The sequence below is a fragment of the Nicotiana sylvestris genome, chromosome 7 (genome assembly GCF_000393655.2).
Source record: "Nicotiana sylvestris chromosome 7, ASM39365v2, whole genome shotgun sequence".
NCBI lineage: Eukaryota > Viridiplantae > Streptophyta > Magnoliopsida > Solanales > Solanaceae > Nicotiana > Nicotiana sylvestris.
The window spans coordinates 134,104,381-134,176,469 of record NC_091063.1 but is presented as its reverse complement, the minus strand read 5'-3'; the positions used below and the strand labels follow the sequence as shown (position 1 = coordinate 134,176,469).

At 42.2% G+C, this 72,089-nt stretch overlaps 1 protein-coding gene and 1 long non-coding RNA gene across 2 annotated transcripts; both read right to left on the bottom strand.

The window, feature by feature from the left end:
* Window positions 1-27,849: 27,849 nt before the first annotated feature.
* On the bottom strand, window positions 27,850-40,232 carry LOC138872464 (uncharacterized). The gene is made up of 2 exons (XR_011400846.1): window positions 39,616-40,232; window positions 27,850-28,467 (listed from the first exon to the last, which is right to left on the bottom strand). It is a non-coding gene; the product is annotated as an uncharacterized lncRNA (long non-coding RNA).
* Window positions 40,233-67,002: 26,770 nt separating this feature from the next.
* Window positions 67,003-67,974, bottom strand: LOC138873810 (uncharacterized). The gene has a single exon (XM_070152288.1). It carries the CDS (start codon window positions 67,972-67,974, stop codon window positions 67,003-67,005), a length of 972 nt encoding a protein of 323 aa, XP_070008389.1.
* Between the last annotated feature and the right edge of the window lie 4,115 nt (window positions 67,975-72,089).

Here is a 72,089-nt window from a genome sequence, read left to right as displayed (position 1 = left end):
TATTTGCCTGGGATTTATAAATTTTGATATTTGCCTTTCCTAGTTGGAGATAAATTGATAAAAGATGATGAAAAGTAAATCTTTGGAACCCATTAATATTTGAGAAGTTGTTTACCTGCTATCCGACTTTATGAGTTTATAATTGCTTTATAAATCATGATCTCCTCCCATTCTTACAAATATTATTATTGGACCACTAGTAAGTGTCGAAGTCGACCTCTTGTCACTACTTCTTCGAGATTAGACGGGATACTCACTGGGTACACGTTATTTTCGTACTCATACTATACTTGCTGTGCATTTTTATTGCACAGGCACATGCATCTCTAGTGGCCTAGCGGGCGTAGCGGCATGGTTGATACGGAGACTTAGGTGAGTTGCAGTTCTCGAGACGACCCGCAGCCAACAGAGTCTCTTTCAGATTACTGTATTTACTTCCGTCCAATATTATATTCCGGACGGTTGTTGTATTATATAATTTCCCAGAAATTGCTCATGTACTTGTGATACCGGGTTCTGGGATGATTATAGGGTATTCTATATTTATTTCTAAACATTCTTTTATTTAATTTCGTAAATATTATCTTTTACTATCTAAATTGAAGGAAAATTTCGGTTTTCAAAGCTATTAAGATAAGGATTAAATTAAGCATTTATGGTTGGCTTCCCTGATAGTGGTGTCCGGCGCCATCATGACCCTTAGTGGATTTTGGGTCGGTACAAAGACAATAAAGTTAAGAGACAATTCTGATGAGTAATGAGCAAGAAAGTAAGAGAGTATATTCTTTTGCCAATGATTAAATGAATGTTACAAATGATTGGTGTCCCCTTTATATAGTAGGGGAACCCTAAATAATGTACATTTCTATTTACAGTAAGGAATCTTATTGGGACAGCTGTCTAACCGCCTAGTACAAATCCATACTAACTCGTACAAATTTATTCCGAAATTTACGCCACGATCTTAGGGCCATCGCGGGAATCTCGCCCTTTCTGTTATAAAATCATAACGGTATTATCTCGAGGTTAGCCATATTCGGCTCCGATGTTCCTCGAGCACTTAGATATTCAAGTCTCGCTTTTTGCCTTCGAGCTCGATCTTGGTCTATATTGAACTTGTTCTCTATGCGACCCCTCGAGCCTACAAAATCGGGGACACATGATTTTGACCGCATACAAATAGTCCCTGCATTTCTTAGAATAAAATGATAAGAAACGACCTGAGCCTCAATTCTCCGTAGCCCTTGAGATGATGTCATTCCCGTGACGTAGGCGCTCTAAGTGACCGGAACGTCCCGTCGATTCGCTTTTCCAAAACATTAAATGCTTCTCCAGTGGTGGTCGGCCACTAGCGCCGTTGAACCGTCTCCGCTTTTCTTATAAATACAAGGTTTAATTTCGGAAAAACTTTACTTCAATCCTCAAACCTTCTCCAAACTTCTTATATATCTCCCTCTCTTCATATCTTCTCTCTCATTACCTGTTACTCCCATTCTTTTTAGCGTCAGAAGTTACCAAACTCTGCCTATCTTCATTTCTTCTAACTCGAATCAATGGAAAAAAACTTCAAAGACAGTTCCTCAAAAGGAGAAAGCTTCCTCCTCCTCTTCCCGGCCGGCCAAACTTGTGGCGCCGACCATTCACAAGATTATTCCTGTCCCTTGCATCTTAAAGAAAGATTTCAGAGTTGAAAATCCCCTCGTGATCCCTGGCCGATGCGAGCATGTATCGAGGTACGTTTGCTTGATAACGGAAAATCACATTAAGGCCATGAAGAAAGATTATGGTTGTGGGGACGAGGTCGTGGTACAGATCCCCGACACCAAAGAGAGAATTACCACTCATGTGGAGGGGTTCTTAAGTGTTTACACTTACCCCTTCACACTAGGTCCCCTCGATCCAGTCGTGATCGACTTATGCAAAAGATACCAAGTCACCCTCGGCCAGATCCATCCTTCTTTCTGCCGTATAGTGAAAATGCTTCATTACTTCTACAGCAAGGCCTAGGGGATAGAGTTCACCCTCAACCACCTCATCAGGTTGTACCGGACTTAGATTTTCTGAGGGCTGATCAAGCTCCAATGCCAATCGAGCAAGGCCTTCTTCGTTAGCAATGATGATGATAAAGATCGGGGCTGGATGAGCCGGTTTGTGCGAGTGAGGACCTCAAACGTCATCCCCGAGGGTAAAATGTTGTTCCAAGAGAAATGAAACCCCGATCGTAAGTGAAGTCCTCTCCCCAGTGTCTTCTTAGATTCTGTTTTTACATAGTATGATGCCTTTACCTCTTTTGTAGGAATTGCTTGGATGCCCCATGCGATTCACTACCTCGAAGATTGGGTCCGAAAATTAGCCGCAACCTCCTCGTATGATAAGCGCAAATGGTGTGACTTTTCGAAAGGCAAATGGGAGGCCAAACACCACAGTAAGTCCTTCTCCCAAGTTTTTGACGCTTTCCCCTATACTGGGTATGTCACCTTACTCATGCCTGTTCTTCGTTCATGTAGGTATTGGAGATGCCTCCAAAATGAGGCCAGCCCCACCCGGGGAAGAAACCGAGTCCTTGATTCCAAAATCGGGGAAAGATAACAAGAGGAAAAGGTCTTCAAAACCCAAAAACCCTCAAGATAAGAGAGCCCCTGCTCGAAGGCAAAGGCGGAAACTCATTCAAGTGGGCATAGATTCACTCCATCAACTGAATGACCAAGAAGAGGACGAGGGCGAAGAATCGGCATTGGTGACCTGAACTTGGAAGCCAATTGAGGTCATCAAGTCCTCCGAACCAGAAACCCTGCCTCGTAAAGAGGAGGCTCCAAAGAAAAATGTGGGCAAAGCCCCTAAATCAGCCGAGATCGAGATCATTCCCCCGCCTTCAACAAGTACACAAAAGGGGGCAAGTACCGAGACCCCTGAGGCTAAACAGAGCGCCCCGAGCGACATATTTGGGGCCATGCCAATAAGTCACTCTCCTTATCTACCAACTTATTCTTAGGAGGCAATAAGGGAAGCTCAAGCTCTGCAAACGCCTGACCCGAGCGGAGTCCCTGGTGAAGAAGATCCTTTCTGGGATTGCTTTACTGGGGTCCATGATGTCGCTGACCTCAACGATGCATCCACCCTCTTCGAAGAGGCTCACCGTCTTTTTTCTCGGGTAAGCATTAACTCTTATAGATGAAATTCCTTATCCTTCCCTTAGCCTAACTGATATATTTATTTTTTTGCATAGGCCATTACCAGGTTCAGGGCCGAGTTGAGCCAATATGAGGTCGAGCTCAAGAAGTCTTCGGCAGAAGGGAAGGCCCTGAGGCTTCTGTGCAGCAAAAAGGAGGAGGAGCTCAAGGACCTTCGGGCAGACTTGGCCAAAGTTCGTCAAATGAGGCCGAGCTGGACAAGTAGGTAACCATCATTTTGCAAGAGTATGGTCTACTTGACCAAACTGTGGAGGCTAACACTTCAGTGTCTCAGCTGCAGCAAAAATTAGAGATGATCGGGCAGCTTCGAGGCGAGGTCGATCAAATTAAGGCCGACTGCAACCAGTGGAAGGAAAACATGGATCGGCTTGCTGCTGAGAAAGAGGCTACTCTAGCCAAACTGGCCTCGGCTGAGACCCAGCTCTGGGGTGTCAAAGTGAAAAATCTGGCCCAGTCCAAGAAGATTGATGAGCTCGAGGCCAAACTTGCCGCAGCCGGGGTTGAGGTTGCTGAAGCTCGGGCCGAGATCGAGAAGACGAAGTCCATGACTGATAAAACCATTGATGTGTACCTAAAGGATCCCGAGGCTGCTCAAATGGAACTGAGGGAAGCCTCCAATCGAGAGAAACGGTTCAGTGATTTGGCCAAATTCCAATTCTGGAGGGAGACCCTAGAAACGATCCATGCTCGAGGTTTCGACCTCATTGAGGAGATAGACAAGAAAAAGCGCTCGAAGCCGATGCTAAGTTCCTTGTCTCCTCTAACGATGATGATGATGCCGAAGATAGTCAAAACGGGTCTGATAATGAGGTTAGGCCCGAAGAGGAAGCTGCTCCCGAGGGAGAGACCTGCCCTGGGCAAGATAGAATTTTCCTTTCCTTTTGTATTGTTCTTTTTTGTAAGACATTTCATCAGTCTCTTGTATATATCTTTTTCCAAGTATATAAAAGAATAATTTCCTTGAATTTTTTCTCGTTATTTCCTGCCTTGTAAAATTCTTGCAATGACTTCATCCTTTTTAACTGTTGTGTTTGAGATTTTATCTTAGATATTTTCTTTGAAATTGCCATGGTCGAGTTCGAATAAGTTCGAACTTTTGGGCATAGGCCTTTACGGGCTCGTGTCGGATAATGGTGAGTCCCCGAGCCATGATCAAACCATTATTTGTTTAGGCTTGGGATAATCGAACCCTTGGGTTCAGATCGAGTGAGAACAAGGTCTTGAACCCTAAGTGTATTGGCCCTTAGGCTCTTTTAGGTCGGGCCATTATGGCCTTTAAGAGATGGCTATTATTTCCCCTTTTCAGCTTAGTAGACTTAGAAAAATTTGCTTATGCCTTGGCATGCGTTTTTTACCCATTAGATTTTTTGAGTGTTCGGTGTCGATCAAAACTCTTTGTTTTTAGTGCCTTAGCACGAGTTCATATTTAAATAATTCGATACCTCTTAAGGCTTTTCGAGGGCTGATTTTATCGAAGCCCTTTGATTATTTTGCCGAGGGTAGCCTTTATTTAACCAGTTTTTTGAGAATTTGAAGGCCTGTTTTTATTGTGGAATTCGGACGTCTCTAAGCCGCGTTATTTTGCCGTAGCCTTTAATATTTCCGTATCCTTTGGGTATGTCTCTTGGACTTGTTTCCCGATAACCTTTCGAACTTGTCCAAAAGGTTAGTCTCCGAGGATGATGGCCTTGGCCTTTGCATCGAGTGATGCCTCTTTGAGGTCTTATAAATTTGAGTTTAGATACTCGAATGTGTTGAGTGTCGATGACATTCCCCAAGTATTTGAGGTGTATTTACGTTTTGGCCCTTGAGCCGTTTTTCGCCGAATCACCAGTATGGAGCTCGTATAGTAGTAAACTTCTTTGAGACACAAAGTGTTTGACATAGAAAGAATGCTTTTTTGAACAATTCATATATGCGTACACGTTTTGCCATCAGGGCTCGACTATTCTATATGGACACGGTTCATCTGACCATTTGACCCATTACAAAGTTGTCACGACCTAAATTCCATTATAGGTCGTGATGGCGCCCAACACTATTGTTAGGCAAGCCAACCCTAATCAACTAGTGAGTTCTCATTTATTATAATAAACAATCCTAACATTTACTTAACTTGTATTCAAAACAGTCAATAATTAACAAATTCATAATAATAGAAATACAACCCAAAAGTAATAGTCTACTAATGGGTGTGCCAGAACCTAGTATCACAAGTACGAGGGAAACTAGTAGAATATACAAAATACAACTATCGTACTGCCTGAAATAGAATAGACAATAATAAATCCGACATGCTGCTGAACGGCTCAGAAGGGTGCATCTCACCGTAAGATCTCGATCAGCTATCAGGTATGCGCGCCGGACGGGTAGCTAGATGCATCTGCCTCAGATCCTGTACAATTAAGTACATAAGCGTAGTATGAGTACATAAACAACATGTACCCAACAAGTATCCAATATAACCTCGAAGAAGTAGTGACGAGGGGTCGACTTGACACCTACTAGAGTCAATAATAATACAATTTAAGTGTTACAATAAGCATGAATAGCTTGAATATAATGACAGTCCAAGAACAAGGAGAAATAAGATATTCTTTCTTAACAACATATCAATTTCAGTCATATCTTGTAATAAGTTATATATCAAAGCATTTAAGCAGTGTAAATCACGGAAAGTTCCACATAAATAACATGCACACATTGTGCTGAGGTCGTACGGCCCAGTCTGATGTAATATTAAACTGTGCACTACCAGAGGGTCGAATGACGTGAACTATATATGCATCTATTTACTCCCGAGGCACTCGGCCCAATCCTCAAATAACAATTTATTATCAAGGAAGCACACATTGTCCATTTATAGTCAAGTAATTTATACAAATTCTCATGTAAGTGAGTATAACCGTCTAGATTCATACCTGAAGTGCTAAATAAGTGTGGATATCTACTCCGCATGTCCTCCTCAGACTCCCAGGTCGCCTCCACGATGGGTTGGCCCCTCCTCTGAACCCTTACCATGAAAATCCTCTTGGACCTCAACTGGCGATCCTGTCTATCAACAATAGCAATTGGCTCCTCCTCATACCCCAAGCTCTCATCTAGTTGAATAGTGCTGAAGTCTAACACATGCGACAGGTCGGCGTGGTGCCTCCAGAGCATGGACATGTGAAAAATCGGATGAACTCTTGATAGGCTGGGGGTAAACCAAGCTGATAAGCAACCTCCCCAACTCGCCTCAACACCTCAAATGGGCCTATAAACCTGGGGCTCAACTTTCCCTTCTTTCTAAATCTCATAATCCCCTTCATCGGCGAGACTTTTAAGAGAACCTTCTCGCCGACCATGGATGATACATCCCGCGCCTTCTGATCTACGTAACTCTTCTGTCTGGACTGTGCTGTGCGAAATCGCTCCTGGATCAACTTTACCTTTTCCAAGGCATCTTTCACCAAATCTGTACCATATAACTTAGCCTCACCAGACTCAAACCACCCGATAGGAGATCGACATCGCCGACCAAATAAAGCCTCAAATGGAGACATCTCGATGTTGGACTAATAACTGTTGTTGTAAGCAAACTCGGCCAAAGGCAAGAATTGATCCCACTGCCCTCCAAAGTCAATCACACATGCTCTAAGCATGCCCTCTAGAATCTGAACTGTCCGCTTTGACTATCCATTGTTCTGCGGGTGAAATGCTATGTTGAGCTCTACACGAGTCCCCAGCTCACTCTGTACGGCTCTCCAGAAATGGGAAGTGAACTGAGGGCCTCTATCTGATATGATAGAAACAGGCATACCGTGCAACCGAACTATCTCCCGAATGTAAATATGAGCCAACCTCTCTGAAGTATAAGTAGTCACAACCGGAATGAAATGTGCCAACTTGGTCAACCTATCGACAATGACCCAAACTACATCAGACTTTCGCAAAGTCCACGGCAACCCAACTACAAAGTCTATAGTAATTCGCTCCCATTTCTACTCTGGTATTGACATCTACTGAAGTAGGCCACCTGGCCTCTGGTGCTCATACTTAACCTGCTGGCAATTCAAGCACCTAGCCACATACTCAACTATATCTTTCTTCATCCGTCACCCCCAATAATGCTGCCTCAGGTCACGATACATCTTCGTAGCACCTGGATGAATAGAATACGGTGAACTGTGTGCCTCCTCTAGAATCCTCTCCCTCAAGCCATCGATATTAGGAACACATAGGCGACCTTGGAGTCGCAGAACACCATCCTTGCCAATAGAAACCTCCTTGGCACTACCCTGTAGTACCATCTCTCTGAGAACTGCCAAATGCAAATCATCAAACTACCGAGCCTTGATCTGCCTTAATAATGAAGACTGAGCAACAACACACACAAGGACTCAGTTGCGCTCTGAAATATCCAACCTCACAAGTCTGTTAGCCAAGGACTGAATGTCCAAAGCTAGTGGCCTCTCCTCCGCTGAAATGAATGCCAAGCTACCCATACTCTCTGCCTTCCTGCTTAAGGCATCCGCGACCACATTAGCCTTGCCCGGATGATACAAAATGGTGATGTCATAATCCTTCAGTACTCAAGCCACCTACGCTGCCTCAAATTGAGATCCCTCTGCTTGAACAAATGCTGTAAGCTGTGATGATTAGTATAAACCTCACATGACACCCTATACAGATAATGCCTCCATATCTTAAGAGCATGAACAATCGCTGCTAACTCTAGATCATGCATGGGGTAATTCTTCTAATGAATCTTCAGCTGACGCAAAAAATATGCAATAACTCGCCCCTCCTACATTAACGCACAACCCAAGCCCATGCGTGAAGCGTCGCAATACACCGTATACATCCCTGATCCGGAATGCAATACTAGAACCGGTGATATAGTCAAAGCTGTCTTGAGCTTCTGAAAGCTTGCCAAATCATCGGACCAACGGAAAGGAGCACCCTTCTAAGCCAATCTAGTCAAAGGTAATGCAATGGATGAAAAGCTGATAAGTAGGATTTTAACATGTTTTATACCCATACTTGCCTGCGCTTTGAGTGTAAATTGCTACAAAATAGTCCTAAAAAGCTTACAGATTGTGCTTGATTGCAGGTTTGACCTATAAAGTGACAAATCATCAAAGATCGGCTCAAATTGGAGTGAAACCTGCTCAAGAGCCAAAGATCAGTAGAGTGAAGACATTCAGAACTTGGTGCGGACCGCACCATTATGTCATGCGGCCGCACAATTTTGCTATGTGGTTGCGTCCAATAAGTTCAGAGAGTATTATATTCCAGAAGCAAACCATGCGACCGCGTCTAACTTCATGCGGCCCGCGCTCCCCCCATGCGGTCGCACTCTATGGTCACGCGGCCCGCATTAGTGAAGTTCAGAGAAGCTGCAAAACCTTTCATGCGTCCGCACAACAACTTTGTGCGGTCCGCGCCAGTTTTCATACGGCCGCACCCCAACTTTGTACGGTCCACATCACCATTTTCAGAGAGCAAGATTCAGAGGTCAAGCAAACCAGTGCGGTCGCGTGCCATCTTTGTGCGGTCCGCACTAACCCCGCAGGGGCATTTTTGTCCAGTTTTTCCAGCCCGCTATAAATATAACATTTTACCATTTTTAGGTCATGTTTTGTATAACTGACAGCTGCTGCACTCGTGAGACTTATGTTTAGGCCTATCTTGGGCATTTTTAGCTTAGTTTCATCATAGATTATTGTAGTTTAGCATTAGCAAATTAATTAATATGGTTGTTTCATCTTCTATTTCTTTATTCTGCTTTAATTATGTCTATCTAAACCCATTAGCTAGGGTTGTGGCTCAACCCTAGTGTGGGTAATTAATGGGTGTTGCTTCTTACTGATAGATTGATATTGGGTGTTTGTTATTTGGGTTAATTTTATGGTTTAATTAAGGATTGATGGTTGCAAACATTGATTCTAGCTTAGTGGGTCTTGACCTTTCTTGAGAAAGAGAGTCTATGACCCCAGAATTGACCCAACAAGGGATTGGGGTGGATCCATGAGAAATGGTAGTCCCAATTAACGGGTTAAACCTCGAGAGAGTAATCACCCTACTTGAACCCTAGTTGCTTGGTCTAATTGGCCTACCCAATTGATCTCGAGAGAGTCAATTGGGCAAAATCGCTCTCTCTACCGAGAGGTGTGAGAGTGAGTACAAATGTGCACGGTTATAACATTGATCCCAAATATGTCAATCTATTATTAGTAACCTCTACCCGTTAGTTAACCACCTAGGTGATGCCACGACCCTAGTGCCTTTCTCTATATTAATCACAACTTAGAACATACCCTTTTAGCATAAATTAGCTTAAACTTGTAGTTGATAATAGTAGTGATTAAACAAAAACCCAAAAAATGGTAGAAGTACAATTAGGAGCAAACACGCATTCCTAGTCTAAACAAATACGCAACTCCATTCCAAGCTCCCTGTGGAAATTGACGCCGATACCACTATTCGGGTAAAAGTATTAGCGCCCGATCCTCCTACCGTTGTGTAAGGTTGAGTTCACCGCGATCAACTTTTTGGTGCCGTTGCCGGGGAGCTTACGGTGTTGACTATTTGTGTAGCTAGAATTTTGTTTTGCTTCTCTTTCCTTCTTGTTTACTAATTTTGTTTGTGTCGATCAATCAGGTACAATGGCTCTTAATGCAAATGACCCTCTCGGTAATGTGATAGCGGGGAAGGAGGTAGAGGATCTAGAACAAGATAAGGTCTTACCTCAACTTCCACGGAGAGGCCGACATGTCAATATAAATGCAAATGAGAACAACAACATTCCAGACCCTCCTCCGGCACCGCCGAGAGTGGTTCCCAGAGTTCTACCAAATCAAGGATACGCCAGTGCTATTGTTCCTCCCCGAATCCGGGCGGGGAACTTTCAAATCACAAATGTTATGCTGACCTTGCTCGAGCAAAGAGGTTATTTCACGGGTGCCTCCGATCAAAATGCCTACAAGCACTTGAAGGGGTTCGTGGATACATGTTGGGGTAGCAAGTAGACAAACGTGTCCGAGGATGCGTTGAGATTGAGGCTTTTCCCGTTTTCTCTTCGGGGTAAAGCATTGGATTGGTTAGAAAGGCTCCCCAATCATTCTATTACAACATGGGATGAATTGGCGGACAAATTTATTGCCAAGTTCTTCTCTCCAAGTCATATGGCAGCTCTTCGGGATGAAATTCTAGCTTTCAAGCAAGAGCCAACGGAACCTTTGCATGAGATATGGGAAAGATATAGAACAATGGTGAAAGAGTGCCCTAATAACGATATGACCGAGGCTATGATTCAACAAACCTTTTATCGGGGCATCAACACCACAAATCAATGCATCGTGAACCAATTGGCTGGAGGTAACTTTATGAAACTTTCTTACCAAGAGGCATGTAATGTACTTGATGAAATAGCCAACACCTCTTCGGCATGGCAAAGCCGAGCAAACGTGCCCCAAGGTGACCCCACGGTCATCCATTTGCACAAGGAATTGCACGATCATGGCCAAGCTATCCCCGAGCTTACAACAACTATGAATCAATTGGCAATGGCTCAATTGCAACAAGTCCAAAACCCGTGCCAAGTCAACGCAATGGAAGGTGTTTCTATGTTGAAAAGGAGGAAAAGAGGACAACAACCTCAAGCTAATTATGAACAATATGACAACAACAATGATGGTGGTGGTTATTCAAATGAGTGCTATGATGATCAAAGCGAAGAGGTCCAATATGTCAACAACTATCAAGGGAATAGAGGTAACTCTTCAAACCAAAAATGGCGTCCTCAAGGTAATTGGGGCAATCAACAACAAGGCGGAGGTAATTGGAATAACAACAACCAAAACAACAATTGGGGAAATCAAGGCAACCAAGGAAATTGGCATGGTAATAACAATAATTGGGGCAACAACAACAATCAAGGAGGGTGGAACAATGGCGGGAACCAAGGCAACCGGGGGCAAGGTTTTCAAAGGCCCCCCATGTACCAACAACTGAACAATCCACCCCTCTTTCCTTCTCAAGGTCCGAGTTTTTCCGGAAGCGAGATGGGGAGAATTGAAAGCATGTTCGAGCAAATGATGAAAAAGAACCAAGATTTCGAGGCCCAATTAGCTTCGCATAACACATCTATCCGGAACTTGGAAGTGCCATTAGGCCAAATCTCTCAGTCTTTAAATACTCGCCCAAAGGGTGCTCTACCAAGTGATACGGTAGTAAACCCCAAGGGTGGGCACAATAATCATATGATGGCAGTGACAACGCGAAGTGGAAGAGGCGGTGATGTGCATGCCTCAAGAGGAAACCAAATTACGGTGGATGAAGATGAGTTACGAGATAATGAAATACCTTTGGTGGTTGAAGATGTAGTTGAACCAAGTGTGAGAGATGATGTGCGGATTGATGTTCATGAGGTTGATAAAGAAACACAAGAAGCCGTGAACCCGTCTAGGGAACACGTTATTGATATGCCCGAGCCGGTGGTGCCCAAAGCTCGAGCACCCTTACCTCGACCTCCTCCGCCCTATCCTCAACGGTTGTCCAAGCAAAAGGGTGACAACCAATTTAAGAAATTCATTGAGATGATGAAGAGTTTGACTATCAACGTGCCTTTGGTGGAGGAACTCGAGCAAATGCAGGGATACGCAAAGTTCATGAAAGATTTAGTTACAAAAAAGAGATCAATGGAGTGTGAGACAATCAAGATGACCCATCAAGTGAGCGCAATTGTACATTCTATGGCTCCGAAACTTGAGGACTCCGGTGCATTCACTATCCCATGTACCATTGGAAGTGCTGACTTTGCAAAAGCCCTTTGTGACTTGGGGGCAAGTATCAATTTAATGCCATATTCGGTCTTCAAGACCTTGGGAATCGGACAACCTTGTCTAACTTCTATGAGGCTTCAAATGGCGGACCGGTCAATGAAGCGACCTTTGGGGATTATTGATGACGTCCTTGTTCGTGTTGATAAGTTCATATTGCCGGCCGATTTCGTTATCTTGGATTGTGAGGTGGATTTTGAGGTTCCAATTATCCTTGGAAGACCTTTCCTAGCTACTGGGAAGGCTTTGGTAGATGTCGAGGCGGGAGAGTTGACCTTCCGTGTTGGTGATGAAAAGGTGGTGTTCCATGAATGCAAATCTATGAGGCAACCGAATAGAATCGAGGTGTGCTCGTTTGTTGACATTGTCACGGCGGTGATAGTGGATGACACAAGTGCAATGGTGAATGTTGAAGACCCACTTGAAGCCATTCTCTTGAACATGGATGTTGATGATGATGCTGGGAGAGTTGAATGTGTAAACGCTTTGCATGGTATGGGCTCGTATTCTTATGAGCCTAGGAAGTTATCTTTGGATCTTGAGAATCGCAAAACTCCCCCAACCAAGCCATCTATTGAGGAGACGCCGGTGTTGGAGTTGAAACCACTTCCTCCCCACCTCAGGTATGAATACTTGGGCCCTAATCTCACTTTGCCTATTATTCTTTCATCTTCTTTGACTAACGTGCAGGTTGACGCCACTTTGGCGGTTCTACAAAAATGCAAGAGGGCAATTGGATGGACATTGGCGGATATACGGGGCATAAGCCCCGCCGTTTGCATGCATAAGATCATATTGGAGGAGGATGCGAGGCCCTCACTTGACCACCAAAAGAGACTCAACGAAGCTATGCAAGAAGTGGTCAAAAAGGAAGTTATCAAGTGGCTTGACGCCGGTGTAGTGTATCCTATTTCTGACAGGTCATGGACTTCTCCGGTGCAATGCGTACCGAAGAAGAGCGGGATGACTGTGGTAACCAATGCCAACAATGAGTTGATTCCTACTCGGACGGTGACAGGATGGAGAGTTTGTATGGACTATAGAAAGCTTAACAAGGTGACTCGAAAGGATCATTTCCCGTTACCGTTCCTCGACCAAATGCTTAATCGTCTTGCGGGTCGGTCGTTCTATTGCTTTTTAGATGGGTATTCGGGGTACAATCAAATTCTCATTGCCCCAGAAGATCAAGAAAAGACGACCTTTACATGTCCCTATGACACATTCGCATTTTCGAGAATGCCGTTTGGATTGTGTTATGCCCCAACGACCTTTCAACGATCAATTTTCACCGACATGGTGGAAGATATATTGGAGGTCTTTATGGATTATTTTAGCGTGGTGGGAAACTCCTTTGAGGAATGTTTGACAAATTTGGACCGAGTGTTGGCCCGATGTGAAGATACAAACCTAGTCCTCAATTGGGAAAAATGCCATTTTATGGTAGAAGAGGGTATTGTATTGGGTCATAAGATTTCGAAGAAAGGTATTGAAGTTGACAAAGCCAAGATTGAAGTCATTTCAAGGTTACCTCCCCCTACTTCTGTCAAAGGGGTGAGGAGCTTTTTGGGGCACGCGGGTTTCTACCGAAGGTTCATAAAAAATTTCTCTAAGGTAGTTAATCCGTTGTGCAAGTTATTAGAGAAGGAGGCCTAATTTGTTTTTGATGAGAAGTGCATGGAGGCTTTCGAGCTGCTAAAACACAAGTTGACAACAACCCCAATCATTATCGCACCCAATTGGAGCTTGCCATTTGAGATCATGTATGACGCTAATGATGTTGCGGTAGGGGCGGTCTTGGGACAAAGAATCAACAAGATGTTCCATCCGGTGTACTACTCAAGCAAGACGATGAATGAAGCTCAAAGAAACTATACAGTCACCGAGAAGGAATTGCTAGCTATTGTGTTTGCCATGGAAAAGTTCTGACCGTACCTTATGGGGGCCAAAGTAATTATCCATACTGATCATGCCGCCCTTAGGTATTTGATGACCAAGAAAGATTCAAAAGCAAGGTTGATGAGATGGGTGCTTCTTCTTCAAAAGTTTGATCTCGAAATTGTGGACCGCAAAGGAAGTGAAAATCAAGTGGCGGACCACTTGTCCCGCTTGGAAGAAGAGGGGAGGCCTTCTGACGGCCTTGAAATCAATGATGCATTCCCGAATGTATCTATGCATGATATGGCGTGGTTTGCTGATGTGGCAAATTATCTTGTGACCGGTATAATCTCGTATGAGCTCTCTTCTAACCAAAGGAAGAAGCTCAAGCGGGATAGTTTGGATTATTATTGGTATAAGCCATATTTGTTCAAGATTTGCACCGATGGTGTGATTCGCTGGTGTGTCCCGGAAGAAGAACAATTGAGTAATTTGGAGGATTGTCATTCCTCTCCCTATGGTGGCCATCATGGCGGGGTGAGGACGGCTTCTAAGGTGCTTAGTTGCGGTTTTTATTGGCCCTCCTTGTTTAAAGATGCCAGTGATTTTGTCAAGAGATGTGATGAATGCCAACGAACCGATGGGATTTCTAACAAGGATGAGATGCCTCTTAACACAATTCTAGAGGTAGATATTTTTGATGTGTGGGGTATCGACTTTATGGGGCCGTTCGTGAGTTCTTGTGGGAACACCTATATCTTGGTAGTGGTTGATTATGTGTCGAAATGGGTCGAAGCCGTAGCTTTGCCCAACAACGAAGCTCGAAGTGTGGTGGCATTCTTGAAAAAGAGTATCTTCACAAGGTTTGGCACTCCACGTGCTATCATTAGTGATGGTGGCTCTCATTTTTGCAACCGGGCTTTTGATTCATTGCTTGCCAAGTATGGTGTAAATCACAAGGTGACCACTCCTTATCATCCTCAAGCGAGTGGTCAAGTTGAGGTTTCCAACCGAGAGATCAAGAACATGCTATCCAAAACTGTCAATGCCAATAGGACCGATTGGTCGAAGAAACTAGATGACGCTCTTTGGGCCTATCGGACAGCTTACAATACCCCGATTGGTATGTCTCCATCTCTGTAAGCTTGTCATATTCCGGTGGAATTGGAGCATAAGGCTATGTGGGCCTTGAGAAAATTGAACTTAGAATGGGATGTCGCTACGAATCTCTGGGTTGAGCAACTCAATGAGCTAGACGAGTTTAGATTTCATGCCTACTCCAGCTCGTCCTTGTACACGGACAAGATGAAGTATCTTCACAATAAGTATGCCCGGCGGAAGGAATTCAAAGTTGGTGACATGGTTCTTTTTTTCAACTCCCGGTTGAGGTTATTTCCGGGAAAGCTTAAGTCTAAGTGGAGTGGTCCATTTGAAGTTGTCGGTGTAACCCATTCGGTGCTATTGATCTCAAAAACAAAAATGGTGAAGTTTTCCGGGTCAATGGGCATCGTGTCAAGCATTACTTGGGAAAGTTTGATGATAGTACCGTGGTGGCACTCATTCATTTGAAGTGACTTTGATGGTAACATGCGTTGTACCGCGACGTTAAATCAGACGCTTCTTGGGAGGCAACCCATGTCTTTTGCTTTCTTTTTGATTTCTGTGGTAGATTAGGATTTTTGAGCTAATGGTTTGTGAGATGTTGTAGGAATTGCGATTGAACTAGTGCGAAAACAATTGTGTAAAACAACAGTCTCTGAACAGTGACTGACGCGACCGCAATCCCACTTTGCGCGGTCCGCACCGGCCAAAAAAATTATTGCCAAGTCTCTGAACTATGTTCACGCGGTCGCGTCCCACTTTGTGCGGTCCGCGTAGTACTCATGCGGTCGCATCCCATTTTATGTGGTCCGCGTGCTTTCGCTGCAGCTTCAGGTATAAAGGTTAAACCCCAGTGCGACTGGACGGTAAGTGATGGGCCCCCCTTGTTTCCTATAAATAGACCATTAGGGTCTTCAGTAGAACCTTTCGCCAAAATTCACTCCTGAGCCCTAAAAGTTACTGTTCACCTTCAGAGATCCTTCTTAGTGTTAATATCAACGGAATTTCTTCGCTTTCCTCGTAACATATCTCTCACATTACTCTTTACTTAGCATTAATTTAAACTTTATACATGTTCCCCTAGTCATAACTTCTTCAATTTTTCTTTTTTCTTTTTATTTTTTCATGATTGGGATAGTTCTATAGTGTTCTTGTTGCTCTTTGAAATAATGGGCATGTTATAAATGAGTAGGGACAAAGTAGGATGCTAAAACATGAAAAATTTGAGCTTAGTAATTAAAGCCCTAGTTGCCCCTGTATTTTCAGCTCAGCGCGGCCGCGCACCCTTTTGTGTGGTCCGCGCCATACCCCACACGGCCGCATCAGTCTGTTACGCGGTCCGCGTAAACCTTGAGCCGAAAGGTTGATTCTCTCAGCGCGGCCACATGCCGGGTTTGTGCGGTCCGCGCCATGCTTCATGCGGCCGCATTCCATGTTTGCGCTGTCCGCATGGGTGAGGTTCGGAGGTCACCACTTTTCAATATTATGGCCAATGCGGCCGCATGACCAGTTTGTGCGGACCGCGTTGGCTCCTATGTGGCCGCGCACCCTATTCATGCGGTTCGCATGATTCCTAATCAGAGAGGTGTTGAATTCCAAAGTTGGTCAGTGCGGTCCGCATGCCTTGTTTGTGCGGTCTGCACTGCTGTCAGCTATTCTTTATCTATGTTTCTGTTCTGTACTTAAACTCTGCAACTGCCTGAACTAACAATGTTAGAATTATTTGTGTGCAGAAAAATGGTTAAACAACGAGGTCGTGGAGCTAAACAGCCCGGATGAGGAGGTGACCCCTCCCAGGGAGGTAAAACTAAATTGAAGAAACTCACTCCCCAATCAAAGCTAAAAACAAGAAAGCAGGTGGTGAGTGCTGAAGAGCAGTCAGGGAGTGAGTACCTCCCCTCCTAGGATTTCTCAACGGGTTCGTGGAAAGCCCCCGCAGGCACTGCTAAAGCTCCAATTATTATACAACCTGAGTCGTCTAAGGGCTCAGAAGCAGGCAGTACCAAATACTCCACCTCCCCCACAGCTTCAGAATCCGGGGAAAGTGCAGAAGACAAAAACAAGAATGATGAGGAGGTCCCGGACAATGGGGTACCTAGAGTTAGGGGAATTGAAAGAAGTAGAAACCCAGCTGTATGGCAGGACAGATTTGTCAGCGAGGTAGCCTTTCATAAATTTCGGGAAGTGTGGCCAAAGAAGAAGCTGATTCCAGAAAGAAGAATAGTCACCCGGGATTTGTTACCCTACCTTCCCAGAGTCTATGATCAATTTCTTACTAGAGTGGGGTGGGATTTCTTTAAAGATAAGCTGATCGATGCATATGAACATATGGTGAAGGAATTCTACTGCAATGTAGCCCACACCAAAGAAGGGTCAATTGCAACCAAAGTGCGGGATAAGACGAAAGTGTTTTCGGCAGAGGCGTTGAACGAATATTTGGGTTTCAACGAGGAGGATGACGCTTTGTACAAAGAGAAATTAGCATTGAAAGAGGAAGCTCGTCCTTGGGTGGCACAGTTCTTAGCTCAGCCGGGTACCATTCCGGAATGGATTCAGGTGGGGAAGAAAATACTAAGAAAGGACCTTAATTTTGAGGCGAGAGGATGGTTAACTTTTGTATGCAACAGGTTGAACCCTTCGTCCCATGACCAAACCATTCCAATCGCCCGAGCGGTTATCATTGCGTCCATTATGGCAGGTTTCCCCATCAATGTGGGGAATGTTATGTACAATGTGATCACATCCACTGCAATTGATACGGACAGAAACTACCTCTACCCGAACACCCTCACAATGTACTTTGAAGATGCAAAGGTAAAAAAATACCCCTTCGACGTTGAAGTCCGGTCGGTGTCCCCGTTCTCATGGTTTAATATTCAGGGGTCGGACAACCCGAAAAGGGATAAGAAGGGAAAAGCATCCACCTCTGCCTCGACTGGCCAGTCTGAGGAGCCAGTTGCGGTAGAAGCCTCTGTTGAGCCACCCACTCCCGCTGCCACTACTGTTCCGGATATCCCATCCTCCTCTGCGGTTTCCCACCTCCAAATCCAACCCTCTCACGACCCAACAATTAGCAAAGACATTGGCCAGTTTGAACAACTAGATGTCAGTCTCGACATCCAAGTTGTCCACTTTGGCTACCACAGTTGCGGCCCAGTCTGTTCCAGCTATAGTTAAGATTCCTCAGTCCATTGAGGAGACATTGAAGACACTCCTGGCCAACCAGGAGAAGATTTTGGCTACTCAGGCTGCCTTGACAAAGGCAGTTGATGCACAGGGCAAAGCTCTAAAGGAGCTTGCCCGAGAACATAAAAAGATGAGAAAATCCCGGGCATCCAAGGATGAGGTGAAGGAGCTCCGAGCTGAGGTTGACAAGCTAAAGGCAGACCAGCTGCCTTTAGACTTGTTCTTTGATGAGTCAGCACCTCCACCATCAGTAGTTGTACCGGAGCCACAGCAGGAGGAGGAGCCTAGGCACCCAAAGAAGAAGAGGAAGCTTCCTAGCACTGAGGGTGTTGTGATAGAGGTAGCACAGGTTCAGAAGGATACTTCTAGTGCTCCACCATATGTTCAGCCGTTCCATGACCCTGCCCCTGTCCCAGCAGCAGAGCAGCAGCATGCCGGAAACCAGTCTGAGGTTCCCGCCAGTACAGAGGACCAGGGGACCACTGATCAGCCCATGACAACGGATCAGGCTTGAGGAGCCACTCTATATCCTTTCTCTGTTTATATGCTTATTTTGGTAGTTGGCATTGGGGACAATGCCAGCTTTTATTCGTGGGGGTGCTCCCTACTATTTTGTATTTTGATGGTTGATACATTTGGGATGACTGTACATATTCATTTGATTTTTAGCTTATGTTGCTAGTTGATAGTTGACCTATATATAACTTTTCATTCTAGTTACTTTTCTACTTTATGTACATATTCATTCCCCCCGTTGTATATTCTACTCCCCTATTGTACATATTCATTCGATTCTTTTTTTTAATTTTTGTTAAAATTTTTTTGTTTGTAGCTTCATAGTAAGCTTGTAGCCTTTTTGTTTTGTTTTGGCATTTGCAATAAGCCCTTGGTTTTCTTAATGCCACGGTTCTTTCCAAGGGTAGAGTGTTGTGCGAACCGGGTGGCTCTTCCCAATGATAGATGGCGTGACAACCTTCTTAAGGGTTTGAGTCCGTTTTTGATTTTTCGTTTTTTTGATTTTCAAGTTTTGCAGTCAAGGATACCTCAGGCAAAGTTTCACTTGGACCTAACACATTTGCCTTTGATCCCATGGTCAAAGATATAATGTTGTGCTTAGGATGGTGAAAGTCGTGGTCTTGAGACTCTTGTGTTGACCAAACAGTCATCATGTGGTCGTATTGAACCATTGTGCGCTTGAATCGTAATTAAGGTCGTTGTGGGCCCTCGACTCGACATCTTTAGCAATCCTTGAGTGTGTGTGGTGAGAATTCGATTTGCGAGTCCAGGTCCCGAGCCGATGGTCTAAAACTTGCCCCGAATGTTTGTTGAGGCGAAATCTTAGGTGAAATTTGGCTTGAGAAGTGATTGTAGGCTCTCCTTGATCCAAAATTCTAAGACTGAAAAATTCCATGACCTACCAATGAAATGATCCCTAGTTAACCCTTTTGAGCCTTGAACCTTCTTCTTTCAAGAACCAAAGCTACAAGCATATACCCGTTCTTAACGATACCCTCTCGTGGCACCCAATTCTTCCCTTGAGTAGATGGCAAACGTCTAAGTTTAGGGGGGAGACAAGAAAGACAACAATGTGGTAAAAAGGTACAAAAGCAAAAAGAAAAAGAAAAGGTAAGACAAAAAGAAAGACCCAATTGAATAAGGTCAAAAAAGGGATTCAAAGAAAACAAAAGTGAAAAAGGGTGTGGAAAAAGTAAAAAAGGAGAAATGTGTTGAATTGCATGAAAAGGGTGACATTGTGTCTCTCTAACCCCTTGAAAAAGAAGTGAATACTCAAATGAGTCAAGAAAGTGTGCCGAAATGAATCAAAAGAAATGTTTAAGGGAAGATTGAACTCACTTGAACAAAATTATGTCCTACCCTTACCCAAAAGCCTTCACAATGACTCCATAAAAGCCCTAAATGATTTTGAGTTGAAAGGAACCTACATTAGTGGATACTTACATAAGGGGCAAGCATATGGTACTTAGAGCCGGACTTGTGGTCTCTTCCTTGAGAGAGATGAGTTGAGAGAGATGAGTGGAAATCCATCAACCTCGGTTTGTGTGATAATACTCAAAAAGGTGAGGTTCGCTTAGGGAGAGTTGAGGGTGTTTGAGTTTGGGTTCCACAATGGCCAAGGTAATTGAGAAAAGTTCTTTGATGAAATGTGTCAACTCTTGAAGCTCTTGTGTCACACTTGATCCACAAGCTTTCAAAGTTTAAATGTGTTAATGATTCATTCGCATTGAGGGCAATTGTTAGTCCCAATTGGCACTAGTTGAGGTTACTTTAGGATAAGCTGAAATTGCTTGGATGTTGCCTTTGAGGGGTGGGTTTTGTTTTGTTCGCTTGAGGACAAGCAAAGGTTTAAGTTTGGGGGAGTTGATAAGTAGGGATTTTAACATGTTTTATACCCATACTTGCCTGCGCTTTGAGTGTAAATTGCTACAAAATAGTCCCAAAAAGCTTACAGATTGCGCTTGATTGCAGGTTTGAGCTATAAAGTGACAAATCGTCAAAGATCGGCTCAAATTGGAGTGAAACCTGCTCAAGTGCCAAAGATCAGTAGAGTGAAGACATTCAGAACTTGGTGCAGACCGCACCATCATGTCATGCGGCCGCACCATAGAAGTTCAGAGACTGTGAACTTACAAGCCATGCCCCATGCGGCCGCGTCCCAATTCATGCGGCCCGCGTCTCACTCATGCGGCCGCACAATTTTGCTATGCGGTCGCGTCCAGGAAGTTCAGAGAGTATTATATTCCAGAAGCAAACCACGCGGCCGCGTCCAACTTCATGCGGCCCGCGCTCCCCCCCATGCGGCCGCACTCTATGGTCACGCAGCCCGCATCAGTGAAGTTAAGAGAAGCTGCAAAACCTTTCATGCGGCCGCACAACAACTTTGTGCGGTCCGCGCCAGTTTTCATGCGGCCGCACCCCAACTTTGTGCGGTCCGCAACACCATTTTCAGAGAGCAAGATTCAGATGTCAAGAAACCCAGTGCATACGCGTGCCATCTTTGTGCGGTCCTCACTAACCCCGCAAGGGGCATTTTTGTCCAGTTTTTCCAGTCTACTATAAATAGAACATTTTACCATTTTTAGGTCAAGTTTTGTATAACTGACAGTTGCTGCACTCGTGAGACTTATGTTTAGGCCTATCTTGGGCATTTTTAGCTTAGTTTCATCATAGATTATTGTAGTTTAGCATTAGCAATTAATTAATATGGTTGTTTCATCTTCTATTTCTTCATTTTCTCCTTTAATTATGTCTAGCTAAACCCATTAGCTAGGGTTGTGGCTCAACCCTAGTGTGGGTAATTAATGGGTGTTGCTTCTTACTGATAGATTGATATTGGATGTTTGTTATTTGGGTTAATTTTATGGTTTAATTAAGGATTGATGGTTGCAAACATTGATTCTAGCTTAGTGGGTCTTGACCTTTCTTGAGAAAGAGAGTTTATGACCCCAGAATTGACCCAACAAGGGATTGGGGTGGATCCATGAGAAATGGTAGTCCCAATTAACGGGTTAAACCTCGAGAGAGTAATCACCCAACTTGAACCCTAGTTGCTTGGTCTAATTGGCCTACCCAATTGATCTCGAGAGAGTCAATTGGGCAAAATCGCTCTCTCTACCGAGAGGTGTGAGAGTGAGTACAAATGTGCATGGTTATAACATTGATCCCAAATATGTCATTCTATTATTAGTAACCTCTACCCGTTAGTTAACCACCTAGGTGATGTCACGACCCTAGATTTCTCTATATTAATCACAACTTAGAACATACCCTTTTAGCATAAATTAGCTTAAACTTGTAGTTGATAATAGTAGTGAATAAACAAAAACCTAAAAAATGGTAGAAGTACAATTAGGAGCAAACACGCATTCCTAGTTTAAACAAATACACAACTCCATTCCAAGCTCCCTGTGGAAATTGACCCCGATACCACTATTCGGGTAAAAGTATTAGCGCCCGCTCCTCCTACCGTTGTGTAAGGTTGAGTTCGCCGTGATCAAAATCCCTGCACAAATCGGCGGTAATAGCCTGCTAACCCTAAGAAGCTCCTGATCTCATTCACTGAAGTAGGACATGGCCAACTCTGAACCGCCTCAATCTTCTTGGGATCTACCTTAATACCCTCTCCTGATATGACATGCCCCAGTAATGCTATTGAATCAAGCTAAAACTCAAACTTGGAGAATTTACCATATAGCTTCTGCTCGTGCTCCCCCAGGCTACTTGAGTAGATCAAGATGTCATCAATGAATACAATAACAAAGGAATCAATATAAGGCTTGAACACCCTGTTCATCAAATCCATAAACGCAGCTGGGACATTAGTCAAGCCAAAGGACATCACCAGAAACTCATAATGTCTATATCTAGTACGGAAAGCAGTCTTCGGACATCTGAGTCCCAAATCTTCAACTGGTGATATCCTGAGCTCAAGTCAATCTTAGAGAACACCCTAGCACCCTACAAATAGTCGAACAAATCATCAATGCATGATAACGGGTACTTGTTCTTGATGGTAACCTTGTTCAACTGATGGTAATCAATGCACATATGCATAGTCCCATCCTTCTTCTTCACAAACAACACTGGTGCACCCCAAGGTGATATACTCGGTCTCACAAACCCTTTTGCTAACAACTCCTCAAGCTTCTCCTTCAACTTCTTCAACTCTTTCGGAGCCATACGGTACGGTGGGATAGATATAGGTTGTGTACCTGGAGCTAAATTGATATAGAAACCGTTATCATGAGTTGGTCGCATGCTTGGAAGGTTAGAATGGAACACATCGGCGAACTCCCGGACCACTTAAACTGAATCAATCATCGGAGACTCTGCGGTGGTGTCCCGAACATAAGCTAGATAATCCAAACAACCCTTCTCGACCATATGTCGAGCCTTCAGAAAAGAAATAACCCGACTAGATGTACTAACTGAGGAACCCTTCCACTCCAACCTTGGCAACTCTGGCATCACTAAAATAACAGTCTTGACATAGAAATCTAGGACGGCGTGATATGGGAATAACCAGTCCATGCCTAGGATGACCTCAAAGTCAGTCATATCAAGCAACAGGAGATCTGCTCTAGTCTTAAAACCACAGAATGTGACCACATAGGACCGATAGATCCGATCCACAGCCACATAATTGCCCACATGAGTGGATACATGAACAAGAGTACCCAAGGACTCACAAGGAATATATAGGAAATGAGAAAACATAGATGATATATATGAATAGGTAGACCATGGATCAAATAGTACTGAAGCATCCCTACCGTAGACGGAAATAATAGCTGTGATAACGACATCTGAGGCCAATGCATCTGGTATGGCCGGTAAAGCATAGAATCTGGCTGGAGCACCGGTTGGCTGTCCTCCACCTAACTGAACAGTAGCTGGCTAACCTCCCCCTGCTTGGACTCCACCTCTAGGACGGCCCCTACCGGTCTGCCCTCCGCCTTTCAGTGGCCAAACAGCCGATGCTATAATCATTGGATGCTGACCTTGCTGCACTGCCTTGTCCCAAAGTCTAGACAGTATTTTCTTATATGACCGTGATCTCTGCACTCGAAACCACCCTTTGTTGAGGTGACCTGCTGCCCTGATGTCGGACCCTGATGGCTTGTAGACCACTAGAAGAAGCCTAAATACCCGGTAGACGGTATGAGCTCTCTGGTATAGCACTAAAGTAGGAGCTGGAAGAACCCTGGGGACCTGAATACCCACTGGAAGAACCCTGGATGGTTGGTGGGCGGTAATAACTCTCTCGTATGGCGCTGAAATAGGGGCGCGCTGGAGCACCTCGAGGAGGTGGTGGTGTTGAATATGGGGGCCTGCTAGGCTGACCCCTCCCAAACTGACCTCTGCCCCTAGCCGGGGCACCTCTAAACTCTCCAGAGAACCGAGCCCTCTTGTCCTGCTGCATCTGCTCTCTACCTCTCAAATGGTAGCCTTCAATCCTCCGAGCAATCTCCACTACCAGCTGATAAGAAGTCCCCATCTCAACCTCTCAGGCCATATTGGCCCTAATACCAGAGTGCAACCCTGCAACAAACCTCCGCACTCTCTCTGCGTCAGTAGGAAGTATCATCAGTGCATGGAGGAACAACTCAGAAAACCTCGCCTCATAGTCGGTCACTATCATCTGACCCTGCTCAAACTGATATCGCAACCCTTCCCTCTCAGATGGTAGAATATACCTATCCATGAAAAGCTGTGTGAACTGACCCCAAGTAATGGAAGGAGAACCCGCTGGCCTGCCAAAAACATAAGACCGCCACCATCTACGGGCCCTGCCCTTCAGCTAGAAAGTAGTGAAGTCAACCCCATGAGACTCCAATATCCTCATGTTGTGCAGTGTGTCCCTGCTCCTATTAATGAAATCCTGGGCATCCTCATGACGCTCACCTCCGAAGATAGGAGGGTGTATCCTAGTTCATGTGTCCAATAACTTCTGCGGATCGCCGTCCGCAGCTGGTCTAGGCTCGTGTACCACTGCGGCAACTGGTTAGGCCCCATCCGCGGGTAGTGTGCTCGGAGTCTTATACACTACGACTGCATGCCTAGGAGCCTGAGCAGTAAGGGTCTGTACTCCCCTACCTCCTGAGATATAGCTAGGTCTGTTGGAAATAAATCGGCCTGGGTCATATAATCTATAAACCGCAACATACGGCCTATGACCTCCTGAAAGCCCGGTGCTGTCATGAAGTCCGCCGGGGTGGGCTCTGCTGCCAACATCTCGCCCTGCTTCTCAATAATAGGATCCCTTGCAGGATCGGCCGGTGGTGCAACTGGGGCAGCTCTAAGATGCCCTCGTCCTCTACCTCAGGTCGGTTCCCTCCCTCGGCCTCTGCCTCAGCCTCTAGTAATGGGGGGAGCGGTTCCTCCTGGGTCTGGAACGTCTGTCGTGCGCGTCCTCACCATCTGGGAGAGAATAGAAGAAGGAAATTTAGTATACCATCAACTGCACGATTGAAAATGAATAAAGAGTAGTTTCCTAACACCCTATAGCCTCTTCAGGATAAGTACATGTCTCCATATCGATCCACAAGACTCTATTAGGTTTGTCCATAACTTGAGAGACCTACGTGAACCTAGTGTTCTAATACCATGTTGCCATAACCCAAATTCCGTTATAGGTCGTGATGGCGCCCAACACCGTTATTAGGCAAGCCAACCCTAATCAACTAGTGAGTTCTCATTTATTTTAATAAACAATCCCAACATTTACTTAATTTGAATTCAAAACAGTCGATAATTAACAAATTCATAATAATAGAAATACAACCCAAAATTAATAGTCTACTAATGTGTGTGCCAGGACCTAGTGTCACAAGTACGAGGGCAACTAGTAGAATGTTCAAAATACAACTATCCTACTGCCTGAAATAGAATAGACAATAATAACAAAAGAAAAGACTTCGGCATGCTGCTGAATGGCTCAGAAGGGGGCAGCTCACTGTAAGATCTTGATCAAATATCAGGTATGCATGCCGGACGGGTAGCTAGATACACCTGCCTCAGATCCTGTACAGTTAAGTACAGAAACGTAGTATGAGTACATAAACAACATGTACCCAGCAAGTATCCAGTCTAACCTCGAATAAGTAGTGACGAGGGGTCGACTTGACACCTACTGGGGTCAATAATAATACAGTTTAAGTATTACGCTAAGCATGAATAGCATGAATACAATGACAGTCCAAGAACAAGGAGAAATAAGATATTCTTTCTTAATAACATATCAATTTCAGTCATATCATGTAATAAGTTATATTTCAAAGCATTTAAGCAGTGTAAATCACGGAAAGTTCCACATAAATAACATGCGCACATTGTGTCGAGGCCGTACGACTCGATCCGATGTAATATTAAATTGTGCACTGCTAGAGGGTCGAATGGCGCTAACCATAGATGCATCTATTTACTACCGAGGCGCTCTGCCTGATCCTCAAATAATAATTTATTATCAAGGAAGCACACATTGTCCATTTATAGTCAAGTAATTCATACAAATTCTCAAGTAAGTGAGTATAACTATCTATATTTATTTACCAATTTCTAGCATGACCTAAGTGATCTTAGTAGCAAGTAAGGATGCAAGCATTTGCAAGTATAGCATGATACGAGTCCTAAACTACCCGGACAATTAGCATAATAGTAGCTACGTACGGACACTCATCACCACGTACGTATCGTATCCCCCATAGATAGTCACATACATTTATTTAATTCACCTATGGGGTTAATTCCCTCTTACAAAGTTAGAAAGGAGACTTACCTTGTCCTAAAGCTTACTTCCAAATTCAAGAGCGCTCAAACCCTCAAATCGGAGCCGAACGATCCAAAACTATTCTAATGGGGTAAGAACTAGTCAATACATGCTCAAGAGTTCATATTCTAACTATTAAAGTAATTTTCCAACCCTAAATGCAAGGTTCCTAAAATTCACCCCCGGGCCCACGTGCTCGGATTCTAGAAATTTTCGAAGAAAGTTGTTACTCATAACCTAAAGATCAAGAATATATGATTTTTACTTCATTCCATAACGAATATTGTGGTTAAATCTCATTTTCATCAAAACCCTAGGTTTTACTCTAAACCCATAATTTTCACTAATTTACATGCTGTAATCTACCCATAAACTAGGTATTAAACTTACATTAAGTAGAAATAATTTACCTCAAAAAGCTAAATTGAAATCTCCCCTTTTGAAGCTCCCAAATCGCCTAAGAATTGACTAAAATGGGTCAAAATGACAAACTCCCGTTATTAAATAAAGGGCACTGCTTTCGGCGATTTCTGCATCTGTGGTTCTGGGCCGCACCTCCGCCAACCGCATTTGCGGAAATGGTCTGCTTCTGCGGAACTTCACTGGGCCGGTGATAGCTACCAACTCGACGCTACACTAAGGTAGGAAGAGCGGGTCACAATAGCTTTTACCCGATATGAGGGTCGGGATCGATTTTCTCAGGGAGCTAGTAGTGGAGTTGGATTGTCTGTCTATCCTAGAGATGTGTTTGTACTCCTAATGTCACTTCAAACATTTTTGGGTTTTTGAATTATAACTATTTTTATAAAACTACTGATTAACAATAAATTATGCTACGAGAATATTGTTAAGTTGTATCTAATGGGAAGAAGGGCACTAGGCCGTGACACTACCTAGGTGGCTAATTGACGGGTAGATGTTACTAAGGTTCGATTGACATAGTTGGGGCTTATGCTATAACCGTTGCACAATTTTACCCACTCTCACACCTCTCGGTAGAGAGTGATTTTGCCCAATTGACTCTCTCAAGACCAAATGGATAAGCAAATTCGACCAAGCAATTAGGGTTCAAGTAGGGTAATTACTCTCTCGAGGTTTAACCCGTTAATTGGGATTATCATTTCTCATGAGTCTATCCCAATTCCTTGTTGGGTCAATTTTGGGGTCATAGACTCTCTTTCTCAAGAAGAGTTAAACCCACAAAGCTTGAATCAGTGTTTGCAACCACCAATTCTAGATTAACACATAAAATCAACCCAAAAGCAAACACCCATAGTCAAGCTCACACTAGATGACAACACCCATCAATTACCCACACTAGGGTTGAGCCACAACCCTAGCTAATGGGTTTAGCTACTCAAGCTAGATAAAGAAATTAAAGAAATAGATGAAAAACTAAGCATATTAATTAATTGTTAAATTAATCTACAAGAATCTGTTGTAAATGTAAAGCAAAAGTGCCAAAAATGGCTACAAAGTTCGTCTCACGAGCAAAGCTCTCAACTGATGTATCTGATTGCCTAAAAAATGGTACAATGTTCTATTTATACTAGGTTGGAAAAACTGGACAAAAATACCACTGCGGGGTCAGTGCGGGCCGCATTAAATGGACCGCGGCCGCACTAGGCTCACTTTTGCTTCTCTAAACTTGGACTCCGCGGACCACGACCGCGGAGGGAGCTGGCGCGGCCCGCGCAATCACGACCGCGACCCGTATGGCACTGGCTTTGAAAACTTCATCTCTCTGAATCTCATGACTGCGGATCGCACAAAAGAGTAGTGCGGTCGCAGAGCCTTCACTGCGGACCGCGAGATGTGTACCGCGGCCGCGCTTCTTCTAGTCTGATTCACCAACTCTCTGAACCACCTAGTGCGGCCGCATTCCATTTTGCGCGGTCCGCACTAGGCCTTCTTTTCTTAAATTCCTTGGTCTTTGATACTTGAGCAGGTTTCACTTCTTTTTGAGCCGATCTTTGACATTTCGTCACTTTGTCGATCAAACCTGCAATCAAGCACAACTTGTGAGCCTTTTAGGACTATTTTGTAACAATATATGATCAAAGCATAGGCAAGTAGGGGCATAAAACATGTTAAAATCCTAACTTATCAACTCCTCCAAACTTAAACCTTCGCTTGTCCTCAAGCAAACAAAATAAGACCCACCCCTTAAAGGAAAATCCAAGAAATTCCAACTGTCCTAAAGTAACCTCAACAAGCATCAATTGGGACTAACAATTGCCCTCAATATGAATGGATCATTAACAAAATTTAAACTTTAAAAAACTATGGATCAAGTGTGACACAAGAGCATCAAGAATTGACTCATTACATCAAAGAACTCTCTCAATTACTTTTGTCGCTGTGGAACCCAAACTCACACATCCTCAACTCTCCCTAAGCAAACCTCACCTTTTAGAGTATAAGCATGCAAACCAAGGTTAATAAGAAGTCACTCGTCTCTCTCAAGGAAAGGTCACAAGTCCGTCTCTAAGTACCATATGCTTGACCCTCATGTAAGTATCCACTAATGAGAGCGTCATCCAACTCAAGATCATATAGGGCTTTTGTGGAGTCAATGTGAAGGCTTTTGGTTTAGGGTAGGAAAAGTTGTTGGTCTATATGGGTTTCATCTTCCCTTAAGTACTTCTTTTGATTCATTCTGGCACAATGCTCTTTGACTCTTTGAGTATTTTACTTCTTTTCAAGGGGTTAGAGAGATACATTGTCACTCTTTCTTATGCAATTCAAAGCATTTCTCCCTTTTCTACTTTTTCCACACCTTTTTCACTTTTGTTTTTCTTGAATCCCGTTTTATTCTTTGCATATTGGGCATTCTTTTTGTCTTTTTCTTTTCTTTCTTTTTCACCGCCTTCCTTTCCTTTTGCTTTTGTACCTTTTTACCACTTTGTTTCCTTTCTTGTCTCTCCCCCCCAAACTTAGACTTTTGTCATTATTTAAGGGACGATTTGGGTGCCAAGAAAGGGTATAATTTAGAACGGGTATAGGCTTCTAGCATTGGTTCTTGAAAGAAAAAGGTTTAAGGATCAAAAGGGTTAGCTAAGGATTATATCATTGGTAGGCTATGGAATTGTTCGACTATTGTTTGGATCAAGGAGAGCCTATATTCACTTCTCAAGTCGAATTTCACTCAAAATTTCGCCTCAACAAACATTCAGGGCAAGTTCTAGACCATTGGCTCGGGACTTGAACTCACAATTCGATTTCTCACCACACACACTCAAGGATTGCTAAAGACATAGAGTCGGGGGCCCACAACAACCTTAGACACGATTGAGCACACAATAGTCCCGAAAGACCACGTGATGTTTGTTTGGTCAAAACAAGAGTCTCAAGGTCACTACTTTCACTATCCTAAACACAACCACTTGTCTTTGACCATGAGATCAAAGGCAAATGTATTAGGCCCAAGTGAAGCTTTGCTTGAGGTACCCTTAACTATAAACTACTAAAAACAAGAGAAAAATCAAAACAGACTCAAAACCTTAACAAGGTTGTCATGCCATCCATCATCGGGAAGAGCCACTCGATTCGTACAATACTCCACCCTTGGAAAGAACCGTGGCATTAAGAAAACCAAGGGTTTATTGAAAGCACCAAAATCGAAACAAAAAGGCTACGAGCCTATCTACTAAGTTAAAAATGAAAATTTTGTACGAACTTAGAAAATAGAATGAATATTTACAATAAGGGGAAGAGAATATACAACGGGGGATGAATATATATACAAAAATGTAACTTTATATACAAACCAAAGAGAAGATAAAATGTGCGATAAAAGTAACTAAATGTAAAGTTATATACAGACCAAATAAAAAAATCAACAGAAACATAAACTAAGTCAACTAATATATACAATCATCCGGATAAAAAGTAGGGCTCACCCCACAAATAAAAGCTGGCATTGTCCCCAATGCCAACTAAACAAATAACCATAAAAAATCAAGAGGAAATGATATAGGAGCTCCCTAAGCCTCGTCTGTATGGATGGGAACATGAGTGGTCCCCGGGTCCTCTGTATGTACGGGAACCTCAGATTGGTTCCCGATCTCCTGCTGCTCAACTGCTGGGCCTGGGGCCTGGACCTGTACGGGCTGAATATCTAGAGCAACCTGTGGCTGACTGGAAGAGACCTCCTGTGGGTCTGCCAACCGGATGACCGCCTCGTCAGCACTAGGGAGCTTCCTCTTCTTCCTAGGAAGCCTCTGAGTCTGCTCCTGTTGTGGCTCTGCTACTGGTGTTGTTGCTGGGGCTGGATCCTCAAATAGCAGATCTAAAGTCAACTGGTCTGCCTTTAGTTTGTCGACATCCTCTCTCAGCGCCTTCACAAACTCCTTAGAAGCCCGTATTTTGCACAACTTCTTGTGCTCCCTGGCAAGCTCCCTCAAGGCCTTGCCATGTGAATCCACTGCCTTAGCCAAGGCAGCCTGAGAATCGAGGATCTTTTATTGGTTGGCAAGAATCTCCTTAAGTGAATCCTTGATAGACTGGGGCACCTGCACTGGCTGTGGTGCCGACTGAGCCGCAATGGTAGAAGTTAAGGTGGACAACTTGGATGAAGCAGTCGCTATCCAGTTGTTCAAGCTATGAAGTGTCTGGCTCGGCTGGTGGGCGGTGATAGGATGGGCCTGGGAAGATGGAATCCTCGGGCCAGCTGAAGTAGAGGGACCAGCAGTAGTGGAAGGTCCGGGAGGCATCTCAGCAACTGTGGAAGTAGGCTCAGTGAAGGCCTTTACCGCAACCGGCTCTTCAGACTGGCCGATTGGGGCAGAGGCAGGTGGCTTGTAATTTTTGTCCTTGGGGTTGTCTGACCCCTTCAAACTTTACCATGAAAACGGAGCCACAGGTTTGACCTTGATGTCAAAAGGTCTCTTCTCCACCTCCAAGTCCCGAAAATATATAGTAAGGGTGCTGGGAAAAGGATAGTTCCGGTCATGCTCAACCCCCACTGCAGAAATGATGCGGGACATTACATTGCCCACGTTGATAGGATATCCCGCCATAATAGAAGCAATAAGAACAGCCCGGGCAAGTGGAATAGTCTGATCATGGGTAGTGGGGTCGAGCCGACTGCACACAAAAGTCAACCACCCTCTAGCCTCAAAGTTGAAGGTTCTCCGAAGTATTTTGGCCCCTGCTTGTAACCACTCTGGAACCGTACCCGGGATTGCCAGGTATGAAGCTAACCACGGATGAACCTCCTCGCCCATTGCTAACTTTTCATTGTAAAGGGACTTATCTTCATCATTGAACCCCAGGTATTCATTAAGGGCCTTCCTGGTAAATACCACATTTTTGTTTCTCACTTTGGTCACCTTAGTGCCCTTCAATATGTGGGCCACATTTCCATAGAACTCCTTGACCATATGCTCATTCGCCTTCACACAATTGTCTTTAAAGAACTCCCAACCCACTCGAGCCTGAAACTGTCTATGTACATTGGGGTGTAGGGGTAGAAGGTCTTTGTCAATAAAGCTCTTCTCAAGAATCAACTTCCGTGACGGCCACCATTCTCTAAACTTGTGGAACGCCACCTGGCTGACAAATCTATCTTCCCAAACAGCGGGATTCCTAGTCCTGTCAACCCCCCCCCCAACCTGAGGCACACCACCCCCAGGTAACTCCCTATCTCCGGCATCACCCTTAGCACCCTCTCCAGATAGTGATGCTGTAGGAGAGGTAGAATATTCATCCCCACTACCTACTGCTGAGCCCTCAGACGACCCAGAAGAAATGTTGATTGAAGCTCGAGCATCGGGGGAAGATGGGGAAGTGTCTTTATATATGGCGTTCTCCGGATACGGGATGTAAAGAGGGACTGAATCTGAAGAGATCTCCTGGGATGGCTCATACTCACTCCCCGAGTTGTCAATGGCTCTATCAGCGGTGATTGCTTTCCTCATTTCTTTTATGTTTTTTCTAGCATGGGGAGTGAGTTTTACCATCCTTTGCTTCCTTCTCCGGGAGGAATTAGCTCGCCCGAGTTTTTTGGCACCTCCACCTCATTGTTTGACCATTATCTACAAGCATACACATCTAACATGGTTAGTATCAGCATATGCAGTTGCAGAATAGAGCACCGCGGCCCGCACAAACAGGAGTGCGGCCGCACTAGGGGCACCGCGGACCGCGCAAAGGTGATCGCGGTCCGTATTGGGGCAAAGTCCAAAAATCACCTCTCTAAATCATCCCACCGCGGTCCGCGCAAAGTGGGATTGCGGCCGCGGTGTGCCAGCGCAGACCGCACAAAGTGCAATGCGGCCGCGCTAGGCACAGGTTCACTTCCAGTCACTTGAACACCGCGGTCCACGCAAAATGGTAATGCAGACTGCGTCAGGGCACCGCGGACCGCACAAAGGCGACCGCGAGTCGCGGAGAGTACTCTGAACAGGCACTAAGTGAGGGTCTAAGTTTTTGCTATTTTTGTTCAAGTTTTCCACCTAACTTATCTCTACTCATTTTACCCAGTTCACAAAGGTCTCTAAACACACAATATCCAACCATCACACTTTCCTCATCTAACAAATGAAATAAAAATGGGAAGAAGAAGAGACTCTAACTACTGGGTATGAAAAACAAATGAAATTATAATATAAAACAAATAAAGATGATGAAATGTTACCAGATTGTGATGATGAGATGCAATTAATCAGGCTAAGCAAGAATTACTATTAGAAGAGAGAGTGAACAGTAGCTTTTAGGGGTTTGAGTGTTAAAATTTCAAAAAGTGTAAGTTGTGACCCTTGGGCTCTATTTATAGAAAAAGGTGAGGTCCCCAGCCTTACCTACCAGCGCGGCCGCACAGAATCGACCGCGGATCGCGCTGGGTTTGTGCAATTGAAGCTTGAGTAGGCAACCTCCGCGGACCGCACAAAATAGACCGCGGTCGTGGAGGTCCACCGCGGACCGCACTAAATGGAATGCGGCCGCGGTGGCAAACTTCAGAGAGCACCACTTTTCACCATCACCAGTGCGGGCCGCACAAAAGCAACCGCGGTCGCACTGGCAATCTTCAGAGACTGTTCAACTTTTTTCAAACTATTTTGCACTGGATAAACTCAATCCCTACAACATCTCACAATCAGTTAGCTCAAAAATCAAACTTACACTACCAAGAAAACACAGAAAACAACAACAAGAAAAAGACATGGGTTACCTCCCAAGCAGCACCTGATTTAACGTCGAGGCACAATGCATGTTACCAGCACATCACTTTAGATGGAGAAGTGCCACCACGTGGCCATCATCAAATTTCCCAAGATAATGCTTGAACCGATGTCCATTGACTCTAAATACTTCACCATTCTTGTTCCTTAGATCAAGAGCACCAAATGGGGTCACGAACACAACTTCAAACGGCCCACTCCACTTTGACTTGAGCTTACCGGGAAACAGACGTAACCGGGAATTGAACAAGAGAACCATATCTCCAACCTTGAACTCCTTACCCCGAGCGTATTTATCGTGAAGGTACTTCATTTTGTCCTTGTACAAGGACGAGTTGGAGTAGGCATGGAATCTAAACTCATCAAGCTCATTAAGTTGTTCAACCCGCAAATTTGCCGCAACATCCCATTCTAAGTTCAACTTCCTCAAAGCCCATATAGACTTGTGCTCTAATTCCACCGGAAGATTACAAGATTTCCCAAACACCAACCGATACGGTGACATACCAAACGGAGTTTTGTAAGCTATCCGATAAGCCCAAAGTGCGTCATCCAACTTTTTTGACCAATCGGTCCTATTAGCATTGATAGTTTTAGACAAGATACTCTTAATTTCTCTGTTGGAGACTTTCACTTGGCCACTAGCTTGAGGATGATAGGGGGTCGAAACCTTATGATTGACACTGTACTTAGAAAGCAACGTGTCAAAAGCCTTGTTGCAAAAGTGAGACCCCCCATCACTAATGATTGCACGAGGAGTGCCAAACCTTGTGAAGAGACTCTTTTTCAAAAATGCCACAACAATCCGAGCTTCATTGTTGGGCAAAGCCACGTCTTCAACCCATTTGGAGACATAGTCCACCGCCACGAGAATGTAAGTGTTCCCACAAGAGCTCACAAAAGGACCCATGAAGTCGATGCCCCAAACATAAAAAATATCCACTTCGAGAATTGTATTGAGGGGCATCTTATCCTTTTTAGAAATTTCGCCGGCTCTTTGGCACTCATCACATCTCTTCACCAAGTCGCCCGCATCTTTGAACAAGGTGGGCCAATAATATCCGCAACTAAGCACTTTAGAAGCCGTTCTCGCCCCGCCATGATGGCCACCATAGGGTGGAGAATGGCAAGCCTCTAGGATACTCAATTGTTCTTCCTCCGGGACACATCTACGAATCACACCATCTGTGCAAATCTTGAACAAGTATGTCTCATCCCAATAGAAATCCAAACTATCCCACTTGAGCTTCTTCTTTTGGTTAAAAGAGAGCTCACACGGGATTATTCCGGTCACAAGGTAATTGGCAACATCGGCAAACCATGGCATATCCTTCATTGACACCACAAGGAGTTGTTCGTCGGGAAATGAATCATTGATCTCAAGGCCGTCACAAGGCCTCCCCTCCTCCTCCAAATGGGACAAGTGGTCCGCCACTTGATTCTCACTACCCTTCCGGTCAACAATTTCTAGATCAAACTCTTGAAGAAGTAACACCCATCTCATTAATCTCGCCTTGGAGTCTTTCTTGCTCATCAAATACCTAAGGGCAGCGTGATCGGTTTGCACTATAACTTTGGCCCCCATAAGGTAAGGTCGAAACTTTTCCATAGAAAACACAATAACCAACAATTCTTTCTCGGTGACTGTATAGTTTCTTTGAGCCTCATTCATGGTTTTGCTTGCGTAGTACACCAGATGAAACATCATGTTGATTCTTTGGCCCAAAACAGCCCCAACCGCAATGTCACTAGCATCACACATGAGCTCGAAAGGCAAGCTCCAATTTGGTGCGGTAATGATAGGGGTAGAAGTCAACTTGAGCTTGAGAAGCTCGAATGCTTGCATACAACTCTCATCGAACAAGAATTTTGCATCTTTCTCTAGCAACTTGCACAACGGATGTACCACTTTAGAAAAATCTTTTATGAACCTCCGGTAGAAACCCGCATGCCCAAGGAAACTCCTCACTTCTTTGACAGAAGTAGGGGGAGGGAGACTCGAAATAACCTCAATCTTGGCCTTATCAACTTCAATTCCTCGCTTCGAGATCTTGTGACCCAACATTATACCCTCTTCAACCATGAAATGTCATTTTTCCCAATTGAGAACAAGGTTGGTGTCTTCACATCGGGCCAACACTCTATCCAAGTTTACCAACCACTCCTCAAAAGAATCCCCAACCACGCTGAAATCATCCAGGAAGACCTCCAAGATATCCTCCACCATGTCGGTGAAAATAGCCATCATGCAACGTTGGAAGGTCGCTGGAGCATTACACAATCCAAATGGCATACTAGAGAAAGCGAATGTGCCATAAGGACATGTAAAGGTGGTCTTCTCTTGGTCCTCCGGGACAATTAGAATTTGATTGTACCCCGAGTAACCATCCAGAAAACAATAGAAAGCCCAGCCCGCAAGACAATCAATCATTTGGTCAAGGAATGGCAATGGAAAATGATCTTTTCTAGTCACCTTGTTCAGCTTTCGGTAATCCATACAAACTCTCCACCTGGTGCCCGTTCTAGTGGGAATGAGCTCATTGTTGTCATTGGTCACCACGGTCATACCACCCTTCTTCGGCACACATTGCCCAGGAGAAGTTCACGAACTGTCAGAAATAGGATAAATCACCCCAACATCTAACCACTTGATAACCTCTTTCTTCACTACCTCTTGTATCGCCTCATTTAGTCTTCTTTGATGCTCCAAGGAAGGCTTTGCATCCTCCTTCAAGATAATTTTGTGCATGCAAAATGCGGGGCTTATTCCCCAAATATCAACTAGAGTCCATCTGATTGCCCTTTTCCGCTTTTGAAGAACCGCCAAGGTGGCCTCAACCTGCATGTTAGTAAGTCAAGAAGAAAGAATAGCATGTAAAGTAGAATTTGAACCCAAGAATTCATACCTGAGGTGTGGAGGAAGTGACTTCAACTCCAACATCGGTGGCTCCTCAATCGATGGCTTTGTTGGTGGAGTTTTGCGGTTTTCAAGATCCAAAGATAACCTCCTAGGCTCATATGAATATGAACCCATACTATGCAATGCATTCACGCACTCCATTCTACTAGCATCATCATTGACATCCATATTAAGAAGCACGGCCTCAAGGGGATCTTCAACATGGATCATGGAACTTGTGTCATCCACTATCACAGCTGTGACGATGTCCACAAATGAACACACCTCCGTGCTATTGGGTTGTCTCATTGATTTGCAAACATGGAATACCACCTTCTCATCCCCCACTCGGAAAGTCAACTCATCCGTTTCAACATCAACCAGTGCCTTCCCTGTAGCTAAGAAAGGTCTACCAAGAATAATCGGCACTTCAAATTCCACCTCACAATCCAATATGACAAAAGTCGGCCGGCAATATAAACTTATCCACCCGGACAAGTACATCATCGATTATGCCCAAAGGTCGCTTCATCGATTGATTCGCCATTTGAAGTCTCATTGAGGTAGGTCGAGGTTGTCCAATTCCCAAAGTCTTGAAGACCGAGTACGACATCAAATTTATGCTAGCCCCCAAGTCACAAAGGGATAGTAAAAGCTCCGGGGTCCTCAAGCTTGGGTGACATTGAATGCACTATGACACTCACTTGATGAGTCATTTTAATTGTTTCACACTCCATCGACCTCTTATTTGTTACCAAATCTTTCATGAACTGTACCCCGGCATTTGCTCAAGTGCCTCCACCAAAGGCACATTGATTGTGAGGCTCTTCATCGTGTCAATGAACTTTTTGAATTGATTGTCACTCTTTTGCTTTGCTAACCGTTGAGGATAGGGTGGAGGTGGCCTTGGCAAAGGTGCCTTGCCCTTTTGTACAACCGGCTCGGGCATGTCAATCACGTGTTCCCTAGACGGGTTCACGACATCTTAAGTCTCTACCTCGGCTTCATTTTTAATATCAATCCGCACATCATTGTTCACATTTTGATTAACCACATCTTCAACAATCAAAGGTACATCATCATCCCGCAACTCAGCATCTTCTTCCATAACTTTCTTTTGCTTTGAGGCATTCACATCACCATCTCTCCCACTTCTTGTTGTAACCGCCATCATACATTATTATTCCCACCCTTCGGGTTCACTACCATATCACTTGGTAGCACACCCTTGGGACGAGTATTCAACGTTTGAGAGATTTGACCTAATTGCACCTCCAAGTTCCGGATAGATGTATTATGAGAAGCTAATTGGGCATCGGAATCTTGGTTCTTTTTCATCATTTGCTCGAACATGCTTTCAATTCTCCCTATATCACTGTCACACCTCCTTTTTCACTACACCCCCGGGGAAGGGTGTATAAGGGAATTTTTCCAATTAAAGGACAATCGAAACGGGATTCATTTATTATTAAAAATTCAGAGTCGCCACTTGGGATAATTTATGGTGTCCCAAGTCACCGGTTCAAATCCCGGATTGAGGAAAAGATTGACTCTGTTTACAGTCCGCGAACACAGAAATTCGGGTAAGGAATTCTGTTAACCCGAGAGAAAGTGTTAGGCATTCCCGAGTTCCGTGGTTCTAGCACGGTCGCTCAACTGTTATAATTGGCATATTATTTGATTTTAGTACATGTTTAAACTTATGTGCAAATTTTAACTTAAACCATTTTTATTCATTTTTTAAAGAAAATTGCAACGTTATTAAAGAAAGTTCTGAACCACGTCACATAAATGCACCCATGATTTTGACATATTTTAACATCGTTGAGATTTGGATTCATGAGCTTCAACCATATGACAACAAACTTAAATATACTCCAAAAGAACAATCGGCACATGCTGTACATTTGTTTAAGTTAAAGCAAAAACTAAAGCTAAAGTTAAAGTTAAAGCAAAAGCAAAAGCAAAAAGGTATTATTATTTTAGTCGCTTTTAATATTTCGGGAAAAATTCAAAGTTATTTAAAACACGTCGTAAGCCACGCTACATAAATGCACCCGCGATCCACAATATATTTTATCTAACGTTGTTGAGATTTGGATTTGGGTCACATAAATGCGCACCCGAGTTTAGGAAGGTAATTTTAACTTACGCATCTAAAGCAACTACACGTTTTTAACTTTGCGAGGGCCATAGAAAATTTGCTAAATGACACGCCTCGAATTCTAAGGATTTAAAAGAAATAATTAAATGAGGGTCACGCAACAAAATCAGGTAAGATAAACCAATTAAGATTCCAGCCACCACTTGAAATGTTAGTGTATAACCCAAATAAAAAAAATAATTCAATTACCAATTAGTTACGGAATTCCTAAACTTAACATTAACAAATCATTCCAAAGTACATACTCATTCTTTTCCTTTATAGACCCAAACGCAGAAACGACCAAGGCAGCACGAGAACTAGTAGGAATATTGGGTAATTTATCCAATTTTTGACTTTGGGTTATATACATAAAACCCTCTGCCTTTGCAACCAAGAAATCAAATCAACCAAGAAACGGACATAACCATCCCAAATGAACTCAAAACGTTTGCTGCCACCATAACCAACCAATTCGAAGAACTCAAAACAGGCTACCACCACATTTGCTAATTAAAAAAAAAACTATAACAGTAATGAACTACCATCCAAATCAATTTCTTACATACCCACATTCAAAGGAACACATCAAGTCTGTCAAATGGACACAATAATGAAGTGACGAGTCTAACATTGAGAAGCAACAGTCAAATTACGAATATGGCTAAAACTGTAAGATAATTATACAAATCCTCCATCTTAAACACAAACCATAAAAATGACTCCAATTTAGATTCTACGGGACACCACCCACGCCAATTTAATCAAATTCAACTGAACTATTGAATAGGAAACCAAATCTAATTTAATCAAATTCAAAGTGTGAAGATATTCAATCAATCCACACCAAATAGTGCAAAACTCCAAATTCATATCATCCAAAACATGTAAATGAAATTAAAAGGAGATAGGAAAGAATTGAACCTCAAGTTGCCTTCAGTTAATAAAAATTCCAGCAATTACCCGGATGGAAACAAACCACAACCATGATCGGAACTCAGCTCGGACAGGACTCGCGAACACGGACCTTGACAGAATCCTCGAATCGGTACAAGAAATGTTGAATCCATACACGACATCAAATGACCTTCATTCTGGAATGAGAATTAGAGGACAACACCTCTGGATTTTGAGACGGATGTCCGAAAAATGGAAGAAGAAAACCAGAATATTTTTCGTTTTTATACGAGTGACTGAATCGCGGTTGTGTTTTGGGGTTTCTGGCCAGATCCGTTGCTAGTGGCGTCGCCACTCGCCGGTGGTCAATTCCGGCGAAGCAACAACTCAAGTGAGGAAGCTGAAGTGTGAGCGGCTAGCTTTTCTCTTGGGGTTGGTCGTTCATGGCGGAACTGGTGAACGCCGGCTGCTGCTGGCTTTGTTTTAGAGAGGAAGGTCGTTGGGGTGAGGTCTCAAGCTGCTCAAAAAAATGGTGAAGCCGCAGGGGTCGTTCGGGGTTAATCCAATAAGATGTTGGTTTGGGGGGGGGGGGTTTCAAAGCCTGCGCAACTTTTTTTTGCTCTTTTTCCAGCGTTTTTTTTTTTTGGTTCCCCCTTTTTGCTTTACAACCCCCCCAATTTATTGTTCCCTTGTGTGAGTGTGTTCTCCACTCATATTCTTTTCTTTACTTTATTCAAACCCCACCACTTTAGAAGCTTCCTAATTAGTTAGATAAGACTTCCCAATTTAAACAATCCCTAGACTACCCTTAAAACCCCATGTTAATTACTTCAAAAATCAAATGGATTAAATTGACCCAAGATTCAGCCTACCAAATTAGATTAACTACTCAAAATAATAATTATCCCAACTAATTAAATATCAAATTAAAAGAAAATTGCCAAAATTCAAAAATTAAAGAGTAAAATACAACATAACTATTTTTTATGATTTTTTCTATTTTGTCAAACAACAACTTACTTAATTAATCTAAAAATGTAAAATAAAATCCTAAATGCAGATGCAATATATATTTTTTATATATATTTTTATGATTTGAAATACTACACAATGCCAAAGCTAATCCTAATTAATTAAACTAAACATGAAACTATTTTTTGTGTTTTTGAAATTATATAAAGATAAAAATAAGGTACTATTTTTTGTATTATATTTTTTTAAATTTTTTTATGAAAAACACATAAACTAAAATATTTTTTGTAATTTTTATTTTTCTTATAATAAAATAAAGTAAAAAAGTAAAAATGAGTTGAAATAGCTATATTAGGCCTAAATTAAATATTTACATGCTAAAATATAAAAAATCTTGGGGAGGGTCAAAAATCACATGTCTACAATCACTTCCGGAAGAATTCGGACCTTGAGAAGGAAATGGGGGTGGATTGTTCGGTTATTGGTACATGGGGGGCCTTTGAAAGCCTTGCCCCCGGTTGCCTTGGTTCCCGCTATTGTTCCACCCTCCTTGATTGTTGTTGTTTCTCCAATTATTGTTGTTCCCATTCCAATTCCCTTGGTTGCTTTGGTTACCCCAATTGTTGTTTTGGTTGCTATTATTCCAATTGTCACCACCTTGTTGTTGATTATTTTTATTCCAATTACCTCCGCTTTGTTGTTGATTACCCCAATTTCCTTGAAGATGTCATTGTTGATTCGAAGAGCTGCCTCTATTCCCTTGGTAGTTATTGACATATTGGACCTCTTCGCTTTGATCATCATAGCACTCATTTGAATAACCACCACCATCATTGTTGTTGTCATATTGTTCACAATTACCTTGAGGTTGTTGTCCTCTTTGCCTCATTTTCAACATAGAAACACCTTCCATTGCATTGACTTGGCGCGGGTTTTGGACTTGTTGCAATTGCGCCTTTGCTAATTGATTCATAGTTGTTGTAATCTCGACAATAGTTTGGTCGTGATCGTGCAATTCGTTGTGCAAATGGATGACCGTGGGGTCACCTTGGGGCACATTTGCTCGGCTTTGCCATGCCGAAGAGGTGTCGGCCATTTCATCAAGTACATCACATGCCTCTTGGTAAGAAAGTTTCATAAAGTTCCCTCCAGCCAATTGGTTCACAATGCATTGATTCGTGGTGTTGATGCCCCGATAAAAGGTTTATTGAATCATAGCCTCGGTCATGTCGTTATTAGGGCACTCTTTCACCATTGTTCTATATCTTTCCCATATCTCGTGCAAAGGTTCCATTGGCTCTTGCTTGAAGGCTAGAATTCATCCCGAAGAGCCGCCATATGACTTGGAGAAAAGAACTTGGCAATAAATTTATCCTCCAATTCATCCCATGTTGTAATAGAATGATTGGGGAGCCTTTCTAACCAATCCAATGCTTTACCCCGAAGAGAGAACGGGAAAAGCCTCAATCTCAACGTATCCTCGGACACGTTTGTCTGCTTGCTACCTCTTCAAGTGCTTGTAGGCATTTTGATCGGAGGCACTCGTGAAATACCCTCTTTGCTCGAGCAAGGTCAACATAACATTTGTGATTTGATAATTCCCCGCCTGGATTCGGGGAGGAACAATAGCACTGGTGTACCCTTAATTTGGTAAAACTCTGGGAGCCACTCTCGGCGGTGCCGGAGGAGGGCATGGAATATTGTTGTTCTCATTTGCATTTACATTGGCATTTCGGCCTCTCCGTGGAACTTGAGGTAAGACCTCATCTTGTTCTAGATCCTCTACCTCCTCCCCCGCTATCACATTGTCGAGAGGGTCATTTGCATTAAGAGCCATTTGTACCTGATTGATCGACACAAAAAAATTAGTAAACAAGAAGGAAAGAGAAACACAACACAAAACTAAATAATTAGATAGTCAACACCGTAAGCTCCCCGGCAACGGCGCCAAAAAGTGATCGCTACCAACTCGACGTTACACTAAGGTAGGAAAAGCGGGTCGCAATAGCTTTTACCCGATATAAGGGTCAGGATCGATTTCCTCAGGGAGCTAGTAGTGGAGTTGGATTGTCTGTCTATCCTAGAGATGTGTTTGTACTCATAATGTCGGGTTTTCAAATTATAACTATTTTTATAAAACTACTGATTAACAATAAATTATGCTACGAGAATATTGTTAAGTTGTATCTAATGGGAAGAAGGGCACTAGGATCGTGACACTACCTAGGTGGCTAATTAACAGGTATATATTACTAAGGTTCGATTGACATAGTTGGGGCTTATGTTATAACTGTTACACAATTTTACCCATTCTCACACCTCTCGGTAGAGAGAGTGATTTTTCCCAATTGACTCTCTCAAGACTAAATGGGTAGGCAAATTCGACCAAGCAACTAGGGTTGAAGTAGGGTAATTACTCTCTCGAGGTTTAACCCGTTAATTGGGACTATCATTTCTCATGAGTCCATCCCAATTCCTTGTTGGGTCAATTTTGGGGTCATAGACTTTCTTTCTCAAAAAATGTTAAACCCACAAAGCTTGAATCAGTGTTTGCAACCACCAATTCTAGATTAACACATAAAATCAACCCAAAAAGCAAACAACCATAGTCAATCTCACACTAGATGGCAACACCCATCAATTACTCACACTAGGGTTGAGCCACAACCCTAGCTAATGGGTTTAGCTACTCATGCTAGATAAAGAAATTAAAGAAATAGATGAAGAACTAATCATATTAATTAATTGCTAAATTAATCTACAAGAATCTGTTATAAATGTAAAGCAAAAGTGCCAAAAATGTCTACAAAGTTCGTCTTACGAGCGAAACTCTCAACTGATGTATCTGATTACCTAAAAAATGGTACAATGTTCTATTTATACTAGGTTGGAAAAACTGGACAAAAATACCCCTGCGGGGTCAGTGCGGTCCGCATTAAATGGACCGCGGCCGCACTGGGCTCACTTTTGCTTCTCTGAACTTGGACTCAGCGGACTACGTAGAATGAACCGCGGCCGCGGAGGGAGCTGGTGCGGTCCGCGCAATCATGACCGCAGACCGCATGGCACTGGCTTTGAAAACTTCATCTCTCTGAATCTCATGATCGCAGACCGCACAAAAGAGTAGTGCGGCCGCGGAGCTTTCACCGCGGACCGCGAGATGTGTACCGCGACCGCGCTTCTTCTAGCCTGATTAACCAACTCTCTGAACCACCTAGTGCGGCCGCATTCCATTTTGCGCGGTCCACACTAGGCCTTCTTTTCTTAAATTCCTTGGTCTTTGATACTTGAGCAGGTTTCACTCCTTTTTGAGCCGATCTTTGACATTTCATCACTTTGTCGATCAAACCTACAATCAAGCACAACTTGTGAGCCTTTTAGGACAATTTTGTAACAATATATGATCAAAGCATAGGCAAGTAGCGGCATAAAACATGTTAAAATCCTAACTTATTGTCACACCTCCTTTTTCCCTTTTTCCGCCCCCCGCGAGGGGCGAAGGAGTTTTTTCCAATTAAAGGACAATCGAAACGGGATTTATTTATTTATTTATTTCAGAGTCGCCACTTGGGAGATTTAGGGTGTCCCAAGTCACCAATTTTAATCCCGAATCGAGGAAAAGAATGACTCCATATTACAGTCTGCGTACCAGAAATCCGGATAAGGAATTCTGTTAACCCGGGAGAAGGTGTTAGGCATTCCCGAATTCCGTGGTTCTAGCACGGTCGCTCAACTGTCATCTTCGGCTTGATTATCTGATATTTATACAAATATAAACTTATGTGCAAGTTTTAACTCTTTACCGCTTTTATTATTATATATTTTTTTTTAAAAAAAATATGAACATCGTTTAAAACATGTCTTTGGATTACGTCACATGAAATGCACCCGCAATCCGGAACACATTTTTATTCAATGTTTTAGGATTTAGATTTGGGTCGCATGAAATGCGCATCCGAGTTTAAGAAGGTAAAATTAATTAAATCGCGCCTAAAGAGTCTAGCGCGTTATTATCTTTGGGGAAGGAAGTGAAATTCACTAAACAGTCCATCCCAAATTCTAAGTATTTTTTTTAAAATAATTAAATAAATAAATGAGATTGGAGAATCCTGCAAATTTTTGTATTGTTTACATCTATTTATTTTTAGCGAAATCCTTCCTTATTTTAAGAATATCCTTTAATGACTACATTTTTATTATTACTAAGTTTGTCTATAAATATAAAATCAATCTCTACATTCTTAAAAATAACATATTAAATAGAAGAGAAAAACAAATATTAACAGAAAGTAATAAAAATTATAATTATAAATACAACATGGAATTGTCAAATAATTTTTTTTTTTTAAAAAAAAACTAATTATCTCATAGTCGGATTAAAAATCATATTGTTAGATGACTTGAGCTATTGAAATTAATTATTTACAAATACTGAAAATTAGAAATAATCTTGATTACTAAACCGTATTTCTAAACATTAAATAATTTAACGTTAACTAACCTTGTTTTAATTCAAATCCTGTCCTAATATTTGATTCGCAAAATTAATTCATGTTTTAACTGAATTTAGCTACATGATTCCGATTAACTTAACGTTGGCGATACTAAAACCCTTATGAATAAGGAACTTAATCAATTTTGCCAAACTGATTTAATAAAGCCATTTTTACGTTATTTTCTTCTATTTTAATTATTTGACAGTTTAAACAGTAATGGACATGCTTAAATATATACTACCTAATAATCAGGTTAAAGAAAAGCATTATTTAATACATCGCTACAATATGCCTAGTTATGCAAAACAACGGCGATTTACAGAATAATAATACATGAAATAACCTAAATGCAATTAATAAAAAAAACTAAATAAAAAATTTAAACTTCCATTTTTCATTTTCAGCTTACAAAAGGCCAAAATTACAGTTGTGTACCTGGTATTGTCAACATAAGAAGAAGAAAGTCAGCCACGTAGTACGTAACACAACAACAACAATAATAACCAGCAATCCAGTCAACAGAAATCCCAGTGACAGATTTGAAAATCAAAATAAAATCCAGAAACACCAACAACAAACAACGGGCAGAATCCAAGGGAATTTTCAGATTTTGAAAGGCTAATTAATGTTTAACCCTTCTTTTCTAAACCCGTATATCAGAATATTTATCAGGTGTGTACTACTCTCTCTTCTAATTTCCAGCTCCTTTTTTATTTGTATTTTTTTTCTTTAAAGTTTTAATAATTTTTCGGAATTTTCTTTCTCTCTTAAATATTCAGCTCTTTTTTTCTTTCTCTCTCTATATGTCTCCCCCTTAAATCTGATCAAGCCTCTCCCTTTTATCCCCATCTTTCGACATTTTTAAAATATAAAAACCCATTATCTTCCCACTCAACCCCCTTTTAATCTCACTGTCTAATGTTTTGTCCCCCACCTTATTAAACAAATACCCCATTATATCTTGTCCCCCATGCTTATATTAAACAATTGCATTATTCCCCACCATTATATCTTGTCCCCCCATTATTAATTACTTTAATATTATCTTAATTTTAATGGAAAGAACACTCAAAATAAATAATTATTCAGAATTTAAATTCCAAAAATACCCCTCTGCCCTTACCGAAATTACCCTTTTACCCCTGAACGTACTGCAAATTACCAACCTACCCCCACCAGCTATAACCAATTTACTTAATCAATTTCAACCAAAATATAGCAAATATGACCAATTTCTAACAATGTTCAACAACAAATTCAAACTGAATGATGAACAACAAAGAAACAACTAAAATTATCTTGATTGAACAACATCTTTAACAACAAACAAACCTACTTTCAGATTTAACAACAACAACAACAACAAACAAGTATATTCAGATCTTTAAATCCAATAATCATTTGAACTTAAAATTAAATCTAACACATTACAACCAACAATTTCTATATTAAAACTAAACAATATCATGAAACAAACTGAAGAAATAATCATAAATGATAAACAACAAACAAGAAAATCAAACTTATACTAATTTCGGATTCAAGAACAATCAAACAAAGTATGGACATAAATGAAAAGATTCATCAACAATAACAAGCAAATTTTATTCAAATTCGAATTAAACTTGAACAAAACAAATAAACATATTCAAATCACTAAACTTCAAATAATCAATTGATCTTTTTAATTAACTCCAATAAAATTATAACAAAGATACATGATTCAAAAAATTAAAAATCAAAATATAATTTCTCATTAAATCACTAAATTAACGACGAACTTTAAACAAAATGAACACGAATTTAATCTACAACAAACAACGGATTCAAGCGATTTAAACTAACATTCTTTTATATTAACATTAAATCCTCTTAAAAAATTAATAAAAACAAACTAAAAAATAATTTAATTGAATCTTCAACTTAAATCTAACAACAATATAATTAAACTAACCATTTTTATCTAAAAATAAATAAGAAAAATGAAACAAACTTATACTAATTTCAAATCTGAAAATATCAAACAAATTACAGATGAAATAAAATTTAAACCAACTAACCGGATCGGAACAACGAAGAACTTGAATGAAAACAAATCCATCCGAAAGCGATTACCGCACCAAAACGATTCGACGCCGAAGACGACCTCGAACGGACCATCGAAGATTTTGAATAAAGAAGTCGCGGATAGCAGCAGTGAACGGAGCAGCAGTGAACGGAGCAGCAACATTTACATGTCGGAGTAGCAGCAGCAACAACAGCACGGCGAGCCGGAGAAGCAAACGACGCAGTAGCAGCACGAGCAACAGCGACACGGAGCAGCAGCAGCAACACGTCGGAGTAGCAGCAGCGATGCAGCAGCGATGCAGCAGCGGCAACACAGCGGCAGTAGCAGCAGCGACGCAGCAGCGGCAGCGGCAGCAACGACACGGAGCAGCGACAGTAGCAGCAGTGGGGGAGCAACGGGCATGACGATGATGGTCGTTTGGAGCTGGGTGTTCATGGTGCGACGAAGAAGATGAAGCAACAACGACAGGGCTGGTCATTTATGGATGTGAGGGATCTAGCCATGGCAGACGCAGTAGCAGTAGAAGAAACAACAACGCAACAAAGAAGAAGGAGAAGAAGATGCGCAGCCATGAGAGCTTGGCGAGCTCGTCGATGGTGGATGTTGTTTGACGATGAAGATGAAGCTTGGGACGAAGAAAGCTGAAGATGGGGCAACCATGGATGGAGGTCATTTGGAGCTTGAAGAAGAAGAAAGAAAATGAGGGGGGGTGGCAGATGGTTAGTGTTAGGGTTTTCTTGGTTTTTTTTGTTTTGTTTTGTTTTATGAAAAATGAAAGAAAAGGGGGTTTGGGTCTCTTTGGGTTATGGACTGGGTCGACCCCGTTCGAAATGGACTGGGTCATTTGGGAAGATTGGGCATTCTTTAGGCTTGTGGCTTGAATTTGAAGAAGAGACCCAATTCCGATTTTCTTTGTATTTTTTGTTCTCTTTTCTTTTACTTCCTAATTAATAAAACTAAAATTCTAAATTAAATTCTAAATTAAATTACCTTAAAAAAAACTAATTAACTCTAAAAATAATTATCGCACATTTAAATAGCAATTAACGACAAAAATCGCACAATTTAGACGTTTAAATGCTAAACATGCAACGTACATTTATTTTATGATTTTTTTTTTGTTTTTTTTGTAAAACAAACTTAATTACTAAAAATTGTAGGATTAAATCCTAAATGCAAATGCGACATATTTTTTTGTATTTTTTATTAAATTAACAAATAAACATGCGCAGACAAATACAAATAATTATCCAAAATGTCACAAAAATTCTCAAAATTACACGCAAAGAAAAATTATTTTATTTTGGATTTTTTGGGAGTGATTCTCATATAGGGAAAAAATCACGTGCTCACAGCTGCCCCTCTTTGTCCGAAAACACGAAGGGTTTTCAAGCATAGATAAAGTGAGCGGATACGAGCGATTTTTGCTCGTACGAGTACTCCGTGTGAAGCATTTTTTGAAAGATTTTGACCGAACCTTTGCTTCAGAGGTTTCCTACATATCCTGGGCTGAACAGGAATCAGGTCAATGTAGTTCGGGAAGTTTTGGTAGCTGGAACTACCATGGGACTGCAAAGTTACTGCTGTTGCATGCTACTTTTACTGTTTGCTGACCTCCTTATTATACCATGCTTAAAAGAAAAATCAAGAAGTTAGGTTAGACTACGGATTACAAGATCTTATCTGTCTTCCCCTTGCTCTGGTTTCCTTGCTTTCTTGTCGGCTTGTGTTTCCTCTGGTGCCTTTCTTTCGAAAACTGCTGGGGATGACACTAGCCTTTTGTCTTTTGAGCATAAGCTTTATTCCGTTCTGTCTGCTGGGGACAACTACTTCTTATACTAAAGCTTGTTATGCTGGAGATGTTCGTTGTACTCCTCCTGATTACTGATTTCTGTTTGATCTGGAAATGTATTCCTCTGTTCTGTAGGCGGGCTCCTGACTTCAACATCTTCCTCAAAATTCTAACACCTCTATTCTCCAGGCGGGCTCCTGACTTCTTCAACTTAAAATGTAACAACCTTCATTTTACAGGCGGACTCCTGACTTCTCCAACTTAAAATATAACAACCTCCATTCTCCAGGCGGGATCCTGACTTCAACAACTGCTTAAAATAATTCAGCCTCCATTCTCCAGGCGGGCTCCTGACTTCAATAATTTCTTAAATTCTATCACCTCTATTCTCCAGGCGGGCTCCTGACTTCAACAACTTAAAATATAGCAACCTCTATTCTACAGGCGGGCTCCTGACTTCTTCCACTTAAAATATAGCAACCTCCGTTCTACAGGCGGGCTCCTGACTTCAACAACTGCTTAAAATAATTCAGCCTCCATTCTCCAGGCAGGCTCCTGACTTCAATACTTCTTAAATTTTCAGCCTCCATTCTCCAGGCGGGCTCTTGACTTCAACAACAACTTAAATGTAACACCTCCATTCTCCAGGCGGGCTCCTGACTTCTTCAATTCCTTAAAAATAACACCTTCATTCTACAGGCGGGCTCCTGACTTCTCCAACTTAAAATATAACAACCTCCGTTCTACAGGCGGGCTCCTGACTTCAACAACTGCTCAAAATAATTCAGCCTCCATTCTGCAGGCGGGCTCCTGACTTCAATAACTTCTTTAAATTTTATCACCTCTATTCTCCAGGCGAGCTCCTGACTTCAACAACAACTTAAATGTAACACCTCCATTCTCCAGGCGTGCTCCTGACTTCTTCAACTTCGAAAAAAATAAATCAGCCTCCATTCTCCAGGCGGACTCCTGACTTCAATAATTTCTTAAATTTTAACACCTCCATTCTCCAGGCGGGCTCCTGACTTCAATAATTTGGTGTTTTATTCCTCTGAAAAGTGCTGGGGATAACACCGATATTTTATTTCATCAATGTGTCATTTTCCTTCTTCAAAGACCATTTCCTTTAAAGCTGGTGCTTTCACTTCCCTAAAATCTGCCGGGAATAACACCGCTGGGGAATTATCTTTCTCCTTTTAACAATGGTGGGGATGATACTGATTATCTCGCTTCCTCCAAGATTGCTTTTCTCTTAAAACTTGTTATTCCCTTCTCGTATACTGCTGGAGGATTTTTCTTCCTTCAACACTTGTGTTATCTTCTTTCTTTCCCAAATGACTATCTGATTTTAAGAAAATTTTCGTAATGAGAGAAAATTTTCTGCCCCAATTTGATAATCTTCTCTATGACCCTGTCTTCCTGCGGTCAATAATATTTCTTTTCCCTGTTTCAAATCAAAGAAAAATTCATTAGTTTAAAATGGGGACGAGTGGTCGTGCCACTTCCGCTGAGGATGGTTTTTCCCTTTTCTTTTCCTTTCATTGCTGTAAAACTTTCTAGGGAGAATATTGATTGTCGGGGCTGATATTTCTGCTGGGGATGGTTGTCGTTCCTCTTCCTTCCCCGCTCCGTGTCGTCCGACCATTGTGGAGCTTTGATCCATAACTTCCCTTGGAAATTTGGGCCTCTTAAGATCTAGACTCATTCATCATTTGGTCTTGCGACAAACTTCTTTTCGCTTTGTCGCCTTATCTTTGGCTTGGTGTTTTCGCATTTTGACTTGCACCATTTTGGCAATTGGCAGTAAACTCTGAAAATCCTTTTCAAAAATAAACTACTGGGAAATAAAATCTTTTAAACCAAGAAATGAAAGAGTGATAATTTTAAAGATAGAAAAAGAAGTCTTTCTGAATAAACGCTGGGGAAAAAGAAAAGAACAGAACTTATCTGAATGGTATAACCAATCCCAACGATCATGTCGTGCATTCCGGATTGATCAACCTAGTCTATTTGTATCAATCAATTTTTCGGATGGCCTCATCTCGCTGAGGGTAAATAAATACTCAACTTTTGACAAAGGTGGACCTTCTCCGCCAATCTTGCCTTGTCGCCTCATAGTGCCCTTCGAGGGGTTTTCACTAATAAGACTCTCTCATTTCTCTTAACTCCCGTCGCCTCATGGTGCCTGTGAAGGTTTTCACCAATAAGACTCTCTCATTTTATTTTATTTTTCAGTTGGGGACTGGAGCATTTGTCGATATGACGCTCTTTGTTGGAGATTCTTTCGGCTATCAGTTTATTTCCAGTTTATGATCCTCTTCTCTGCTGGGGATCAGAGTGTTGTTCCCGACTTCCACATGCATGGACTTGGCACTTCTCGAATACTAATCCGGAGGTCTTTTTTGGACATCAATAGGGATTTTTGTGTGGGGTTAAAAGAAAAGGCTATCAGAAAGCTCAGAATAATTTTGACGGGTAAAACATTACAACTCTTGGAATCAAACTTTCTTTCCCAAAATTATAAACACAACTTCTGCCCTAGTTTTTCTTGCTTGGGGATTCTTATTTTTTGTTATACTATGACCGAGCCCTGAGGCGCCTACGTATCCTTCTTTGAGGAATCAGGTCAAACGTAGTTCCCACTTCCTTTGTTTTTCTTGTGATTTTCTTTTGTCTTTATTATTGTTTTTCCTTCTTTTTATCTTTTATTTTAATTACTGACTCCAAAAGTGGGATATGAAAGAATAAATAAGGCTCAAAAGGGTAAGCAAAGGTTAAGGTATTTGGATAGAAGAAAGAATTGCCTCCGTCATTTCATTCTCCGATAAATGCCAACCACAAACAAATGACAATTACAATCAAAAGAGATCATACATAATATCTTTTAACTGCGTCGGAATTGATAGCCATGTCGACGCATTTCCCTTAGATATCTGTTAAACATAAAGCGCCATTGGACAACACTCTGGTTACAATGAATGGTCCTTGCCAATTCGGGGCGAATTTGCCCTTTGCTTCTGCTTGGTGTGGCAGGATTCGTTTCAACACTTGTTGCCCCACTTCAAATTTTCTGGGGCGCACCCTCTTGTTGTAGGCTCTTGCCATTCTCTTTTGATATAACTGGCCATGACACACAACTGCCAATCTCTTTTCATCAATCAAGCTCAACTGTTCCAAACGGGTTTTGACCCACTCATCATCATCAATCTCAGCCTCGGCGACAATCCGAAGGGATGGAATTTCCACTTCCGCCGGTATTACTGCTTCAGTTCCATATACCAACAAATAAGGGGTTGCACCTACTGAGGTCCGGACGGTAGTGCGATAACCCAACAATGCAAATGGTAATTTTTCATGCCATTACCTGGATCTTTCTACCATCTTTCTTAGTATCTTCTTGATATTCTTCTTGGCCGCTTCAACAGCTCCATTTGCCTTGGGACGATAAGGTGTGGAATTACGGTGTGTAATCTTAAATTGTTCACATACTTCTCTCATCAAATTGTTGTTAAGATTAGCGCCATTGTCCGTGATTATCACTTTCGGGATCCCAAATCTACAGATGATATGGGAATGGACAAAATCCACTACTGCCTTCTTGGTTACTGACTTGAAAGTTTTGGCTTCAACCCACTTAGTAAAATAGTCGATGGCCACCAGAATGAACCTGTGACCGTTCGAAGCTGCCGGCTCAATAGGCCCAATGACATCCATGCCCCATGCCACAAATGGCCATGGTGCTAACATTGTGTGCAATTCCGTTGGTGGAGAATGAATCAGATCTCCGTGTATCTGACACTGATGACATTTTCGTACGAAACTGATACAATCATGCTCCATAGTGAGCCAATAATATCCCGCTTGCAGAATCTTATTTGCCAACACATATCCGCTCATATGTGGCCCACAAACTCCAGCATGTACCTTGGTTATAACTTTCGTGGCTTGACTGCCATCTATACATCTCAGCAATCCCAAATCTGGGGTTCTTTTGTACAACACTCCCCCACTGAGGAAGAAACCATTTGACAATCGCCGAATGGCTCTTTTTTGATTTCCGGTGGCCTGCTCCGGGTATATCCCCATCCTGAGGTATTTTTTGACATCATAAAACCATGGCTCACCATCCTCTTCTTCCTCTATCATGTTGCAATAGGCATGCTGATCACGAACCTGGATGTGTAATGGGTCAACATGAATTTTGTTTGGGTGATGCAACATTGTTGCTAAAGTGGCCAATGCATCGACAACCTCATTGTGAACTCTTGGGATGTGTCTGAACTCAACTGATCGAAATCGCTTGCTCAGATCGTGCAAACATTGTCGATATGGTATGAGTTTCAAATCCCGTGTTTCCCATTCACCCTGAATTTGATGCACCAGGAGGTCCGAGTCCCCCAAGACCAAAACGTCCTGGACATCCATATTTGCCGCTAATCGCAAACCCAAAATGCATGCCTCATACTCAGCCATGTTGTTGGTACAGTAGAAATGCAGTTGAGCTGTAACAGGGTAATGATGTCATGTTTCAGAAATAAGCACTGCTCCTATTCCAACTCCCTTCGCATTTGCGGCTCCATCAAAGAAAATCTTCCAACCTGGTTCCTCAGGTAAATTCAACTCATCTATATTTATTACTTCCTCGTCAGGAAAATACGTCCTCAACGGCTCGTATTCTTCATCAATCGGATTCTCAGCCAAGTGATCTGCCAACGCTTGGGCCTTCATGGCTGTTCTCGTCACGTAGACGATGTCAAACTCCGTGAGTAATATTTGCCATTTTGCTAACCTTCCTGTGGGCATAGGCTTCTGGAAAATATACTTTAACGGATCCAACCGGGAAATGAGATAAGTAGTATTTGAGGATAAATAATGTTTCAACTTCTGGGCCACCCAGGTTAGGGCGCAACATGTCTTCTCGAGTTGAGTGTACTTAACCTCATATACTGTAAACTTCTTGCTGAGATAATAGATGGCTTGCTCTTTTCTTCCTGTAATGTCGTGTTGCCCCAACACGCAACCAAAAGAATTCTCCAAGACCGTTAGATAAAGAATTAATGGTATTCTCGGCTCAGGGGGAACCAATACAAGTGGATTTGATAAATATTCTTTGATCTGGTCGAATGCCTCCTGACATTCCGCCGTCCATCCTATTGCAGCATCCTTCTTTAACAGCCGAAAAATGGGTTCACAGGTTGCTATGAGTTGAGCAATAAATCTGCTGATGTAATTCAATCTTCCCAACAGACTCATTACTTCTGTCTTGTTCTTCGGCGGTGGCAACTCTTGGATAGATTTAATTTTTGATGGATCCAGTTCAACACCTCGCCGACTGACAATGAATCCCAAAAGCTTCCCAGATGGAACACCAAATGCACATTTGGCCGGGTTGAGCTTAATATCATACCTTCGAAGTCTTTGAAAGAACTTCCTTAGGTCTGCTACGTGGTCTTCCTGATGCTTGGACTTTATGATTACATCGTCTACGTACACTTCGATTTCTTTGTGGATCATGTCATGAAACACAGTGGTCATTGCTCTCATGTACGTTGCCCCAGCATTCTTCAAACCAAATGGCATTACCCGGTAGCAATAAGTTCCCCACAGCGTAATGAAGGCTGTCTTTTCCGCATCTTCCTCATCCATCAGAATCTGATGATACCCAGCATAGCAATCCACAAAAGACCCGATCTCACGTCCGACACAATTGTCGATCAAGATATGGATGTTGGGTAAAGGAAAGTTGTCTTTAGGGCTTGCCCTATTCAGATTGCGGTAATCGACACACACCCTGATCTTTCCATCTTTCTTTGGTACCGGCACCACATTAGCCAACCAATCAGGATATCGAGTGACACGAATAACCTTTGCTTGTAGCTGCTTGGTTACTTCTTCTTTAATCTTCACACTCATATCCATTTTGAACTTCCTCAATTTTTGCTTGACGGGAGGTCATGCCGGGTCAATGGGCAATTTATGAACCACTAAATCTGTGCTTAACCCCGGCATGTCATCGTATGACCATGCAAAAACATCTTTGAATTCAATAAGTGTTTTGATCAATTCCTCCCTGATATTTGGTGCAATGTGGATGCTTATTTTAGTTTCTCTGATATCTCCGACATCCCCTAAATTGATGGCTTCTGTGTCATTTAAGTTGGGTTTGTATTTTTCTTCAAACTGGCTTAACTCCCTGTTTATCTCCTCGAATGCTTCATCCTCATCGTATTCCGATTCATTATCATAATCGACCTCTTGTATGGTTAGCTCGGAATCAGATTGATCTTTTAGACTAGGTTGAAGATCCGTTGTGCATGCCATGTCATTAGAACCAGTATGAAAAGAACTGTTCAGAAAAGAAACGAAAGAAACAAAATTAAAATAATAGAAAATAAGATAAGAAATAAAGAAGAAACTTTTTGTTTTATTTATGGGATAACAAGGTTTCACACTGTATTCGATGTAATAAAAGAATTATGGATTACAACCCTGGAATAATCCAGAAAACAGAAAAGGAAAATCAGAGTCAACTACCAAGACTCCCTCCAAGTAGGAATAGGAGTAGCTATCCAATTGTTGACCTTGACTTTGGGACCCACAAACTGTATGTCTGTCTTACTGGAGCCCTCTCCAGCTTCTATCATGTTGACGTCGGCAGACATTCTTCTAAAGCATTCATTCAAATCTCTGTTTGACCCCATCAGAGGTCCAAGAACTTCCGGGACTGGCAACTTTCTGCATCCTGCTTTGACAAATAATCTGGACAGGCGTGGGACTGGTTTAGGAAGGACCCAAACTCTTTTTTCAATTTGCGGGCTCGCTTCACATCCGCTGAGGTAGGCTTGAATCCTAACCCAAAAGTTTCCAGGTTCTTGGGCAAAGAAACTGGCTGGATCATTCCTTGCAAATCAACCCCCATACCTTTCCCTGGTACAAACCCATTATTCAACATTTCTGCTGCTATCATGAAGGCTGCAGCTGTGATTCTGGGAAGTGGAAGGCCCTCGCTCTCAGGAATTTTGTCTACCGAGACTGCATCAAAAACCTGATAAACCTACGGGCACTTATCATCGTCGGTTTCTATGAAGGGCACAATAGCATCCCTGATGGCGTGTGTGCCATCATCCCCGTGTATCACAATCTCTTGTCTATCCCATTCAAATTTGACCACTTGATGCAGTGTAGAAGGTACTGCCTTAGCTGCATGGATCCATGGTCGACCCAACAAAAGATTGTACGACACTGCCACATCTATTACTTGGAATTCCATGGTAAACTCAACTGGACTAATGATTAGTTCCAGTATGATATCACCTACTGTGTTAATGCCGCCTCCATCAAAACCTTGGACACATACACTGTTTTGGCGGATCCTGTCATCAGTAACCTTTAGCTTGTTGAGAGTGGCCAAAGGACAGATATTGGCACTTGACCCGTTATCAATTAATGCTCGAGTGACCACCGATTCTTCGTATTTTACCGTCAGATAGAGTTCTTTGTTGTACTCAGTACCCTCTACCGGTAACTCATCATCAGAGAATGTCACTCGGTTTACTTCAAAGATCTTGTGCGCTACCTTCTCCAAATGGTTCAGTGAGAGTTTGTCCGGGACATAGGCCTCATTCAGAATCTTCATTAAGGCCTGACAGTGATCGCTTGAATGGATTAACAAGGATAACAATGAAATCTGGGCTGGGGTCTTTCTCAATTGTTCTATAATTGAGTAATCCTGCTCCTTCATCTTCTTCAAAAATTCCTCTGCTTCTTCCTCTGTTACAGGTTTCTTTATTGTTTCAGGATTGACCTTTCTCAACTCTGCGGGAGCAAAACACCTTCCCGATCGAGTTAACCCTTGTGCCTCGCATATGTCTTCTACAACCTCCTTCCCCTCATGCGTTACCGTCACCTAACTGTAGCTCCATGGTACAACCTTCTCATTTGTTATCGGCAACTGTATGACCGGCTTGATAACAACTGGTCCCATATGGACCCCTTTTACTACCAACCTTGGTTTGTTTGCTACTCCCTGCAATACTGCTTTGACTGACTCTGGCCTCTTCCCTGTAATAGATGATCCTTTCCCTGCTATCACAAAGGGCTTGTCATATACCTTTCCCGATTGTACCACTACCTTTCCACTGGTTGACTCTTCATTAGTACTGGCGCGAATCATCATTACCGTTTGTGAGGGTGTTTTTGGTTTCCCTCCCTTGTGCACTAATTCGATCATGTGGGCTTCATGGTGCACCGGCAACGGATTTTCAGTGATGTTGGGGGCCCCTGGTGCCTGAACCTCAATCCTATTTGTGTCAATAAGATCCTGTATGGCAGTCTTCAACTTCCAACATTTCTCAGTATCGTGCCCGGGAGTACCCGAACAATATTCGCAGCTCACTGAATGGTCCAGATTTCTGGGAAGGGGATTTGGCAATTTGGTTTCAACAGGGCTCAGTAGGCCTATCTACTTCAACTTGTGAAACAGAGTAGTATAGGTTTCTCCCAACGGAGTGAATGTTCTTGGCTTCTGCATCCTTTCGTTCCTGAAAGCCTGATTTCCGCGGAAGCTTGTCCCTGAAGGATTCTTGTAGGCCCTCGGTGGTGGATATGTGTTCTGTGGAGGTAGATACGTATGTTAGGGAGCCGGTATACGCCACTGCGGACGAGCTGGAGGTTGGGTGTAAGTTTGGGCGTGATGTATGGAAAAATGTTGTTCTTGTGGTGAGTAGTAAGGTTGTGGAGGGTTGTATGGATTGTGTGGGTAGTTTAGATGATGGGGTCTGGGTTGGTAATGAGGGGAAGGGCCTTTAGATCTGGACCAATTGCCTGCCTCTACTGTTGTGACCTCCTCTCTTCTTTTCTTTCCGAGCGCACCTCCCGTGCCGCTCTAAATGGCCTGAGTTGTTGCCTTAATTGCCGAGTAACTCAGGATCTTATTGGACTTAAGTCCCTCTTCTATCATACTTCCCATTTTCACCACTTCATTGAAGGATTTGCCAACTGACGTCACCAAGTGACCCGAAGTAAGTCGGCTCTAGAGTTTGTAGAAAGTAATCTACCATTTCTCCTTCTCTCATTGGAGGATCAACTCTGGCTGCCTGCTCTCTCCATCGGAACCCAAATTCCCGGAAGCTCTCTACGGGTTTCTTCTCAAGCTTTAGCAATGTGAGACGATCTGGGACTATCTCAAGGTTGTATTGGAAGTGTCCTGCGAAAGCCTGTGCCAAGTCATCCCAGGTGTACCACCTGCTTGGATCTTGTCTTGTATACCACTCCAGTGCCGACCCGCTCAAACTCTGGCCAAAGTAAGCTATAAGTAGCTCATCGTTTCCCCCCTGATCCCCTCATTTTGCTACAAAAGCCCCGTAGATGTGCCATAGGATCGCCATGCCCTTCGTATAAATCGAACTTGGGCATTTTGAACCCTGCTGGTAATTGAACGTTAGGGAAAGGGCATAGATCTTTGTAGGCCACGCTGACCTGGTTGCCTAACCCGTGTATGTTCCTGAAGGACTGCTCCAGGCTTTTAAATTTCCACATCACCTCGTCCTGCTCTGGGCTCTTAGCCGGCTTTTCAATCTCCGCCGGGACCTCAAAGTGGGGATTATAGGTATGTGGCTAGGGTGCTTTGAATGTGAGTTCAGAGGGGGTAATATTGTGTGTCGTGAGCCTGAAACAGTGGCTCACTGGATGATCTGTGCAATGGGGCTGGGGGAGGTGCCACAAAGACGGGAACATTTGGTGGAGGAGGGTTTTGACTGGGTGGTGGAGCTTGGGGATCATATGCCTCTCTTCCCTGATATTAGTGATGGCTTGGGAAACTCGTTGAAGGACCGGGAGAGGGATATTCTGACGTGTGTCCTGGTTGGAGAGTAGGAGTAACAGGTAGTTCCTGCCCTTTTTGGGCTCTGGCCAAGGCTATCTACATTTCATTCATTTCCAGCCTCATTTTTTCCATTTTTTCCATGGCTTCCTTCAGCATCTGATTTGCCGTTTTTTCCAACTCAACACTGTTGTCTGATCCAGTCATGCTTTCTAGTATAGGACCTTTCGATCTTGTTTGATAATGGTACGGTGCCAGTACGCTCTAACAACTAACTGGTATTGATTGGAAAAACAACAAACTTGTCAGTGTTAGAGTCTTAACAGATATTGTAATTGCACGTTGGGGGGTGCAATGCTCCTAGGCAGTTAATCATTTCTAACATGCTTTTGCTCTGACCGCATGCATCATCCCGGAATATTTTTGCTCTGACAAATATATATATATATATATATATATATATATATATAATTATTTATTTTTCCTTCTTTTTTTTCATAATTACGGTCGAATCCTATAGAGATTGCCTACGTATCGTGACCCCGCACGAATCAGACCAAGCGTAGTTTGTGCCATAAAAATAAAGACTCAATTATAACTTTTATTATTCAAATATGCTATTACAAGCCATCAAAAACAAACAAAAATACAGACTCCATACTTTTCTTTTTAAGAATGTTTGAAGAGAACATAAGGGTAGACAACAGACTCTGAAAAACAAACAAGTGCAAGATTGAACTAGGGATACATTAAAGCTTTGGATTTTGGTGCCCGCGAGGCATCGTTCGGCCTTTCCGCGGGCTTTGGTGCCAGGCTCCTTTGCAAGCTTTTTAGTTCCTCCATGATCCGGTGGACATAACCCATGACTGAGGCAAAAAGGATATCACGGGGCATCTCTTCACATGTTAGGCACTTCGTGGTGATATAGCGCCCTATCTCATTGATCCTACCCCTGATTCTATCCCTCTCTATGCACAATTGTTCTATCCGTTGATTCTTTAGTCCCAATATTCGAGTATTGTCAATGAGCTGATCTTGGAACCTCTTCATGTGTTCTTCCATCCGGGCTATCGACTCATAGCAGCGTTCTCTATCTGTTCTAGCATCCCGGGCTTGTTTGAGGACCCGATTATTGAGAATGGAGTTTATCTCTCTCAATGTTGCAACACTCATTTCGTAGTCTCTTTTTACTTGCCATAGGTGCTCTCTCCGTGATGCTGTAACTTTGGCCCACCTGACCCGCATTCTTGTTATACAAGCCTTGGATCTCTCCAAGTCTTCTCGGCTTTTGCTGACTTGATTTCTCAATTCCGCTATCAACCTTTCATCAGAGCAACGTTTCTGTCGGTCGCTATCACTCTTACCGACTTGGCGAATTCGGGCTTTCAGTGCCTGGTTTTTTTTGGCTAATTTGTTCTTTTCACCCTGCTCCGAGGCTACTTGAACGTTGTTTTCAAACATAAGCCTTTCAATTTGTCGCTTCAGCTTCCCGATTTCAGCCCGGTAGCCTTCCTCTCTCACTAACCAACCCCATTGTTCCTGCGAATCGTCCGCAAATTATTGGACGTGAGCTCTTTTAGCAGGCCTCTGATGAATCTGGAACCTTTTCCCGAACCAAACATCGTACTTTGGGTCTATCTCACCCTTAGCCAGCTCTCGAACCATAGTCTTGGGCTCAAGGAATCTACATTCGTGCCACAGCTTTCTAATTTTTCCTTCGGGGAACACGACTCCTGGACTCAACTCAATGGCGTGCTTGCTTAGATCCTCATCAGTGGGAATTACCTGAAATCTTCCTAGCTGGCGCAGTACCCGATGAGGAGCATATGGTTGGATGTTGCGAAGTCCCATCAAAAGAACATGACATTCCTCGGCCGCCATGTATATTACCTCAGTATCATTCAACCACCCAAATGCCCATTCAACTTGGTCGGCTGTTGTTGACCTCAATTGTGCAAGCCATGCTTCGACGCCTTCGGGAAATATGACGCCTGTCATTCGTTTCTCAAAGCCGCTAATGCAGTTTCTCTCAGTCAACCCGTGGTTCATGTATCCCACTCGGTGATGGAGGTGTTCTTGCATCCACAGCTGGAGTAACAGATTGCATCCCTGAAAGAACTTGCCTCCTTCTCGGCATATAGTTAAAGCTCGGTAGATTTCGGACAAAATCAAAGGAACCACAGTACTGTCGGTTCTTTTGATTGCAACATCGGCCATCCCTACAAGGCCTATCTCTATTTTTTTATCTTTGCGGGGACAGACCACAACTCCCAGAAATGCTGTGATAAATGCCAAAGTACGTCTTGCTTCCCACTTGATTCTGTTCCCAGTGTGAATTAATCCGAGGTTTGGTTCTTCCAAACCCTGAGGAATTCCGTACCGTTGATACAAGAATTGGAGAGTACAACATCCCTTCGACAAATCATCATTCTGCACCTTCCGACTAATGCTTAGCAAATCCAAGAACGCGTGCGGAGATACTGGTCTTGGTGAAAGTAAATACTGCCCTCTTAGTTTCCCATTCAACCCCGCATATCCGGCGACTTCCTCTAGTGTAGGTGAAAGTTCAAAGTCGACAAAACGGAATACATTGCGGGTCGGGTCCCAGAACGGTATTAGAGCCTCAATGATATCTGTCCTTGGCTTGATATTCAGCAGATCGACAAAACCTCCCAAAACTCTTTCCACTATCTTTTTACTATCATTTTCCATATCATTCCACCACATGTGGAGTTGCAAAGGGACCTCGCTACAGACTGAGAACGGTTCATTTTGACTTGTGCTCATCCTGCACATTTATTATAGTAATTAAAGAAGGAAAAACTTTTATTTGACTCGAAAACTATCTATATTCCAAATGACCCGGCTTTCAAATACGGCCTTTGAGGACGAAGAGAATTTTTTTTTTTTGAAAAGTAAGACGTCTAAAGAAATATTTTTTGAATTTTTAACTCTTATTTTTTTCGAGATTCAGAAGCCGGTCAACATGCAAGATTGAGCAAATAAATGCACATAAAACAAATAAGATGTCTCAGGACGGTCTTTGTTTCAGGTTGCTATCCCTAGACGGACCCAACCCCTGTGTTGAGTCCCCTAAGTTAAAATGCACATGATGCAAATAAGCGTTCCTATTAGGGATTCGGCATTAGGCTGAGTTATTCTAGGTTCAGAACCTGGGTGTTTGTTCTAGACCTGGCTTACCCGAGCGGACAGCTCGAGCCGAGGGGAGGCAACGTACCGGGAATACAGAAGCTTCACCGGCTTTGCAACTTATCCAACCTCGTTCTAAATTGGGAATTTAGACACTATACAGAAAAGAAGTCACACGAAGTGCACCCTTCTTCATGATTCAGAAGACTCAGAGAGGAGATGGGTTTCGGCACAGTTTATATACAGTTCACGTAATATTAAAGCGGTAAAAGGCAATCAATTAGCACATTGAACCAAAATATGTAACAAAATCAGATAAAACCAAATATAACAATTTATATAAGCTCGAATTTCTAACCCTGAACCAGTGGTTCTGGGTAAATCATAAGAATCCCTAGCAGAGTCGCCAGAGCTGTCACACCTCCTTTTTCCGTCCCCCCCCCCCCCCCGCGAGGGGCGTAGGAGTTTTTTCTCTCTCTATATGTCTCCCCCTTAAATCTGATCAAGCCTCTCCCTTTTATCCCCATCTTTCAACATTTTTAAAACATAAAAACCCATTATCTTCCCACTCAACCCCCTTTTAATCCCATTATCTAATATTTTGTCCCCCACCTTATTAAACAAATACCCCATTATATCTTGTCCCTCATGCTTATATTAAACAATTGCATTATTCCCCACCATTATATCTTGTCCCCCCATTATTAATTACTTTAATATTATCTTAATTTTAATGGAAAGAACCTCAAAATAAATAATTATTCAGAATTTAAATTCCAAAATACCCCTCTGCCCTTAATGAAATTACCCTTTTACCCCTGAACGTACTGCAAATTACCAACCTACCCCCATCAGCTATAACCAATTTACTTAATCAATTTCAACCAAAATATAGCAAATATGACCAATTTCTAACAATGTTCAACAACAAATTCAAACTGAATGATGAACAACAAAGAAACAACTAAAATTATCTTGATTGAACAACATCTTTAACAACAAACAAACCTACTTTCAGATTCAACAACAACAACAACAAACAAGTATATTCAGATCTTTAAATCCAATAATCATTTGAACTTAAAATTAAATCTAACACATTACAACCAACAATTTCTATATTAAAACTAAACAAGATCATGAAACAAACTGAAGAAATAATCATAAATGATAAACAACAAACAAGAAAATCAAACTTATACTAATTTCGGATTCAAGAACAATCAAACAAAGTATGGACATAAATGAAAAGATTCATCAACAATAACAAGCAAATTTTATTCAAATTCGAATTAAACTTGAACAAAACAAATAAACATATTCAAATCACTAAACTTCAAATAATCAATTGATCTTTTTAATTAACTCCAATAAAATTATAACAAAGATACATGATTCAAAAAATTAAAAACCAAAACATAATTTCTCATTAAATCACTAAATTAACGACGAACTTTAAACAAAATGAACACGAATTTAATCTACAACAAACAACCGATTCAAGCGATTTAAACTAACATTCTTTTATATTAACATTAAATCCTCTTAGAATTAATAAAAACAAACTGAAAAATAATTTAATTGAATCTTCAACTTAAATCTAACAACAATATAATTAAACTAACCATTTTTATCTAAAAATAAATAAGAAAAATGAAACAAACTTATACTAATTTCAAATCTGAAAATATCAAACAAATTACGGATGAAATAAAATTTAAACCAACTAACCGGATCAGAACGACGAAGAACTTGAATGAAAACAAATCCATCCGAAAGCGATTACCGCACCAAACCGATTCGACGCCGAAGACGACCCCGAACGGACCATCGAAGATTTTGAATAAAGAAGCCGCGGATAGCAGCAGTGAACGGAGCAGCAGCATTTACATGTCGGAGTAGCAGCAGCAACAGCAGCACGACGAGCTGAAGAAGCAAACGACGCAGCAGCAGCACGAGCAACAGCGACACGGAGCAGCAGCAGCAACACGTCGGAGTAGCAGCAGCGACGCAGCAGCGGCAGTAGTAGCGGCGACACAGTAGCGGCAGCAGCAGCAGCGATGCAGTAGTGGCAGCAGCAGCAACGACACGGAGCAGCGGCAGCAGCAGCAGTGGGGGAGCAACGGGCATGACGACGATGGTCGTTTGGAGCTGGGTGTTCATGGTGCGACGAAGAAGATGAAGCAACAACGACAGGGCTGGTCGTTTATGGATGTGAGGGAGCTAGCCATGGCAGACGCAGTAGCAGTAGAAGAAACAACAACGCAACAAAGAAGAAGGAGAAGAAGATGCGCAGCCATGGGAGCTTGGCGAGCTCGTCGATGGCGGATGTTGTTTGACGATGAAGATGAAACTCGGGACGAAGAAAGCTGAAGATGGGGCAGCCATGGATGGAGGTCATTTGGAGCTTGAAGAAGAAGAAAGAAAATGAGGGGGGTGGCGGATGGTTAGTGTTAGGGTTTTCTTGGTTTTTTTTTGTTTTGTTTTGTTTTATGAAAAATGAAAGAAAAGGGGGTTTGGGTCTCTTTGGGTTATGGACTGGGTCGACCCAGTTCGAAATGGACTGGGTCGTTTGGGAAGATTGGGCATTCTTTGGGCTTGTGGCTTGAATTTGAAGAAGAGGCCCAATTTCGATTTTCTTTGTATTTTTTGTTCTCTTTTCTTTTACTTCCTAATTAATAAAACTAAAATTCTAAATTAAATTCTAAATTAAATTACCTTAAAAAAACTAATTAACTCTAAAAATAATTATCGCACATTTAAATAGCAATTAACGACAAAAATCGCACAATTTAGACGTTTAAATGCTAAACATGCAACGTACATTTATTTTATGATTTTTTTTTTTTGTAAAACAAACTTAATTACTAACAATTGTAGGATTAAATCCTAAATGCAAATGCAACATATTTTTTTGTATTTTTTATTAAATTAACAAATAAACATGCGCAGACAAATACAAATAATTAGCCAAAATGTCACAAAAATTCTCAAAATTGCACGCAAAGAAAAATTATTTTATTTTGGATTTTTTGGGAGTGATTCTCATATAGGGCAAAAATCACGTGCTCACACTTATCAGCCAACTGGGATGCTTCTGCGGAAGGCCCACCGCTTCTACGGAGAGAGAGTCGCTCCTACGGTTCTGGGCTGGCCACCCATGGCTGCCTCTGCGAGACAAAACCCGCACCTGCGAGCTCGCATCTGCAGCTGACCAACCGCAGTTGCGGTTATGACAGAAGTTGGGCATTCTACCCTTGCCCAAAATTTCCAACTTGGTCCGAGCCTCGTCCGATTGGCGCTCGGGCCCCCCGGGTCCCTGCCCAAACACACTCATAAGTTTTTAATGATAAAACGGACTCACTCAAACCCTCGGAACACCGGAAATAACATTAAAAATGGGAATCACACCCTAAAACCAATTGATTCAAACTTATGAACTTCAAGTTCTTCAATTTACTTCCAATGTGACGAAACACACTTATACTACTCGGATTGACACCAAATTTTGCGTGCAAATCTTAAATGACATTATAGAACTATTCCCGGTCTCGGAATTCTATTTGGAACTCAATATCACAAAACCCACTCCAAACCAAATTTAAAGAACTTCAAAATCCTTAAGGAATCAACTTTCACTATTAGGTGCCAAAACGCTCCTGGGTTATCCTAATCCCAATCCAGACATACGCCCAAGTCCAAAATCATCATACAAACCTGTTGGAACCTTCAAATCCTGATTCCGAGGTCATTTACTCAAAATGTTGACCGAAGTCAAACTTAGCCTTTTAAGCCAACCTTAAGGAACGAAGTGTTCCGATTTCAACCCAAACTCTTCCAAACCCTGAACCAACCATCCCCGCAAGTCATAAATCAATAAAAGCAAGTATGGGAAGTCTTATTTAGGGTAACAGGGTTCTAGAAAGTAAAACGACTAGTCAGGTCATTACAAAAGTTTTCTTATCGAGGCCCTCTTTGGGGTGAATTATATTCTCAAAAATATAACCTCCGAGGGTGATGCCCCCCAGTATTTGAGGTTTATTGAAAAGAACCCTTGGATACTGTTGAATTCTCCCTAGGTAGTATATAGTTTTTGCCTCGTTAAAAACTTCGCTGGAAAAACCCATTTGGGATAAAACCCAATCTAAGGGAAAACGACTGCAACACGTGCTTTGAAACCTAAGGTCTTTGTGCAGAAAGGTGCCCTCGACGTCTTCAACCGAACATCTGCAACGAGTTAGTCTTAAATACGAACTGAGGAAAGGAGAAGGTCATACCTTAGCAGTAATATCGTTTGAGTAGTGATACGTTCCAATTGTTTGGCAATTGTTCTCCTTCCATCGTGCCAAGTTTGTAAGACCCTTTACCGATAACTTTAATGACTCGGTATGGTCCTTCCCAATTCGGCCCTAGTTTGCCTTCATTAGGGTCTCGAGTATTGAGGGTGACTTTCCGTAGAACTAAGTCCCTGATTCCAAAGTGTCGAAAGTTGGTCCGTCTATTATAATATCTCTCGATTCTTTATTTTTGCCGGCCATGGCATCGATCATGAAATCGATGTTAGGCAGTGGAAACGTGTCTTTAGCACAACCCTTGTTTAAATCCTTATAATCTACGCACATTCTAAGTTTGTTCCCCTTTTTAGGGACTACAACTATGTTGGCTAACCACTCAGGGTATTTTACCTCCCGAATGGACCCTATTTTAATAAGTTTAGTTACCTCATCCTTTATGAATGTATGCTTCACCTTGGACTGGGGCCTTATTTTCTCCGTTTTTGCTTTACTGGTTTGAACTTGGGGTCGTGGCTTATCCGGTGTGTTGTTATTTCCAGTGGGATCCCTATAATGTCTAAATGCGACCTAGAAAAACAATCCATGTTATCGATAAGAAATTGAATGAGTTTTTTCCTGAGTTCGGGGGTTAACCCCGTTCCCAGGTATACTTTTCTCTCGGGCATATACTCGATCAGTATGACTTGTTCTAGTTCTTCGACTATTGGCTTGGTTGCATTTGACTCTTCGAGAACAACAAAAGTCCGAGGAGTAAGGAAATCCTCTTCTTCTTCTTCGATTAACTGTTTCTCCGATTCGGTCGAGGTTGGGGACGGTGATTGCTATTTGGCCGTCTGCTTATATTTGGTGCTCGATTTTTCTAAGATCGAAGGTGCTAGTATCGGTGTCATCTCATCGACTGCAAACATTTCCTTTGCAGCGTGCTGTTCCCCGTAAACTATTTTCACACTATCCAATGTTGGGAATTTCATCATCTGATGAAGGGTCGACGGTGCCCTCATGTTGTGGATCCATGGTCTCTCGAGTAGTGCATTATATCTCATGTTGCCTTCGATGGCATGGAATTTTGTATCTTGGATGGTCTCAGCCACATTCGCTGGTAGGATTATCTCCCCCTTCATTGTTTCGCTTGCTATGTTGAAGCCATTTAGGACTCGAGATGCAAGTACAATTTGGTCATGTAGGCCGAGTTGCTCTAAGACCCTTGGTTTGATTATGTTTGCTGAGCTACCTGGATCCACTATAACATGTTTAACTTGAATTTTATTTAACAAAATAGAAATTACCATGGCGTCATTGTGCGGTTGAGATATGCCTTCTGCTTCTTCGTCATTGAACGATAGGATGCCCTCGGGTACATAACTCCGAGTATGTTTTTCTCTGGTGATCGACACCTTGGTACGTTTGAATATAGGCCCTTGTAGAACATCGACACCACCAATGATCATATGAATTACATGTTGCGGTTCTTCCTGCTCATTTTTTCTATTTGCGTCTCTTTCTCTGAAGTGATTCTTAGCTCGATAAATGAGAAACTCTCGAAGATGAACCTCGTTGAACAATCGAGCTACCTCCCCCCTCAGCTGCCTGCAGTCTTCGGTCTTATGTCCATGTGTGCAATGATGTTTACATATCAAATTTGTATTTCTTTGAGAAGGATCGGTGTATAGGTCTGGGCCACCTGGTGTCTTTGATCCTTCCAATGGCTGATACGATCCCTGATGCATCAACACTAAAATTATACTACGATAACCAAGGTGCTTCTGTGGCATCGGTATGTTTATCAAAACCATTCTTACTCATAAGTCCCCAAGAATTCTGTCCTCGATCATTTCTTCGATCATTCCGATGAGGATTGTGCCCCAAACCGTTGTTTCTTCGATCTACGACATATGGCTGATATTGTTTCTTATTTGATCTTGGTTCCCTGTCTGTATCCCTCGGGGCCTTAACTGCCAATCTATTTGGATGAACTAAACTTGAAGGGGCTCCCAGTTGGTCATCTTCGACCCTGATCTTCGATTGGTAATGATTATGTACATCCGCCCAAGTCACAGCTGGATACTCGATCAGATTTTGCTTCAACTATCGTGACACGATCGAACTCCACTCATTCAACCCCTGTGTAAAAGCTTACGGCTCAATCATCCGAGACCGGTGGTAATTCCATTCGCTCCATTTAAAACCGGGATACGAACTCTCTAAGAATTTCATCAACCATTTGTCTTATCTTGAAAACGTCCCATTTCCTTGTCGCAACCTTTATTGCCCCAGCGTGTGCCTTTGCGATGGCGTCTTATAACATAGCAAACGAATCGATGGAGTTCGGTGGCAAGTTGTGGTACCAAACCATTGCTCCTTTTGACAAAGTTTCCCAAAATATTTGGAACAAAACCGACTCGATCTCGTCATCATTTAAGTCGTTACCTTTAATCCCGCATGTGTACGAGGTGATGTGTTCATTAGGATCGCTCGTCCCATTGTACTTAGGTATATCTGGCATATGGAATTTCTTGGGGATGGGCTTCGGAGCCGCACTCGAAAGGAATGGTTTTTGCACTAATATTTTGGCATCCAAACATTTCAAGACGCCCCCAGTATTTGATCTACACATGAGTTATATGTCTCCACTTTTTTTCATTATCCTCAATCTTTTTTCCCCCGACTCGATTCTTTTAGTGAGCTCCTAGAGCATTCTCATAATCGTGGGATCAGTCCCCGAGCCATTACCGTTCGATCTTTCTGGCATCGGCTCGGTACGACGAGTGATTTCTGGTTCGACCACACTTAGAGTTCTATACTGACTTTGAAGCTGAGCGATAGCAATCTGTTGAGCTTGTAGATTCTCGAATATTACTGGGAGGCTAACTCCCCCATCTCCTATACCCTATGTTCCTTGGCCACCAGATCGGACTTCCCCGCGTACACTTCCTCCAGGGTCTGCGCCCAAATCCGCATTCAAAGCAATGTGTGAACTAACATCGACTGGTTCCACATTCGGCACTTCCCCAGGTTTAATCGGTGGCACACCGTATCACGCCCCAACCTCGGGAGGCGCGACCGGCGCTCAATCGAATGAACCCAACTGAGCAAGCCTTTTTGACACATTCTACCCAACTCACTATGATTAAGAAACCATGTTTTCATTTAAATTAGACAATAGGAAAGATCGTACATGAAACATTACAAGTTCACTTTATGTTACAATTCTCAAACCATAGTTATATTCCGAAAACATTATGCAGTTACAGTTTAGAGGAAATAAGAGTTTAGAATTTCAACGTAGTCTAATGACCCATCCAATACCCTAACATAACCCACACAAACGTCTACGGAGCCTCTAAAGATACAAAAGTGTTACACCCTGCAATATTACGTCCTGCAGTATTATATTACGACAATGTTACCTTCTGCAGTAATATATTACAATGATATTACGTCCAGCAGTATTAAGTTACGACAGTATTCTACCCAGCAGTATTACATTACGGTGATGTTACATTTCGCAGTAATAAGTTACGACAGTGTTGCACCCTGCAGTATTGTACGTTGAATTTGTCGTAAGGTAATTGGCATCAGTCCAAGGAAAAGATTATTTGGAGATTATAAGGATTGTAAGTGATGGATAAATTCGTGAAGGTGAGAGGGGAAGCAAGTCAAAGAGAATGAATTTCGTTGAAATTTGGTATTTTGGGATAAAATACAGCTCAAGCTAAAATACTCGGTATTTATGGACTAGTACCATACAAGGTACCACATGACCATAATAGTAAGGCGTATAAGGTATGTGAAAACTGAGTAATATTTTAAGTAAGTGGAAATAATTCTCAAATTTTCGGGTAATTGGTTAATTATCGGGTAACGGGACATTACCCGATTAACTAATAAGTGAATAAAATTTAATTAACTAACCACCTCACCCACGTGGCACAAGGCCACTACTTAAAGAGAATAACTCATAACAATGGTACACAGGTGTCTACACCAAGGAATAAATAAGGTTTATTTATCCATCGTAGGAATCTGGACAACCTTGAAATATGATACAACAATTTGGTATCAATCCATTTAAAAAGCTACAAACAGTAACAACTCCAACAAGACATCAAACGTTGGAATGAACAAAGATAAGAATTAGATTACATCTCATTATATTTTTGGTCTTAAAGCCAAAAAAACGCTAGAAGCAGAAGGAAATTTCGTTTCAATTTCAAAATCCAAGTATAAATTCCGTTCAAGAATTTCGCAGAAGCAGATTCGTTCAAACAATTCAAGAAACAGGTATGTTAAGGCTATCCCTTCTTTCTTTTGGCATGATCCATACGATACGAACGAAACGTGCAAATGCACAAATTCCATGAATGACTCTACTCATAGAAGTAATAGAAATATCTATGTTCTTTAATTTCCATGTGTCATAATATTTTATCAGTTGTTCATGGGTCTCAGAAAAATACAAAAGTTGAAAAGATGTTACTTTATGACATTGCTCAAGAGGCAAAATGGTCTTATGACATTCCGAATGATTTTATTGACGTACTTTTCATGCATTGCATTCATATGCATTGACTCATGACCAGATGGCGTTATATACGCGTATATATATAAATATATGTATATGGGATATGGGAAAAGGTTACGGCGTTATATACGCACCACCACCTGATCAACTGGTATATGATGATGATGTTGCCCATAGTGGCTGAAATATGATTCAAACGACGTTATATACGCATATATAGGTATGTATTCAAATGGCGTTATATACACATATATATATGTATGTATTATATATATATATATATATATGTATGTATTCAAGGCATTATATACACGTATATATGTATATATATATATATGTATATGGGATATGGGAATGGTTATGACATTATATACGCACCGCCACCTGATCAGCTGGTATACGATTATGAATTTGCCCACAGTGGACGATATGATATGATGGGATGCCCTCAGAGGATGATGATGTTATGAAACATATACCTATGCACGACCTGACATTCATACGCATATGCATGACGCTGAAAATTAGTTATGATTTACAAAGTTATTCAGACTTACGGGTTGAGTCATGTACTCCATATGTCTTCCATGTCTCCTATGTATTTATTTATGTGCCTTACATACTCGGTACATTATTTGAACTGACATCCCTTTTGCCTGGGAATGCTGCGTTTCATGCCCGCAGGTCCTGATAGACAGGTCGAGAGCCCTCCAAGTAGGCTATCAGCTCAGCGGAAGATGATGGTGCGCTCCATTTGCTTCGGAGTTGCGTATTTGGTTAGTATGATTTAGATTTCTATTGTTTGGTATGGCAGGACTCTGTCCCGACCTTTGTGACACTTATGTACTCTTAGAGGCTTGTAGACATATGTCATATACGTGAAAGATTGTACGGCCCTGTCGGCCTATGTTTGAGTTTATAAATGATTATGTTAGCCTATTAGGCCCATATGTCACATGTATATAATGATGTAATAAGAAAGGTACATTACGTTGGTACTCGGTCAAGTAAGGTACTGGGTGCCCGTCGCGGCCCATCCGTTTGGGTCATGACAAAAGTGGTATCAGAGCAGTTCTGCCCTAGGGAGTCTACAAGCCGTGTCTAGTAGAGTCTTATTTATGGGTGTGTCGTGCACCACACTTATAAGCAGGAGGCTACCGGGCATTTTAGACTGTCACTCTTTCTTCTTACTCTAGATCGTGTGGTAAAGCTCACTTATAAGAATTCAAGTCCCGAACTCCTATTCATAATACGACGATGCCTACATCCAGAAAGATAGTTGGTAAGATATATAGTTATGAGAGTTGAGTTAGAGGAACTCGACTTTGCATCATGTTTATGATAAGTAAATGTGAGATCTCCAGTAGATCACGTGCGTACTAAAAG

Excerpts from the sequence above, each read along its gene's own strand:
- LOC138873810 (XM_070152288.1), bottom strand. The coding sequence starts at position 67,974 with ATGGTTTTGATAAACATACCGATGCCACAGAAGCACCTTGGTTATCGT.